General features: G+C 50.4%; 1 protein-coding gene across 7 annotated transcripts; it reads right to left on the bottom strand.

Annotated features, from left to right (window-relative positions):
* Positions 1-8,302: 8,302 nt before the first annotated feature.
* On the bottom strand, positions 8,303-52,770 carry LMO1 (LIM domain only 1). Of its 7 annotated transcripts, XM_009186669.4 has the most exons (6): positions 52,411-52,573; positions 50,998-51,109; positions 47,340-47,599; positions 14,352-14,565; positions 10,994-11,119; positions 8,303-8,715 (listed from the first exon to the last, which is right to left on the bottom strand). In XM_009186669.4, the coding sequence occupies exons 3-6, from the start codon at positions 47,362-47,364 to the stop codon at positions 8,610-8,612; spliced, it is 471 nt and encodes a 156-aa protein (XP_009184933.1). In that variant the 5' UTR covers positions 47,365-47,599; positions 50,998-51,109; positions 52,411-52,573; the 3' UTR covers positions 8,303-8,609. The 7 variants fall into 7 exon arrangements, with proteins under 7 accessions (XP_009184933.1, XP_009184934.1, XP_003910307.1 ...); XM_009186670.4 differs by lacking the exon at positions 50,998-51,109; XM_003910258.4 differs by lacking the exons at positions 47,340-47,599; positions 50,998-51,109 and having other exon boundaries at positions 52,411-52,770.
* Between the last annotated feature and the right edge of the window lie 12,131 nt (positions 52,771-64,901).

The following is a 64,901-nucleotide window of genomic DNA, read 5'->3' on the forward strand; positions in this document are numbered from 1 at the left end:
TAGCAATGGGGGTTATAGGGCTTTAATAAGCAGAAACATTTCTATAATGGGTTGTTGTCTTTGGCCCCACTCGGGCGGGTAAGTTCCTAGAGGGTAGAAACCTGTGACCGCTAATATAAAAACGTAGATTGCCCACTAAAAGCAAGGGGCCCTTGATATTGTGCCTCTAAGGTCTCTTCAGGCCCAAGGGCATTATTTTGCTGGACAAAGGGCTACTGGTCAGTGGTAGGGAAAGGTAGAAGTGTGCATTCTAACAGGGAATAAAGACAACCAGAAGTATAATGGGGATCTGGTCCTCACCCAGATGGGATCAGGAGCCCAGAATCTGCATCTACCTTGGGACTCTGGAACCTGTGCCCCTTCCTTTATATGAAGTCTTTATCCTGGCCTAAATGTTTATCTGCAAAAATCAGAAAGCAAAACTTGAAAGGTGTACAAGACTAGGAGAGTGTCTGAAGGGGAGTGAGGAATATGGTGTCCTATTCTTCAAAGCATTGCTGGTGTTGAGGGTCACCAGAGACAAACTCAGTGGTGGAAGGCAGTCTATTCCTTCTTAGCCCTGGGCTCACATTGGGAACACCTTGGGGTCCCCAACAAAATAGATCATGCAACTTTTTTGCTTTATATTCCCCCTTCGACAAAGCTTGGTTATGAGCTAAACATTGTGGTCCATCTACTGCACACCACCAATCTACAGCCCCCTACCAAAGGCGGGGTTGGGAAGAAAGCATGCAGAAACAGTCCATACCAAATGTCCCATGGAATGGGACTCACCACTTCCCAGAATGTGGGAGAGGGATGAACCTCAGAGATTACGTTGCACAGCCCCACACTGCATACAGAGAGAGCAGAGCTAGATGGAGTCCAGAGCCTAGGTTAGAGGCCCTACGCTAAAGAAAAAAGATGAGGGCATCCAACCCCATATGGGATTTAAAATAAAAATATCTAAACTGCAAAATAAAGTTATGTGTTTGAAATGAAACAAACCCTTATATAAGATATATGTGACACGCACACATTATATGCTGAAATTTTTAAAGTGCTCCTTTTTTGATAGCCTGAGTTTTTCATTTGGTTTTTCCACTTTGCTGATCCCAGGCAGGGGGCAGAGGGGAACAAGACAAATGTCACAATAAAGGATAATGTCAGCATCATTTTCTGGAGTCAGAGGCACCTGGGCGGAGGCCCCCCCTTTGAAGAGCTGAGCTGCTTCTGGAGTTAGTGAGTGCTGGCTTTCCAGGGAAAGGCCACGCCGTATTTGTCGGGGGTGCTTTCCACCGCCTCTTCCACTCTGTATCTGCTGATGAGCCCAAGGGGCTCCATCTTGGAAACTCCAGGACCACAAAGAGCTCCAGAGAGTCCTGAGACCCGGCCTGGTTCTCCTTCACATAGGACATGCTCACGTCTTGGACTTGGTGGGGAAGTTCTGCAGTTCTGCGGCCTGACAGCCCCAGAAGGGGGTGGCGCCCACCATTCAAACCTGGTCTTCTCTTTCCCCTTCTCAACATTTCTCCATCTAACCCCCACAACCTGCACCCATCCTGCCTCGGGCTGTTTCAGGCTCAGTCTTCCAGAATTTTCTGGGACGTCTGCCTGAAGGGAGAAAAGCCTCTGATGCTTCCCTTGCCTCCCTTCCCAGCCTGGGGAGGCTTCTTTGGGGAGCCACCGCTGGAGGTGGGCATGGGTGGGAGGACAAGAGCAGGACCCTCTCAGGTGGGCAATGTTTTGTAATTAGCCTTAATGAGGAGGGAAGGGTAGTCTATTGCATTGCAGGGAAATGGGATTTTTAAATCATTTTAAGGGCCGCCTCAGCTCTAAAATGGCCTGTAGGGGGGCCTCAGAGGGGCCAGTAATTAGCTCTCTTGTCTCTAATGAAAGCAGAGGGACAGGAGGAGGGGTCATCTAATAAGCATGGGGATTAGCTTCCAGAAAGGCCCTAAATAAGAAGGCAGGTGCAGGAAAGGGTGAAGGACGGGCTTGGGCCAGCAGAGCCCCCGGCTGAGGGGCAGCAGCCCACGGGAACTCAGAGAATGGGGTCCCATGGAACCAGTGCCCACCCCAACCCTACTTTGTGCAAAGTCACCCTCACTCCTTCACTGTGAGAGAGGAATGGATGGTGGCCTGTTGTGCCTGGACCAGGAGCAAGGGGCCCTACCGTCACCTTGACTGATTTCAGGAACCGATAGCCCTGAAAGCCCAGGTGAAGCAGGGAGGGGCGTCTCCAGGACCCGGACAAAACAACCCTTCCCTCAGGGGGTGCCTAATGCGCATGTCATTGGCAGCAGACAGGAGCCATCACACCTCGGCCTGTGATGCACAGCTAAGAGAAACCCACCTGCCTCGGCCCACCTCTGGACCCCAGGAGCCAGGAAGGTCCAACAGAGGCCCCAAAGCTGAGCCTCAGCTCCTCCCCCATCAGAACTAACCAGCAGGGCTGAAAGAGGCAAGGGCTGGAGAAAAGGAACAGGAGAGCTGGTCCTGCCAGTTCCCGGTGTCCTGCAGCCCTTAGGGCATTGCACTTTCCTGCTTTTACAGTGAATTGTTTTTCCCCCAGAACACTACTGTGCTGAGTCTGCAGAGAATCCTGCCTTCTTAATGCATATGCTATACAGGGCAGTCACTCCAAGTGTCCGGAACAACCCCTCTAGAATCCCCAGAAGCCATGGATCTAACCAATGTGTCCTAAGTTCGTGGAATTATGGGGCAGGGAGACTGGTGGTCGAAGCCAAGAACCCAAACCCAATTTCTTGACATTTTAAGGAGTAATGTTTCTTATTAACTGGAAAACAAGGAAGAGAAGCACTGAGCAGGTGTCAGGGCTGAGCGGTTTCCTTTCCTCCACCCATTGTGTGCCCGATGAGGATCCTTGTCTGGAACGCAAGTCACAGGATGTAGGAGACAGAGCCCTGGGCCAGGCTGAGGGCCAGGAACCCAGGCTCCCAACCCAGGCTGGTTCCAGTGTGCCCCTGGCCATCACTTCATCTCTGGGCCCCCGTTTCCCCAAAGTGAGCCCATCCGATAAGATGGTCTCTAAGGGTGGTGGGCAAGAAACTCTCATCCCTGCCCACTCTCTCTGAGTAGGCTTCCCTCCAGCTTCTCCCTGCTGCCCGGCACTGTCTTTAGCCTGTTATTGATCTTTTTATTTGTTTATTGTCTGTCTCCCTCACTAGACTTTAAACCACACAGAGAATGACCTTGTTCACTTGTGTTTCCATCCCATAGCCTCCCTCCAGCACCGTGCCTGGCGTATAGCAGGCACCTGACTCATATCTGTGACAGACTGACAGTAATGACGCAATGGGGCCTGTCCCACTGATAAACCTTCAGTTCAGGCATGGGACAGGCTGCCTGCACTGCCTCTGCTCAGCATCTGGAATTGTTCATCCCACCCAGTGGCCAGCACAGGCCAGGCCCAGTGACATGCTCATGCAGGATGTGCAGTGAGGAACATAAGTGTCCGAGGACCCTTCCCCTCTGTGCACCAAGCCCTCGCTAGGGCGTGAGTTGTAGAGAGAAAAGGGAATGCAGACTGGGAGAGGATCTGGCGGTTTAGTGAGGATAAAATCTACTTCTGGACTCCCAGATCCTCCCACTGCCCAGAGCGGCCTCTAGGTGGCAGTTTCACATGGACTCGAGTCAGACCAGGCCTCAATTCAAGTCCAGATGCTATTGAATATTATTTAACTAGAATGGTTCTTTGAGCCTTAGTTTCTTCAACTGTAAAATGGGGATGATTCAACTGTAAGATAGAGTTGCTGAGAGGCTTAAGCGGGTTGGGCATGTTTTTATGAAAGCCTGCCTTGTCTGGGCTGGATTTCCCCCATTGGTGCCAGCACGCAGTGCCCCTCTCCTGAGAGCTCTCAGATGCCCAGGAGTCACCTGTGACGCAGGACTCTGCTGCGGTGAGCCAGGCCTCAAACCAGCAGACCTAGTGCTGGTTGTATAAAGGAAGGTTCCCAGCAGCAGTTACATGTTCTGGTGTTTACCAGGAGCTGCTGCAGCTGTGAGCACCTCCCATGTGATGGCTCATCTACCACTGGGAGCAACCTGAGGTGCAGGCACTATCATCAGTCCCCTTTACAGATGAGGAAAGGCCTAATCTCTAAGATGAAAGCTAAGTAAGCTGCCCCGGGCTGTGCAGCTGCCAAGTGGAGAGCTAGGATCTGCACTCACATAATCTGGCTCCTGGGCCTATGCATGTAACCATCATGCCACGCTGCCCTTTCCTCCGCACTGCTGTCACCTCACACCTTCCCTGAAGTTAGAAACTTCTTCTGGGATGCTTTTCCCATTCCCTCCCCCTCTGTCTCCTCTCCTGCCCTCTGCCTCATTTCTTTCCATCTCCCCCTCTCTGTTTCCATCTCTCTTTCTCTCCCTCCACTGCACCACAACCTATTCGTTCTCATCTCTTCCTCTGTCCCTCTGTGTCTCAGTGCTCTGTCGCTGATCCCTGATCCCACCTAGTACCTGGCAGATGGGCCGGGGGCTCAGGGATCAGGGTGGCAGCCGGAGAAAGGGGGCCCAGGTAATCATGAGGAGCTCTCTGGCCCCTTGTCAGGAGAGCCCTTCAGTTCCCCCAGTGCAGCAGGCAGACCCATTAGAACAACAAATGTGACCCAAGAACTGCCTCAGTTCCCTAGCATCTTTGAGCTCTGGAAGACAAAACTGGACTTGCTGGAACTTCAGGAAACCCCAGAGCTATCCCTTACCCCACCCCAACAGGCTTCACTATGCTTCCAGAGCAGATCCAGGAGGTAAGAGTCTGCAAAGAAAGCCCCAGGCAGGAGCCCCTGAACCAGCTCCTCTCTGGAATGTGGTGTCCCGGAGAAGGCATGGGGACCACGGAGGCACAGACCCCAGCCCAGGTGCCACAGGCAGCCAATGGGCTCTGGAACCTCTGAGGGGCCCAGGCTTTCTTGGCAAAGGCAATAAGCTCTGCAAAACCCAGTGCCAGGGGATAGTCCGAGGACCTGGCTGTTTGTCCTGGGCTCAGAGCACATAAGCTCAGACAGCTGGGGTCTAGGCAGCACCCACTGGAAGTCTTGAGTCATGAAGGAGAAGGACGCTGCCCTAGAATAAAAATCCTGGCCATGAATGGTCTCTGATAGCTTTAAGGGAAAGAGCAATTGTCTCCTTGTAGAGATGAGATCTCCCAGGCAGGAATGTCATGTGGATTGTGCCTGTGGCCTCCGCATGTCTCATGATGTGGGGGAAGGTTTCTGGGAGCAGGCCCAGGAGGAGACAGGATTCATAGGAGATTTCATAATGGGCTCTGCAGCAGTGTTAAGATTGGAATCAAACTTCTTTCCAAACATGGGCTGCGCAGTCCAGCTTCAGGCCAAGGAGTGGGAGCATAAGCAGGTGCCATATTTCATGGGCTCAGGCCCCCTGTTAGGGTATCTCTTCCCCAGGCCACCAAGGAAGGCAGGGAGAGGGGATGAGATCCCAAGATCTGGCTGGAGGAAAGGGAGATTTGTGCACAGCTGTGGTTCAATGGTGGCCCACATTCCCCACCGCCCACATGCCCCAGGCTGAGATGAGAGCTGCTGCAGCCTCTAACAGTTCACACTCAGCTCTCCCTCCCTGCACCAATCATCTGTGGTGGGCGCAACCCCTAAGGAGAGCCAAGTCCACACAATTCATGCCCTACACTTAACCAAGTTTCTCCTTTGCAGTGATGGGGGAGGAATTCAGGCTTCTCCTGTGTCACCCTTGGGTGTTCCTGGGTGTTGCGAATTCTCTCCAGGTGCATAATCCCCAGACCTTGGTGGCCATTCCCGCTATCCCAGTTGCTCTGTTACAGAATGAGCTTGGTCTCCCTCTGCTTCATCCCTACCCTCTTATGAGTTTCACACTTGCTAAGATGAGGCCCATGTGGCCTCTTCTTCAGGATATCTGTGGACTGATACTGGACTTTCTGGGTGAGGGTCTCCTACTGAGGATCTCATGATGTCCACAATGCTGACTGTAGCTCATGTAACCACAGCACTTCACAGTGTAGATCTGGGGCCCGTGGCTGACCTGGGAATCAGATCATCCCCATTTCCCAGATGAGACGGTGAGAGAGCAATAACTGGGTCCATGATGCCAGACTTGGCAAATTCCATACCATGTTGAGCTGGGGAAGTCCGTTGACAAGGTCTGGGGTGGGCAGGATGGGGCTGGGGTCTTCTTAGAAGGCCAGCTCTGTTCTTGGGGACTTGCAAACCCTGCCTGCCTGAGTTTGACTCTATCTCATTGTGAGTGAATTAACTGTTGTGCAACCTAGAGTGGTGAGACAAGTTAATTACATAATTACTGCAAAATGACATGTTATTTCATGGCTGCAATATGGTAACTCTGTTGGAAACAATTGTAATTGCCCAGAAACTGCATTCAACTGGCTCCGTTATCTCTCGATAACCATGTAATTAACTTGTGTTATAACTTTATCTCCAGCAAACTCGAAGTAAGAGTTGGGGCCCTTGGGTTGGGCACAGCCATCCTAGACCTAAGGGTCCGGGGAGAATCTGGCACTGCGGACTCTGCTACAATGCAGGAAAATCATTTGCTTTTTCATGTTGAGCAAGAAAAGTCCTTATTATAAACTCCAGCCCTCTGTGTCTCTCCTCACTCAAACTCCTTCACAATCCCATGTGCTCACATACAGACAACTCCCAGTTTCACCGTCCCCTTGAACCCATGGCTCACACAAACACCCACTGCAGCCAGATCCACCGGCCTTCGGCTCTCTTCTCACACATACAGGGTGCAGCTCCTTCACAGAAACCGGATGCCCCCAAAGTTGAGAACTCCTGCCCCAGGATCCTCGACTCTAGCAATCCCTTTTCACAAACTGGGCCAGTGACCACAAAACCACAACTTGGAGAGGTAGCCTCCTGCAAGCCCGCAGGAGGGCCCCGCCATCTTTTCACTTTCAAGTGGAGGAGTAGGCCTGGGGAGGGTGAGGTGGGAATCCAGCCTAGCCTAGCCCAGCCTAGCCCAGCCCAGCCCAGCCCAGCCCATTCCCTGCCCAGGAGCAGGCAGGGCTTGAGGCAATAGTCTGGCTACATGTGCCCTGGGCTCTGGGCTATGGCTAGGGTGAAAATAGCCCCTGGGAAGGAGAAGGGAGCGGCCTGATAGTGAGGGAGCCTGTCTGTGCAGCTATTTCTGTCTAGGCTAGGGACTCAAGAAGCCTCTCTTTTTAATATTGCCCAGTGAGAAGGTACCTTTACGGTTCCAGACTCTGTGCTTGGCACTGTGGCTGCAGCCAAGACCAAGACAGCACCCCTGCTGCCTTGAGTGAATCTAGCTCAGCGGGGGAGGTGGAAAACGCCCTGATGCCTGCCTGTCTGCTGCAGCTGTGGCTGGAGGTGAGTGATGGGGCTTGCCCACCTCCACCTCTCCTGCCTGTCTCTGCCTACACACTTGTCTACTTGTGTGTCCATCCTTCCTGCCTGCAGCACATGTCTGTCTGACCATATGTGCATTGACTTGTCCATCCATGACTCTCTTAAGTCATCACAAGTGGCCTTGTGTCCCGCAGAGGGAACTGGCCTGTCCCAGGTCTCCGCACAGCATTCTGTCCTCACAATGATGTGCTTTGTTTTCCTGGCTTTCCCCGCAACATGGCTTCCACTTTCCACCCCCACAGCAAGCTCCCCAAGGGCAGGGACAGTGTCTGATCTATGATTCATTCTCACATCTGATTTGCTCCAGGACACCCCCGGTTGCAGCATGGGATTGAGACACGGAGTTTGTTGAGGTTTGCTGACTGAATAAATGGATGCCTCCAGACTGCATGGGCTGAGTCGAAAGGAAACAGGATTTTTCTTGCTCACTCAGAAGAGCAGAAAGCTGGGCCCTAGCTGCTCGCAGAGACAACGAGTACTGTCCGTCACCCTAAAAGGGAAGAGAGGTTTCAGCATGGTGCTCCCATGGCAGAGGACACAAGATTTGTGGTCCTACTGGGGAAAAGGTCAGAGCTGGGTCTCCATCTGTGCCCTCAGTCGGGGGTCTCAACAGAGGGGATGGAACACAGGGTAGGGAAGGCTTCATCTTGCCCCTTTTCTTGGGGACCTACTCAGGGCCAGAGTGTGTGCTCTCCCAGAGGGAAGATGCCTCAGGTCTCACCTCCGGCTGGAGCTAGGGTCTCTGAGTTGTCTCGTTCCTCCCAGCTTCTTCCCCTAAAGCCAGCCTGTTGCTCCCCTGCCCGGCAATAGCACGTGCCGGAGACCCCCACCCTGCTCTGTGCTCTGCCCTTGAGAGGCAGAGGGGAGGGGCCCCAGGTCTGTGTCAGTCATGTGAACAACGCAGAGTAACCTCCCGGAAACATTCATAAGTTTAATCCACGCCAGTAATAAAATCGCATTACATTTCTCATAAAATAAATGTTCCCATTTATATACAGAAGACAGACTGTACAGGCCCGGCCTGGCCCCAGGAGGGGTCATACACAGACGGGCGGTGGTGGAGGAGGAAGGGCCGTCCCTCCCATCGAGGATGGAGAAGTTCTAAGGTGGCAGGAGAGTGGCTGGCCAGCCTGCACTGGCAGAGTGGCTGGCTGGCCGGCCAGGCGGGTGGGCAGGCGGGCAGATGGACAGACGGGCCTGGAGGCCAGGCGCCGGGTGTTACTGAACTTGGGATTCAAAGGTGCCATTGAGCTGCCCCTCCTCATAGTCCATCTGACACAAGATCATGTTGTTCTTCAGGAAGAATTTGTCTCCCACACAAAATCTAGAAAATCCAAGCAAGAGAGAGAAGCCATGGGAAGGTCCCAGTGGGTAAGGGGGTGCTGCAGACAGAACCCGGCCTGGCCTAGGAGGTGGGCTATGTGGGAGGTGGTGGGGGAAGTTTGTTCCTCGAACCTTCCAGAGGGGACTGCCTAAAGTTCCCACAGCACACCTGGGCAATTCCCCCAGGCCAGCCCCAACCTTGGCCAGGCCCTGTAGCCTGGAGTGGTAGGACAGAGAGACAGTTGGGCCACAGGTTTCCACAGTCAGGTCTCCTGTGGAGGTGAGTGTAGGATTAGGGGGGTTAGTGGAGAGGTACAGGAGCAGCCTACCCCAGTCCCAGAGAGGGAGAAAGGGAAAGGACAAACAGAAAAAGACCAAAGAGGGAGACAGATGGAGAAAAGCAGAAATGGAGCCGGGCACAGTGGCTCATGCCTGTAATCCCAACACTTTGGGAGGCTGAGGTGGGTGGATCACAAGGTCAGGAGTTCAAGACCAGCCTGGCCAAGGTGGTAAAACCCCATCTCTACCAAAAATACAAAAAAACTGTAGCTGGTCATGGTGGTGGGCATCTCTAATCCCAGCTACTTGGGAGGCTGAGGCAAAGAATTGCTTGAACCTGGGAGGCAGAGGTTGCAGTGAGCCGAGATCACACCACTGCACTCCAACCTGGGCAACAGAGTAAGACTCAGTCTCAAAAAAAAAAAAAAAAAAAAAAAAAAAAAGGCAGAGATGGGTAAGGAGGGAGGGATAAAATGGTTGTTTTTTCCATCCCTCTATCCCTCTCCCCAATTTAAGAGGATGGCTCAGTACAGGGCATTCATTCTTCCTCTAAACAAAATCGGTAGGTTACCTAAAGCATCCTTCTAGGAGATGACCCTGTTCCAGTATCTCCTTTCCTACCCAAGGAAGATCCTTCGTTGGTCTCTTAGTCCTCCCCAGGTAATGGAAGATTCCAGTCCTTTCCCTAAAGATGTCCCCAGGGTGGGTGAAGCCTTTAGTGAGACCCCAAGGATCGCTGGCCTAGTTCCAGCAGATTCCAGTCGCACCACCAGGTGGCGCTGTAAGTTCACTGAGCCCTCCTAGCACCAGGTCTGGCCAGAGCCCCCAGCCAGACCAGCGTGCCCTGTAGGTCCCTCTGAACCTCACTTCAGGGAGCACTTGTATGCGTTCCTACCTGACCTGGGGGCTCCTGAGAAAAGCGCCTGCCTTCTGGTGCTAGGCCCCAGCCAGAACTAAAGGGCTCTGGCTCCTTAGGTCCCCAGGGACTCCCACAGGGCTAGGGCACAGAGTTGGGGCCAAGAGACCAGAAAAGAGGCTGGGCTGGAACCAGAATCACAAGGGTTGGGTGAGGAGAGAGTGGCCACTCCCTAAGGGGACTTTGCCCTCTAGATTTGGGAACCCCTTCTCACTGGAACGTACGTGCACACACATACACATACTACACACTGGGTACGGGGGTGGGAGGATACGTCATCCCATGCACGTGCACATTTCAAACACATATACAGACTGGGTGCGGTGGCTCACACCTGTAATCCCAGCAATCTGGGAGGCAGAGGTGGGCGGATAACCTGAGATCAGGAGTTCAAGACCAGCCTGGCCAACATGGTAAAACCCCATTTCTACTAAAAATACAAAAAAAGAAAAAAAAAAGAAAAAAAAATTAGCCAGGTGTCATGGCACACGCCTGTAGTCCCAGCTACTTGGGAGGTTGAGGCAGGAGAATCACTTGAACCCGGGAGGCAGAGGTTGCCGTAAGCCAAGATTGTGAGATCATGCCACTGCACCCCAGCATGGGCAACAGAGTGAGACTGTATCTCAAAAAATAAAATAAAACATGTATGCACATGCATACTCACCTCATCATGCACACACATTACACATACACATACACCCCCATTTAAAAACACATGTACAAATGCATATTAATTCCATCATGCACATGTGCCCACTTGCACATGACATTTACAAATACACATGCATGCACATGCACACTCGCTATGCATACACAGTAAACTCATGCACACCTTCATTATATTCACACAGAAATGTGCCACACAGATGTGCACACCCAGTATTAAAGTGCACACATTTGGCTACCAAGCTTACACACACACAAAACACATAAAGCACATGCACGCTCATAACCTGCACGCACCACCACATACATACATGCGACCTGCATTTGCTTGCACGCCTCCACCGTGCTCCTGGCCCATCCCAGCAGGCCTCAGACTGGCGTCTGGGGAGTGTGTTGGGTCTGCCAGTCCAGCACTGACCTCTGGTTGCAGAGCTGGCAGGCGAAGCAGTCGAGGTGATACACGTTATCCCGGGCCCGCATCACCATCTCGAAGGCTGGGATCAGCTTGCTGCAAGCAGCACAGTTCCCTGTAGTACCAAAGAGCCTGCCGAGGGAAGGGTGCAGAGGACTCAGCAGCATTCTGGGGAGCTGGGTGGGCAGGGGGAAAGGAGTTGCCTCCATCCAGGGTCCTTCCCATCCTCCAACTTGTGGGCTTGGCAGGTGGGCTCATGCAATAGGATGAGAGCACTGAGGGCAGCATTTAGATTCCGCCCTGACATCAGGCTGCCAAGAAATCGGCACATCCGCTTCCAGGGAGGGTGTGTAGGGGGTCAGGAGTTGGCTGTCACTGCCTATCCCAAGGCCCCCTCCCAGGCTACCACAAGGGTCCTCAAGCCCCGGAGCCACCAAGAGAATCCTAGGCTGGGCCCTGAGCAAGGGATCCAGAACCACACAAGCCTGAATTTCAGGGGCAGAATGTGAATCTTGGGTTGTGTGCCCTCAGGCAAGTCAGTGAGTCTCTCTCAGCCTCATTTAAGTCATCTATAAAACAAAGTCTGAAACATACCCTTCACGGGGTAGTTGTGAAACCTGTTGTAAATTCTCAGTCACGATTCACTAAGCAACCATCTAGGTAGGGTTCACTGTGTGTCAGCCACTATTCTAAGAACTTTACAAAGATTAACTCTTAATCCTCACAGCAAACCTAGGAGGTGGTACTATTGTTATTCCCCATTTTAAAGATTTAAAAAATGAGTCACAGAGAAACAACTTGGACAGTCACAGGGCGTTGGTCCAGAAGGCATGCTCTAAACTACTGTGTGATGTGCTTTTCCCACCTTTGACATTACAGTGTTTATTATTCTATTTTTTAAAAATACAGATGGGGTCTAACTATATTGGCCAGGCTGTTCTCGAACTCCTGGCCTCAAATGATCCTCCTGCCTCAGCCTCCCAAAGTGCTGGGACTACAGGCGTGAGCCACTGTGCCTTGCCAAAATTAAAGTGTTTTATTAAATCCTTTTTCCATGACAAACTCACTGTTTCACTTGCCTAAGTCCCTTTTTTTTTCCTTTCTCTGAACCTCAGTTTATCCTTCTGTGAAATAGGGATGGATGATGCTATTCAAAGATGCTGTAAAACAGAACTGATGCCCAAAGGAAGCACCAAGGACATCTGGCACAAATGCCTCTTTGAGGCAGGCATCCCTCCTCTCATCTGCTGGCTGTAAAGCTCTAGGGACAGGGAGTTTACTCCCTCCCCATGCAGGCCAGCCCTTGGCTGGATGTCCCAAAGGTCTGAGCCATCCCAGCTCCTCCTTGCTTCTTTCCTACACACAGACAGAGCAAGCCCCAAGTGAGGCAAGGAGGCTGAGAAGAGGGGGGCCCCTCTAATCCCCAATTTGTCCAGCTCAAGCTGAGGCGCCTGCAGATGAGCTTGGCTCCATTATTCATCAGCTTGAGCTGCCTGGTGGCTCAGATTAAGGCAGACAAAGGCTGGGCCACAGCATCTGCCTGCCAAGAGGGGCTTTTCTTGCCATCAGCCCAGGAACAGTTGCTGCAGAGGGCGCAGGCTCTCGACAGCCATTCTCCCGGCCTGAGCAGCTCAAGGAAGCCACGCTCCCATCCCAGCCCACTGGTCTAGCTGGTCCTACAGTCATTCCTTGCCTCTGCCAGAGGAAAAAAAAATTACCTTCCATCCCTAGTAGCTGGCGGGGCCCTGTATGCTTGTGGGTGCTTTTTCCTGATAAGCCCATTCTGCACTGTGGGCCTCTCTCTCCAAGTCAAGTGGACCCATCAGCTGGTCTGCCATGTTGTCCTAACCTGGTAGGCTCAGCCCCCAGGTGATGCCCTAAACCTCCAGACATGGAGGCCCCTTCTAGGTCCTCAAGGGGTGAATCCCCAGGAACATTCTTTTCTTTTTTGAGACAGGGTCTTGCTGTCACCTAAGCTGGAGTGCAGCGGCTCGATCACAGCTCACTGCAGCCTCAAACTCCTGGGCTCAAGCAATCCTTCCACTTCAGCCTCCTGAGTAGCTGGGACTACAGGCGTGCAGCCACTACACCTGGCTCTTCTTTTTTTGTTTTGTTTTTTTTGTTTTTTTTGTTTTTTGTAGAAACAGGGTTTTACCATGTTGTCCAGGGTTGGTCTCGAACTCCTGAACTGGAGCGATCTGCCTGCCTTGGCCTCCCAAAGTGCTGGAATTATAGGCATGAGCCACCATGCCTAGTCTGAACATTCTTCCTTAACCCCTGCTCCTGGCCTCAGCCTCTCCCCTCCAGCCCTGGCAAGGAGCATTGAGTCACAGATTCTGTTTTACTACATCACTTTTAAATGCAGGTGTTAAGAGAGAAGGTGCAGGCAGGTCAGTCAAAGAATCTTTGGGGAAGTGGGGGAGCTTCCACTGATAACCTCCCCCTTGCAACATGCCCAGACCTAGGCAGAGGGAGCCCCATGAAGCCTTTGCCCTGACCTGTTAATGAATGCGATGAGCCCTCCTTCCCCACAAGCCCGGCCACCATCCAGCAGCCTGCGACAGAGCCAAATGCAGGTGCTGGGTCTCAGCCAAGGCCCTGCTTTGTGGCCTCCTTCCAGCCTTGCTGATGTCGTAAATGGCCTCAGGGAGGGTTAACTGGGGGAGGCAGCCCCAGGGAATAGGATCCAGGTTGTAGGGAGGGTGAGTTAGAGCTCAGAGGAATGCAAGGCAGGGAAGCATTGTTCTTTCACCCTTGACGGGGAAATAAACTGAGGCTAGGAGAAGATTAGGAGCCACAGGCTCAGAGCTAGTTCCAACCCAGGTCTTGAAGCTCCAGCATCAGTGGCCCTGCTCCTAGGATATGGCTGCCTACCAGTTTCCCTGGGCAAATGGACGCCTGCTCCCAAGGACCACCTGGAAAGGAAAGTTGGGCACTGGGAGAGGGAAGAAGACTTCATTAGGGAGGAGGGGCCCGGGGAAGTCAAAGCTTCCACACCTGTTCTCAAAGCCCCTCTGAAGTATCCCCTCCCAGATTCCAGATCAGGTGGGTCAGAAGCACCTGGCCAAGGCAGGGGGTGGGGGGTGGTGGGGGGAGCAAAGCTGGGGCCCTCGGAAAGCTTAACTTAGGAGCCCCAGGTTACAAATGCCTGCCCTGAACCTGTGCTGAGCACTGAGTCCAAGGGCATAAAGACCTGGGCCTTCCCTCAGGTATCTGGGGCAAGCAGGGCAGGGGCAGGACAGTCAAGAATGGGGGGGCACACAGGGTACTCGGTCTAGGGCCGGGGCACAGTTACACTAGGGCTGAGGATAGGGGGCTTTCTGAGCAGGACAAGGGCTTGCGAGGCCAGGGGTCGGCAGCCCACCTCAGGTAGTCGCGTCGGCACAGGATGAGGTTGGCCTTGGTGTAGAGGGTGGAGCCCACCTCGCCCAGGCGACAGTCACAGCAGGCACACTTGAGGCAGTCTTCGTGCCAGTACTTGTCCAATGCCTTCAGCAGATAGCGGTCCTTGATCTTGCGGTTACAGCCCGCGCAACCCTTCTGCTTCCCTTTGGGCTGAACGGAGAGCATCGGCACGCCTGCAGACGGACAGACAGACAGGAACGCAGGATGGGCCCCGTAGCTCTGGGCCTCAAGGAATATCCCCCAAGAATGGGGAGCTCACTGCTTCTCTCTGCTGCCCCCTCTAGGTTTGGGGCTCCCAGGAGCCCTCGCTTTCTCCCCAGTAACCTCTTTCCCTGGCTCTGGGTCCTGCCCTTTGGGCTGCGTGGCACAGCCTGTTTCCCTGGTCCTGTGAAGGTCCCTCCAGAGGTTGCTCTGCTCCAAGGCATGCACAGACCCCAGGCCTAGCCTCCCTGAGCTGTTCTTCCCCACCCTGGCCTCTGTCCCCTGTGTGGTCTCGCCCGGAGAAGCCTGAAGCTCGCCATGTGAAGCCACCATCGCATTGGCTCTTTCAGCAATAAGCCTAAGAAATGTAGTCTCCTCAGGCCCATGAGATCCTCTAGAACCCCCAGATCTTTTTGCCAACTCATGTTTCTCCAGCTGAAATGCTACAGCCTCTTGGTCTATCCATGTAGAGCTGTGAAGGCATCAAGAAGGAAGTGAGACACTCTTGGGACACTCCCAGGAGGGAGCAGAGGCTCTGGGGCTCCTGGCAGGTAAGAGGGGGCAGCTGGCAGGGCCTGGCTGGGGCTCTCCTTGGGAATGCTTCATACCTCACCTGCCCTGGCCTGGGGGAGGGCAGGCTCTGAGCCTCTGGATCCTTCCTCATTCTGCCAGGATTAGGATCTCTCAGCCATCAGCACCTCCAGCACCCATACTGGCTTCCCAACATACACACAGGCACCGAGTACAAAGGGCCCAACATGATGTTCACCACAGAGCAGAGCCTCCCATCGCAGCAGGTGAGCATGTGTGCTCACGCACACCCCTCACACACAGGCACGATGTGCAGGTGTGGGCATGAAGTGACAGAGGCATGGATTCCTATTCCCTTCTCCTGGGACCACAGGGACAGTTGAGGAGGAGATGGGGACAGATGTCATCCAGTAGCCTGGACATCCATGTGGACCTGTGAGGCTGGGAGGGAAGTGGAGAGGACCTCAGAAGCCCTGCTCTCTGACTTTACAGGCCTGTGGGAGTTGCCTGAGAATCCTTGTGAAGACAGGGAGGGTGTGCATGCTCTGTTCCTGACCAAGGTGCAGGCTGGATAGGGGCCCATCCCTCCTCACCTCCCCGGCTTTCCAACACTCCCCTAGAGTCAGTCCTTCTACTGGCCCTGTCCTCTCCAAAGGGTTCCTGCTCTCTGCAGGGCTCTGGCCTTCCTCCCATCCCCTGGTGTCCCTCCCATTCCCAGCCCTCCTCACCGCCCCCAACCCAGAGTCTGAACGGTTAGGCTGCTTCCCTTCCTTTTGCTTCCCCCCTCCTTGGGCATCAGGGGAGGACCAGCCACAAGAGGCCTTGGTCTCAGAATCCACAGATGTAAGGTCAGAAGAGCCCTCAGAGTTCTTCCAGTTAAATGCTCTTATTCTACAGATGGGGAACCTAAGGCTCAGACAGTTACAGGGCATTGAGTCAGCCACCGTCAAGCTGACCCCAGGGCTCCTTCCCCTCTCCTGTGCTCACTGTCAGCCCAGCTGGCTCCTCAGACTTCTCCTGGATAGGTGAGGCTGGGGAGCAGACACTCACCCACAGGCTGCAGTGCGCAGGGCCAGTGGGCTCCCTCCTCCTCCTCCTCTGTCCAGTCCCCGCAGGGCCTGTCTGTTAGCTGGGGAGTTTGCTGCCTAATTTCCTTAATGCAGTTCTAAAGGTTAATTGGTCTGAGAGAGGGATGGGGCACAGGATGACTCTGTCCTCGGGCCTGCTTGTGTCTCTTCCAGCAGGGCCCAGCTGGCACAGAGCTCTGAAAGAGCCGAAGGAGGGCAGCTGGGGAGCAGGTACCCCTGAGAACTGAAGGGGTCTGCAAGGCTCCTTCCAAGTCCTGGCCTACAGGGAGGTGTGGGGACATGGGGGAGGAGTTAAAATAGCTGGATGGGGAAATGAGGGCCTCCCAGGGTAGGACCTGGACCAGGGTAGGGCTCCATGGGCAGGACCTTTGTCCCTAGGCCCTGTGCAGGGAGCGTGCAGCCAACAGAGCTATGCATTCAAAAACCGACTGGGAAGATCTTGGGCCAGGCCCCCACTACAGCCCCTACAAAGCTCACATTCCTTTTGCTCAGCCAGGCTCATGGCAGGCCTGGCTCCCTTCACAGCGGTCCTGAGCCCCTCCCAGGACTCTATATTTGGGCTATTACCAGAACATGGGTGAATGGCTGGAACCTCTGTACTCAGGGGAGACCCTAGCCCACTAAATTATAGCCCAGCATGAAGGGAGACAGTGAGAGAGCCCAGCACTTGAAGCAGCTGTCCCACTCTCTCTTCCATCTACCCTGGCTCTTGGACAGGCTGGTCTTCCAAGCTCGGACCCTAGCATGTTTGTCCTGGCTCCTGCAGGGCTGAGAACTCCAGCACTAGTCGACAGTCTCTCCACTGAAGGGATCTGACACCTACAGGGCCCTGTGGAAGCCATGAGGGGTGCAGCTACCAGCTGCCACAAGTCCCCCTCCCTGCTGCCTGTGCCCAGGCTGGCCTCTGCACAGGCAGGTTACCTTAAGACCTGGACACCCCTCTTCCGGGATGCTGAACTGATTCCTGGCTCTGGAAAACTCTTATAGAAGCCACACAGCTTCTGCCAAAGTGTACCGAGGAGGCCCCAGAGCATCTAGAGACCCTTGGGTCTAGAGACCTCCTGGCAAGAAAGGCTGGCATCCTGGGGGAAGCCTGAGCCAGGACAGCACCGTGGGATGGGCCTGGGACCAGACTCCAGGTCTGCAGTCCTCTGGCTATGGGGTCCAGAGCATATCCCCCGGTCTCTCTGGGCCTAACTTCCTTCATCTGCCTGTAAGAAAAAGTGAAGCAATCCCTTGCTTCTCACAGGAGAGTGGAAGAGCTCTGGGGGGTCAAACAAAACAGTGGAGACAGCCTTCCTTCCTCATGGGGCATCCATGCTGTGTCTGCTCTCACCAGGCTGATCCAGGAGGCTTGAAAACACTGCTGGAAAGGTGGAAGGGCTTTCAGGAGGGGCTCTGCAGTCTCCTGTTCCCCAGATGGAGGGATCAGCTCCCCACAGGGTCAGGGCCCTCCCTCCCGCTCTGCCTCCCCCATTCCCACCTAGCCCCCCACCCAATCCGCCAGCTTGCCCCTCTGCAGACACCTCTTCCCTCCCTCCTTCCCCAGCCTGGCTCTGGGACCTGAGCCTCAGGCCATGCACTTTCCATTAAGGAGATAGCATCCCTTTGCTGAAGTCCATTTGGGATCCATTTTAGTGTTATCTAAAAATCAAATCTACATGGTAATCCTTTTAATGTACTCCTGACTTTAGAAAAAAATGGCTTTGCGCTCCTTCAGGAAAGGTTTTAAAGCATTACCCAGTAATTACTACTCACCCATGAAAACACTGATACTTTACAACGGATGATGTTTGCGCCGACACGCACGCCTGGGCACACACTCAGATGCATGCGCCCAACAGAATAAACGAGTCCACTCAACCCAGGGTCACCCCTAAGTCTCAGGACATGGGGGGAACGACATTGGAGGGGAAACAGGCTGAACTCCAACCCCTACCTCTAGCAGGGGGTGGAGGCAGGGCTGCTGGTGGAAGGAGGCAGCCAGGCTCGGAGAGAAGCCTCCCAGTCTGACTCATCTGGCTGCCAGACACTCACCCCTCGCTCTTTAATCTGGGGGAAAGCCAGACAGGCCAGGTGACGGGGAGGGACTGCCAGAGGTCATCCTGCCCCTCCCACTCTCTTCCTCCAGCAGGGAGGTGAAATGCCCTCATCTTCACATGGACCCCAGAGTAGTCCACTAGGCCAGACCCAAGTCCCCAGCAACTCCTGCCCACCTGTCCCAGCCCAGTTGCCCCTCAGCTCCAGCACGTGGACTTTCTGAAACTGCCAAGCCCACAGGTTCCAGTACTACCAGTGCCTCTGGTTTGGACGGCACCCTGGGGGGACACCTACCCCAGTGAGCTCCTCCAAGGCCAGTCTTCCAGCCCAGAACATCGACCTCACCCAGTCCCAGGTCACTCCAGGCTCTTTCCTGTGGCTCTCCTGCTTGGAGCCACTGTAGCCACACCCTGGCAACTCCACTGGGCATCTGCAGCCCCTCCCACACGCCAGTGTGTCCTGCTTGGCACTGCTGGCTCTGCTCCCTGCAGGATCCTGGAACACAGCTCCTCTCCCTCCAGCAAATAGATCTTCTTTGCTTGTGTCCCAGGGCCTTCACTCTGTACTACTCCAGGCAGAAATGCCTTTGTCCTGCCCATGCCCACTCTCCCCAAAAGGTAAGAGTCAAGAGCGGGACTGAGGCTAAGAGTTCAGACCTTGAAATCAGAGAGCCTAGTTTCAAGTCTGGGAACTGCTCCAAGGAGCTGGGGGACCTGGATTAAATCCTCCCACCTTTCTGACTGGCACGTGTGTACTGGGGGCCACAATGGTCTCTTTCCGCTCAGAATGTGGTGAGGATAGAATGAGGTTATGCGCATGAGGCCATAGCACAGAGTCTGGTGCCCAGGGCACAGTGAACAGGAACTGATAGTATTAACACTCACCCCAGGATACCATCCCTGCTCAGCACTTGCTTTCTTTTTCTTTTAACATTTTCTCTCTTGACATCATTTTGACACTCGCAAGAATAGTAGAAAAATATTAGAAAATATTAGAAATATTAGAAAATAGTAGAAAAAATAACCTGTAAACCCTTCACCCAGATTCCCTGCATATAACATTTTACCACATTTGATTTATCCACCGTCTTTCTACCTACTCCTACCAACTTACCTATAATTTTTCCCTAAATCATTTGAGAGTTGGTTTCAAACAGGAAGCCTCTATATCCCCTAATACTTCTGGTTTGCAAATGCTTTACTGAAAACAAGGACATTCTCTTATATAACCACAGTGCAATAATTGAAACCAGAAAATTATCATTGGCATAATATTATTATCTAATCTATAGACCTCATTCAGGTTTTACCAATTTCTTCAAAAATATCTTTTATGGAAAAATCCTGGGCCCTGCATCGCATTCAGTTGTCAAGTTTAGTCTACTTACATCTGGAAGAATTCCTAAACCTTTCTTTTGTGTTTCAAGACAATGGCGTTTTTGAAGAGTACAGGCCAGTCATTTCATGGAATATCTCCCAATGTGGGTTTGTCTGACACTTTTGACTGTGTGACCTTAATTCACATTTTCTCGATTTTCTTTTTTGTAAAATGGGTGTGAAAAGAGTACTCATTTCAGAGTCATCATGAGGAAGAACGGAGTTAATTTATGTGATGTGCTAAGGCCTAAGGCCACAGTAAAATGTGAACTCTGATTAGTGTCGCCCTCCTCAATATATGGGACAGGATAGTGACAGACACTTATTTTGAGGAGCAACAAATTGATTTGATTGTTCTACTGTGGTTAAAGTCACCCTGGCACTGGCCATAGTCCAGCTCCACCCAAAGGCCAGTCTAGTGGTCAGTGCAAGTATGTGTAGAAGGAAGCCACCGTATCTGTCCAACAGGCTGTTCCAGTGACCAGCCGTGTGGGAAGCAGTTGCTGTGGCCATGCAGAGGGTGACAGTTCCAGGGCAGGACCCTCTGGCTGCTCTGGAAAGAGCCCTGGAGGCAGGTGTAGCCTTTTTTATTTTTTGAGACAGGGTCTTCCTCTATCTCTATGCTGGAGTGTAGTGATGTGGTCACAGCTCACTGTAGCCTCAACCTCCCGGCTCAAGAGATCCTCCTACCTCAGCCTCCTGTGTCGGTGGGACCACAGGCACATATCACCAAGCCAGGCTAAATTTTGGGGGGAGGAATTTATTTTATTTTATTTTATTTTTAGAGACAAGGTCTCAACTATGTTGCCCAGGCTGGTCTCGAACTCCTGGGCTCAAGCAATTCTCCCACCTCAACTTCCCAAAGTGCTGGGGTTACAGGTGTGAATCACTGTGCATGGCCCTTGGTATTTCTCATAATCTCTCAACAAGCCTCAATACTGGTTCCAAACTAGCACCCAGGCATTCTCTGGCCTGGGCTGGGGAGACTGAGCTGCAGGCCCTCTCCAGAGCTCACACAGCACAACACAGCTGCTACTGCAGCTTTGGGGCTTCCCTTTCTCACCATGGGTACCCGAGCCCTCCTCTGGGGCCAGCAGGGAGCCTGCACTGGGCAATCTGCAGGGAGATGACAGTGACTGAGCACCTCCCAGTGCTCTGCCTCCAAGAGCTGTACCCACAACCATTATGACCCCCATTTCACAATGGGAAAACTGGGGCACAAGAAAGCTTGCTAACTGATCACAGTTAGTAGGAGAAAGAGCTGGCCTGTGAACCCTGGCAGTCTATCACTAGGGCCCAAGTACTTGACTCCTGTGCTGTGCTGCAGGGCCGCATGCTGAGGGTGCTGTGCTGCAGGGCCGCATGCCGAGGGGGGCTGTGCTGCAGGGCCGCATGCCGAGGGGGGCTGTGCTGCAGGGCCGCATGCTGAGGGTGCTGTGCTGCAGGGCCACATGCTGAGGGGGTCTGAGACCCAAGCAGGAGACTTCACAGAGATTAGGAGACACATGAAAAGCATGCAGATGCTCACCACACAGCTGCAGGACACATGCACAGCAGCACACAAATACTTCCCCATGTCCACGTGATCACACACATATACTAGGTCCATGTGAGGAGGGACTGTATCTGTTTTATTCTCCCCACAACAGTTTTATTTCAGTTTCCAGCACAGTGCTGGCATACAGTAGGTGCTCAGTAAGTTGCATGAAAATACATACCCATGCGTCTAAGCACACACATGCATGTGTGTGTATTAGCACGCTTTTGGGTGCACTCATGTAAATATACACTTATGCACAGATGCACACATATGCACAAGCAGCTGCATGCACGTTTAGTCTCTTAAAAGACTACAGTGTCAAAAAGTGGAACAGCCCTTAGAATCAAGCTCTGATTTCAACAAAACCCACAAGTAAGAGACCTGAAGATGGAAGGAATTGGAAGAGCATGAACCCTTATTGTTACCCTCATGGACCCACGTGCAACATCAGACATTACCCAGAAGTTCAGTCCCACAATCCTCATGCCTACTTCAGCTTCTGGAGGTGGGGAGACTCACTCTCTGGGTCCTGGGGGTCTGAGTCCCTATCACCTGTAAGGTGCTTTGCCTGCCTGGGCCCACACCCAGGCCTGGGAACTGCAGAGTAGGATCCCAAACCAAGCCTACCAGCAGCCCCTCCTAGGCATCAATCCTCTTTAATAAGGAAATTTGAAAGTGTAATCTAATTCTGCAGAATCTCTTTAAATCTCGTTTTCTCAGAAGTAACTTCATTTCGCACGGACACATCCAGCCTTGTGAGAAGGCCTCCATTTCACACCAGTTTTATCTCCACAATTTCTCGTCTCACTGCACTCCTATTCCAGGGCCTTGCCATGCGGCAGGCGAGGCCTGAACTAATAGCATTTCCTACTCATTTGGAATCAAAAGCCAATGAGAACAACTGTTGAAACGCGCGGCTACAGCCACCCAGAGCACGCTCGTTACCGCCCCTCTGCACACCCACTTGCAGGCAGCGTGTTCACTATGAGGATGAGGGAGAGAGGCAGGGGCTCCTGTGGCCTGCAGCTCCCCACTAGGGCAGGGAGAGGAAGGCTGAGAGGCTGGGTTCAGCCCATGGGGTGGCGGTCAGCTCAGTGGAGGGACTGGCACCTTTGACTCTGGTGCTGCTTACCCCTCAAGGGAGTCTATGAGAAGAGGCGGGGTAGTGTAGGCCCTGAGACTGTGGGCCTTGCAGACACACACCCTCAGCTAGAATTCTGGCTTTGGCACTTCCCAGCTCTGCCTCAATTTACTCACCTGCTAAATGAGGACAGCCCACTTTAAAGGATTGAGGATTAAATTGGATAATGAACATGAAGTACTTATAACAATGTTTGGCATAGTAGCATAAAGCAATTAGCTGAGAAAATTTAGGTGTATCTCATGACCCAACAATTATATTCCTAGGTATATGCCCAACAGAAGTGAGAGCTTATGCCCATCAAAACAGATGCACAAAAATGTTCATTGATGTTTTCTTCTTAATAGTCGTACACTGAAAAAAACACAAATGTCCATCAACAGTAAAACAAAATAAATTATGGTATATTCGTACAATGGAATAGTTTGTAGCAATTAAAAAGAATGAATTACCAATACACACTACCTGGGTCAATCAGACAACATAATATTGAATGAAAGAAGCTAGACTCAAAAAGGTACATACTGTATAATTCCATTTATATGTAGTTCCCAAACAGGCAAGACTGATCTGATGTCAGAATAATGGTTACTTGGGGTGAGGTGGGGGACATATTATCAACTGAGAGAAGGACGAGGAGCCCGAGGTACTGAAAATGTCCCATGTCTTGATCTGAGTGTTCATATGGGTACATACCTGTATAAAAATTCACTGAGCTGAATATTTGAGCCTTGTGCATTTAACTGCATATATGTGATACCCAATTTAAAAAAGGAGCTGAGATGGAGATGCCCTCATCAGAGCTCTGTATGCCTTTCATAAACCCCACCATTTACTCAGCAGTCACTGTGCCAGGTGCTGGGCTAACCATCTTATAGTGTTGTCTCAGTGAATCTTCATATTAACTCTGATGCCCTAAATGATTACTCCCATTTCACAGATGAGAAGACAGTGGCCTGGGAAGTTTCAGGTCATGCAAGGTCATGCAGCTAGAAGACTGCAGGGCAGAGATTGGAATCCTGGCCTGTCAGACTCCAGAGTTCAAGTTCCCATCCAGCACACGCCCAGGGCCTCCCTGCACATCCTGGATTCTCTAGTGCAGCCTGGATGCCAGATGGTGCTGCGGTCGGGACTGGGGCCATGGTTAGATCAGGGCCTGGGCTAAAACCAAGAGGGATGACTGTCCATGCAGGGCACTGTCTCTGGGTGGACCACAGGACTTTCCCACTCATCTGTTGGTCCTTCAAATGCTATGACTGCTGTGGGATCTTGAAAGGGCTTCTGGGCAGAGCCAGCAAGGGGACATGGACCAGAAACAGCAAGGGGACATGGACCAGAAACTAAGTAGACAGAGGGCACAGGGCTGGGAAGGGAGCAGTGGGCCATGTAGAACTAGAGCCAAGATGTCTGCATTGCAGCTTTGAGAAGGACAAAGAAGCCTTGAGATGGCACATGTCCTCAGGAGGAGGTTGGGCTGGGGGCTCCAGATCCAGGGCTATAATGATAGCAGGAGCCTCAACCAACAGCCAGGGCCTTGTGTGTGAATGAGGGGATCGGTAGGGCGGGGAGCAGAGAGGTCCTGGAGACAGGCCCAGCTCAGGGTGAGACATTTGGAGCAGAAGAGGTCCTGGAGAGGGGACTGGTTCAGGGTGAAGTCCAGCAATGCTTGCCTGCTCTAAGTGCCAAGCTCCTCCTGCACGCTAGAGCCCATCACAGGAGGGAAGGCCTAAGGGAAGCACTGTCCATTCACACCCCTAGCACCTGCAGCCACCGTAGTCATGTTCAACCGGATGACAGTTCAAACCACATTACCCCTTACTGAGTGCCTGCTCTGTACCAGGAACATATGCTTGTCATGACCCTGAGTGCAGAGAAATCATCAACTTGCCCAAGGGTAAAGCCACCAGCGGCCAAGCAAGGCTGCAGATCCAGGCTGCTGGCCAGGAGGCATCCATGCCCTGCCTGCTGTGTCCCAGGGCCAGAGGCAGCATCACATCATCTTTTCCTCAAGCAATGGGGAAAGTGAACTTTCACTTGGACCCAATCTGGACCCTACCAAAAGAAGACGGCTCTGAAACACTCCTTGCAGGAATACAAAACACCCCTTGTCAGGGAAAGGTTGGGCCGCTGATCCCCAGAGCCCCCAAGAGGGGCCATTTCCTGTGCAGGAGTACAAAGTGGGAAGCTTCATATGCTACATTTTTGCAGTGCGTTTTGGCGAAGAATAATCTATCCTTAGGAATACGGCATCTAAAGCCTGAACCCACCATGACATAAAGGGACTGAGGAGTTTCCACACATCCCCTACAGATCTTCCTTGTTGAGGGAAGCTGAGTCTGGTTTGGGGCAATAGCAATAGTCTAAGGGACTGTCTTAGTCTGTTCAGGCTGCCATAACAGAATACCACAGACTGGGTGGCATATAAACAATTGAAATTCATTTCTCACAGTTCTGGAGGCTGGGAAGTCCAGAGCAAGGCACCAACAGATTCCATGTCTAGTGAGAGTCGCTTCTTGGATCATTAGATGGCCATCTTCTTGCTGCATCCTCACATGACAGAAGGGGCAAGGGAGTTCTCTGGGGTCCCTTTTAAGAAGGCACTAATCCCATTCTTGAGGGTTCTGCCCTCATGACCTAATCACCCCCAAAGGCCCCATCTCCTAACACTATCACATTGGGTGTTGGGACTTCAACATAAGAATTTTGGGGAGGCACAAATATTCACATCATAGAGAGCTTGCAGGAAGGCCTGGATGTGATTCTGGAGCAGGTGTGATGCAGTCTGCTCTCACAGCCTCACATAATTTTCTATGGTTCTTTAGTGGGGGAAATTTAGAAACATCAGAAGCTGCATGTGCTCACTGGAGTTTGTCACTTGGAATGAGGCTTACGTTAATTGCATCGTTATCTGTAATGTGTTCACCTTCTCCGGGATGGGTATTGGCATTTTCTTTCCATTCTTTGGTTGTCTCTAGAGTCTCAGACATAGCTCAAAAGCAACAGGTCCAAAGCAGGATTCCTGATTTCTTCCCCAAACCTCGCCCCTGTACCCTCACCCAGACTTCCTCCCTCCCACACCATCATCCACCCAGTGCTCTGGCCAGAAACTCAGTGTCATCCTCAGACTTCCATCCTCCTCACCCTTTTCCCTGCCAACTCTTGCTCCTCATCCCACCTGCATCCTCCATTTCCACAGCCATCACAGTCTCTCGACGCACTATGAGCATAGCATGATGTCTGGTACCCATAGCCCATTCTTCACACGGCAGCTGGAGGGATCTTCCAGATAAACCAGGGCAGGTCACTGCTCAACTTGGAACCCTTTCATAACATCCAATGGCCTGAGAATAACATCCAGACTCTTCATCCAGCCTGTAACATCCTCATGTGGTCTGGTGTCTGCCTTCCCCTCGCACACTGTGCTCCAGCCACACTCCAAACTCCTTCCTGCCTCAGGGCCTTTGCACATGCTATTACCGTCCCAGAACACCCTTCCCTGCCTCTGCCTCTGCATATACTTGGCTCCTTCTCATCTTTAAGCTTCAGCTTAAATGTTATCTCCTCAGAGAGGCCTTTCTTGACCTCCTTATTTCCTTATTTAAATGAGCTCCCCACACTTCAGTAATTTCCTTCTGAGTTTTTCATCACAATTTGTGAGTTTCAAAAAAAAAAAAAAACTCTGATTGGGTACTCTCCTAAGAACAAAAGCCCCATGAAGGCTGTTCTTGGGGCCCTACATGTCTTGTCCACTATTGTGTTCCCAGTGTTGAGCCCCACAGCAGTCATTGTTTAGCCATCAGTTCAATTCATGCATGAAGAGACTGGATTCTATCCAGATATTACTGGCAAGAGTCTGCTGGCCAGAGTGGGCCAATTCAGATAGGCAGGGCCGCCAGAGATGGAGCCTTAATCAGGCTTGTTGCTGCCCCTGTGCCACACCCCCTAGGTACCTGTAGCTATGTGGCCCTAACGAACAAAGCAGATTCAACCACAGCAGCTCCTGGGTCATGGCTGCCACAATCCAGGCTTTTGAGAAGCCATCCCAGGGCTCCAGCTGAGGCACGACAACTCTCATGCAAATATAAACCCTTTATCTTTTAGATAAAAGAGGAGCAAAAACACATCCTCCAGCCCCTGCCTCCACTGCGAGCCTCCCTTTACACATAAATACCCATCTCAACCCTCAGGAGTACCAGGTGTCTCTGTAATTCCACCCCTGGCACAGACCTAGCCTTCCCAACTCCCTACCTGAGGGTCTTCTTGGCTTACAAAAATGACTCCTCTTCCCTGTCAGCACAGTCTGAGTCTCCGGGGGCCAGTGGGAGAAAGCGGCCCCTGGAGTTTGCTACAGAAAAGCCCCAGGCCCAAGCCTTTCTCCATCTGTAGCCTCCACCAACCCCCATCCCATCCTGGGCTGCTGGAGCCAGCCCCTAGGTTCCTTAACAGAATGCCGCTTGAAACTGCACAGCTGTGGGGACCGGTGGAGAAGCATCTGGAATCTGTGTTCTCCTGACAGCAACTCAGCTGCTCCCTGGGCACCCTCAAAGCCCGCGTCACCCATCTAATGAAACAGGGCTCCCAGGAGGCCTGCAATCTCCATAGAGGAGGAGGACATGGACTCTCAGACGAGTCTCAATTTCACAGCATCAGGGACGTGAGCACCAGCGCGCTGAACCAGAAAACGAGAGTCTGGCAGGAGCTGCAGACACACCGTGAGCACCAGGGGATGGGAGATTAGGGCCCTTCAAAATCAATTTTGAATTCAAACTTTTAAATGCGTTCTCCAGGCACAAAGAGGGGACCCTCCCAGCAAGCTGAGCCTAGGCAGCTGCTGGGTCCTGCTTCCTTCTTGAAGCTGCCAGAGCCCATCTGCCAGCCACTGGGCTGGGTGAGGGGAGGAAGGGCTGGGGGTTAGGAGGGAGACTCCAGGCCCCACCCCCAGGAGCAGCAGGGATGGGAACCCCTTTGGCTGTGGCTGAGACAGCACTGCCTCTGGGATGCCTGCCTGAGGCATTGCCCCAGGGCTTCCTGTTGAAGCCCTGGGGGTTGCTTCAGCACTTCTTTGCAGACCTGGATAAGAGGGAGACGCTGAAAGCAAGGCCCACGTGGGCCAGATCTCCCTTCAGCCTCCCGCATGACTGAGGAGGCTCAGGGAGCAACCGTGGATGAAGCCATTTAGAATATGAGCTTTGGAATCAGACAGGTTGGGATCTGTATCCTAGACCAGCCATGGGCTCCCAGGCAGAAGATCCTTGTTCAGAAGTGAATGTCTCTTCTGGAAACCTGGTGGGAGAAAGCCTGCTGTGTGTCTTGCAGTGCAGCCCCTGCAAAGTGAGAGTGGTCTGAAGCCCCCAGGTGCAAAGGGAAAGTGTCATCCTGTGTGAGAGTCAGCAGGGTGGGCCAGCTGCTGGGCAAGCTGGTGTGGCCGCAGGCCGCATTGTCCACAGCACAGAGTCTGCAGCCAGGGAGCTGACAGCCATGCTGTCTGTCATCTGTCAGACCACGTCTGGAGTACAAGTACTGCCTGGGCCCTGCACCCAGGTGAGGTGGACAAGGAGGCACAGGGCAGTGGGCCTCACCAAGCCAGAACAGACTGCTCTAGCCAAACCCTTGAGAAGGCCCCAGGCCTGCAGTAGGAAGGCCTTTGGAGGCATGAGCCCACAGAGATGTTCCTGGCAGCTTCGGCTGCAGCCTCCCACTCCTGCCTGGGTCCCTGTTGAGCCCCATTTGTGCCTCCCAGCCTATCATTAGCTCACAGTGCGTGCATTCACCATCTCTGAGTGGGGAAGCTGGTCTATGACAAGACTCTTTGAGATCACTGATTCCCTCAGCCCCAGCCCCAGAGTTTTCCAAACCCCTGGCTAGCTCCCAACTTTAAGCCATACTCCTGACACATAAACATGAATGAGTGTGAACCACCCTGTGGGTAAGAGACAACAGAATGCAGCCACCAAGGCCTCGGGCCTGCAGGGGCTTTATAGGGAGCCCTTTCTGGAATAAGGAGCACCAGGAAAGGAGGCTGGGGTCACCAGATCACATATAGGAGAGGAGGCAGGGACTCCCCAGCCCCTCCCAGCCCCTAGCTTGGGAGTGGGCTGCTGGCTTTGCAAGGAAATTACAACATGGACCTGATAATGCTCCTCTTAGTTACAGCATAAACTGTGGCAATAAAGCGTACCTGGGGAATGTTTAGAGAAAGCACTAATGATTTCTTCCCTAGTGGTTAATAAATTCACTTCCAGATCAATTTGTTCGCGATAGAGCCCTGTGAGCAGAACCCGCAAGGCGGGCACAGCCGAGTGTGTCTTTTTCAGTATAAATGATTTATTACGATGATTAGCGGCACATAAACAATTTAAAATACAATGCTAATTAGTTTGGGGAAGAAAGGAGGGGAAAAGCCACACTGCCTCTCTCCCCATTATGTTCTACTTCCCTAAGTGTGTACTTTTTAATTAAATCCAAATGTCACAATAAATTTAAAGTGTTTTATTACCGCTCGGGCTAACTGAGGCAGTCACGCAAGCCCCCCTCTCAGGCATCTGCAGGCTGGCCTGGGGGTAAGGGCTGGGGGCACCAGCAGAGCTTGTCCACAAACTCCCAACATGGGAAATCTCTTGAGAACCCTGGGAACCCCTCGTGGTTTTCAGCAGCACCAGGTCAGAAAACACTGGGCCTTCCCAGGGGACTCTCCACCTTCTGCTCACCTTCCTGGCCAGCCCAAGTGAGGTCTCCTCCTTAAAGCTTGCTGTGACCAGCCCAGAAGCCAGCCACTTCTCCCCAACAGTCCCACAGTACCCTGCATCCTCTTCACCCCTCCTCGTGTGCCCTATAAACTTCTACCAGCTACTTTCTGTGTGCCTGGCATCATGCCCAGCACTTCATGTACAGCATCTTCCCAAGTCCTTGTTGCACTGCTATAAGTTATAATTATTGCTTCCATTTTGTGGATGGGGAAACTGAGGCTCAGAGAGGTGGAACAACTTAACTAAAGTCACACAGCTAAAAATGGACTTTTGTAGCATCCTTTTCTCTCCTATAGCATGCTCTGCTTCAGAGCCTACAACTGGCCATGTCTGGGCCCTGCTTTGCTTAGAGACACATCTGAGGCAAGGGTTCAGGCCAGGGACTTGGACTCTGGTAAGTCTGGGTTCAAGTTCAGGCTCTGCCATCGACCCACATTGTGAACTCAGTCAAGTCATTTAGCCTCTCTGAGTTTCGGCTTCCTCATCAGCAAAACTAGAGCAATAACATTCAACTTGCAGGGCTGAAGAATGAAAGTACCTGAAGCAAGCAGAAGTCCTTTGCTATCTATGACATGCTATGCAAGTAGTAATTTTTTTATTATTATTATTTTTGAGACAGAGTCTTGCTCTGTCACCCAGGCTGGAGTGCGGTGGCGGAATCTCAGCTCACTGCAAGCTCTGCCTCCCGGGTTCATGCCATTCTCCTGCCTCAGCGTTCCGAAGAGCTGGGACTACAGGCATGTGCCACCATGCCTGGCTAATTTTTTGTATTTTCAGTAGAGATGGGGTTTCACCGTGTTAGCCAGGATGGTCTCGATCTCCTGACCCTGTGATCCACCTGCCTCGGCCTCCCAAAGTGCTGGGATTACAGGCATGAGCCACTGCGCCCGGCCCGCAAGTAGTAATTATTTACAGAAGCCCTTGAGGTGAGCAGAGATCAGTACTAACGCCACTTCATAGATCAGAAAACTGAAGCCAGTAGGCAAAAGACGTATCCAAAGTGCCAATGAACCTCAGTACCAAGCTAAGGGTACCTCCCTTCCAGAAGCCCAGACAATTAAGGATGGCTTCTCTCCTAAATACTCATGTACTATTCATTTGAATTTAAAAACAAATATCCCCAAATGCAGAGTTTTCATATGACCCAGTGTGTTAGTGTGTTCTTGTGTTGCTATAAACATAGCTGAGGCTGGGTAATTTGTAAAGAAAAGAGGTTTAATTGGCTCACAGTTCTGTAGGTTGTACAAGCATGGCTCCGGCATCTGCTCCTGGTGAGGCCTCAGGAAGCTTCCAATCATGACAGAAGAGGAAGGGGAGAACGCAAGTCACATGGCAAGACTGGGAGCAAGGGAGATGGGGGAGGTGCCACACTCTTTTAAACAACAAGATTTTGAGTGAACTGAGCAAGAACTCACTGATCACCAAGTGGATAGTGCTAAGCCATTCATGAGGAAGCCATCCCCGTGATCCAATCACCTCCCACCAGTCCCCACCTGCAACACTGAGAATCTCACTTCAACATGAGATTTGAGGGGACAAACATTGAAATTGTATCACCCAGCAATTCCCCTCTTAAGTATATCCCCAAGAAAAATGAAAATATAGGTCTTAACAAAAACTTGTACATGAACATTCCTAGCAGCATTACTCAGAACAGCCAAAAAACAGAAACAACCCAAATGTCCATCAATTGACAAACGAATAAATAAAACATGGTATATACATACAATGGAATACGATTTGGCCACAAAAAGAAATGAAGTACTAACATATGCTACAACGTGAAGGAACCTTGCAAACATTATGCCAAGAAAGAAGGCAGATACAATAACCACATATTGCATGATTCCATTTATATGAAATGTCCAGAATAGGCAATGCTATACAAACAGAAAGTAGTTTAGTGGTTGCCAGGGAGGGAGGAATTGGGAGTGACTGCTAATGGGGTGAAGGTTCTTTTTGAGGTGATAAAAATGTTCTTGAATTAGATAGTGGTGATGATTGCAAAAGTCTGTGAATATACTAAAAACCACTAAAGTATATATTTTAAAAAGGTTAATTTTGTGGTATGCAAATGATAAATCAATAAAGCTATTATAAAATGAGACAAACGAAAACAATATAAATATTCCTTTGAGAACAGGAGAAACCAGTTCATAAAATATTCAGTTCTGGGGTCAGCAAAGGGGGGCAATAACCTGTGGCAGCTAGAAACTGCCAGGTGGGGGGACCTGGGAGGCCCCACGGCCAGCCTCACAGGGGGCAGGCCCTGGTCACTCCATGCCCCTGCTGGGATGAAAGTGATGAAAGGGCTCCATAGCACCCCCTTACCTCCTTCCCCAGACCCCCACATCCAGAAATCTGACTCTATCCACTTTTCCAGCCCTGCTCCCCAAGAAACTGAAACCTTACTGGATCCATCACTCTCCTTGGCCCATCTGCTTCCACAACTGCATTATCATTTTGTCTTCTCAGGTCTCTGTTGAAATTTCTGCATCCTTCAAGGACTATGCCCTACCTGCAAACTGAGCATGCCCATGGCAGAGGGGTCCCTCCTTCAGGACCTTGAGCTTGTCCGACTTTGGACACCACAAGTACATAACAGTATGTGCATAATGGTACATGCATAATGAATAGCATCATAGTGAGGACTTCCAGGCCCCCAGGCAGGGTTGGGTAAGGGATGCTGCCCTCTCCCAGGGCCTGTGAGCCCCACCTGGCACAGGGATGTGCCAGCTTAGATCCAGGCCACGAGGCTAGGAAGGAAAGCAACGAGGCTGCCTTTGGAAGGGGAGAGCACCATGCCCAGACTAGGGACAGTACCCTTTGTAGCTAATCTGAGAGGATGACCCAAAAAGATGAAGCATCCTGGTCAGCAGGGGGAGCTGGGGCTGCACGGGGGCATGGGCATTTGCCTGCCCCCAAGTTGGGAATGAACAGGGATAGACTGAGAGTAGTCACAGCGGCTCAGGCCTCATCTCTGCAGAGGCAGACCAGCCTCCAATTCTCCCGCAGTGGAGAGAGCCCTATGGAGGAGACAGGACAGCTCTGGTCACTTGAAAGGACTATCTGGGCCTTGAAGCAAGTGGACACAAGCTCATTTTCTAGTCATGAGGTTAGTTCCCTGAGTCTACACGGATTCAGCATGAAATGCTGTCTTGGGAAGCTGCTCCTCAGGGAAACTACCCTTGAACTTCTCTAAATTTCTCTCCCAAAGTTCCATGAGGCCCAGGGATGAGAAGCCCTCTCAAGGTAAGAGGTGGCAGGAGCGCATGTTGCAAGTGCCCTTCCCTTTATGCAGCCACTATGTTCTCACCAACACTTCCTCGGGTGGGCCAAAACACATGAAAACATTTTCTCTCATTTGAGTTCTGTGCAGGGGACAGGGAGGATGTTCTGGGTCTTAACTTATGTGACCAGGGCTCAGAAAAGTGAAGTGGTTTGCCCAATAACACCCAGTAGCAGTGGGTGGTAGAGCAAGACTTGCCGGAGAGCCCACAGTCAGAGGACCGCAGAGCAGGACTGAAATCCACAGTTCATGCTTGTTACCTACCAAGTCAAAAGACAGCTACCCCTGCAGCAAGTGGTCAGGTCCTCATGCTGCTGCTGTCGCTTTCAAAGAATTCTAAAGATTTCACATCTGCATGTATCTGAGCTGGTGCTCTTGGGGGTTCTCTCTCTTTGGGAGAGTGAGTCCAAAGCCTTTACCATGGAAGGGAGGGCAGGATTCCCAGTAGTATGGACCACAGGGAGAAGAGTGTGTGCCCTTGAGACAGCATGGAGTGGGCTGCTGGGTCTCCAGACCCTGGGCAACCAGGCAGGAATGGTACCATGCACCACTATAGACACCTGAGTCTACAGACAGACCACTATACAGACCTCTCCCCTGAGGGACAGCTCATTGCAGAGGCAAGACCTTAGGCATAGTTCCCAGACCACACGGAGGTGCTCTGAGGCCTCAAACAAGTTCTGCTCTTCTCTAGACTGATCCTAGTTGAATATAATTGGGGGTGGACTAGAGTAGAAACAGGTAAGGGTAGGGAGACCCTGAGCCATGCCTCTTTCCCAGAATCAGCAGCTTTTATGAAAGCCAGTCGGGAGAAAGAACATTGGCCCAGAGTGGGAGGGCCAAGAAACACTTTACAGACAGATCATAGGAGGCCAGAGGAGTCAGGGACTGACCGTCGGGTGGCTGGATAGGTCTGGACTTGCTACCTCCCAGTCCTGGTGTCTTCCCACCTGCTTCAGGCCCACAGTCTTTGACTCCTTCTCTTAGAGCCTAGAAAGCCAGAATCATGGTCCAGTCATGACAGCAGCAGAGGAGGAAGTGAAGGGTTGGGGAAGCCTTCAAGCCAAAGCTGGGCTGGGCAAGCAAGGGCCTCAGGGACAAAGCTGGGCAAGGACAGGCTTGCAGCCAGGGCCTCTGGTCTACCTTCCCTGGAGCTCAACTCCAGCTCTGGCCACAAGTTCAAGCCCCGCTACAGGGAGCTGAGCAGCTCCAGCCAGGATCTTGACCACCAGAAGACCTCAGATGAGCTCTCATTCCTAAGGCCACAGCTTCAGCACAGTTCCTCTCCTAAACCTCAACTGCCTCCTCTGACCAACCCAGACCCCCACCTGCCTCACCCTGCACACACCCAGTCTGCAAGCACTGGAGGAAACTGAAGGGAGGCAGGCAGGAGCGTGGGGCCATCTGAAGCTGGAGGGATGGGGAGAGGTCCGTCTGTACAGCTGAAAAAGAACCCCTCCCTCTCCATTATTGCTGCTTTCTCTGCCTCTAGTTTTATCCCCTCCCATTTGCTCTCCACAGAGTAATCCAAATGGTCTTAATGAAATGTAAATTTGAGCAAGAATCTTGCTTCTACCTCAAGCCATTCAAAGGTGTCCTGTTGTATACATGGACATAAAGATGGGAACAACAGACACTGATGGGTGACAGGATCTGTCATACCCTGAACCTCACCACCATGCAATATACCCATGTAACATGTAAGAAACCTGCACATGCGCCCCCTGAGGATGTAGGGAAACTGGAACTGCTACCCACGGCCTGCAAGGCTCTGCACAATGTGGCACTGCCAGCCCTGACCACCCTGCAGCCTCACTGATGATGCCCCAAGCTCCAGTCACAATGGCCTCTGCAGTCTTGAACCTGGGGTTCCTTGTCCTCTTTCTGGGACAAAGGAATCCTTTTGATTCTCTCTGATCCTCTCCTGACCTCCTTCACCTGTAAACTCATTCATTCATTATCCGCTCAACAAATATTTACTAAGCATCTACTAGTAGGGGTTAGCCCTTAACATCTACATTTTGATAACAATTATACCAACACTGAGAATTTTTCATCAATAAAGTAACTCTTAATGAGCTTCATTAAGTCAATTAATTCCTTGATCACTTTTCTATTCATTCGTGTTAAACCATTTCTTCACCCTTCCCCATTTTTTTTGAATTTTGTGGAGATTATTTTCATTGGGATCAATTATTTTTAAATTGTTAAAGGTGACTATTGGCTTATGATCAGCTTTTGGCTCACATCAGATCTCACAAATTCGAGTTTTTGCCGCTGTTGGGATTCTTTTCTGGCAATTATTTCTACCAGAAAATGCTTCCCGAGCCAGCGTCACCAGCTCTAAACTTCTCAGGAAGATTTGATTCTTCTGTCAATTTTTAGTCGGTAACATACTTTACCAGGTGCAGTCTTAGTTGTTGCCAGTTTTACTTTGTGTTAATTATTTCAACCAATTTTAATTTTTTCGTGGATCTTTTTTTGGAGAATAATATCTCAATAATACTAATGAGATCTTATGCTCATGTCAAAGGCATATTTTAGCAGTGATCTGCTAAGCACTCTGAGGATCAAAGAATAGCATGAAAACATCCTCAGGGCACAAAGGCAGGTCAAAGCATTGAACTCTGCATTTGGGTGGAGTGCCAGCTTGGAACCAGGTGCCTGAGGGAGCCCTGCCCACTGCCCACTGCTCCCCAGAGCCCTGGCCCCTGCCAAGAAGATGCCTCATGGATGGGAAACAGCTTCTGGCTGGGGGAGAGCGGCTGCCTGGAAGAGATGGCCTCTGACTGACAGAGCTGGGGTGCAGCCTCAAGGCCCCATGCCAATCGGATGCAGCGTCTGCTGGGCACAGATATTTCTACTCAGAAAGTATCTCAGAGATACTCAGCTGAGAAAGGAGGCAGACGCTTCTTAGTGCCTTAGTTTCCCCAGCCATAAAAGGATGTAATTGACTGGGGTACTCTCAGTCCAAGGCTATGACTTCCATTCACTGGCCTCGAGTCTCTGAACCTACTCCAGGGGTCCCCTCTGCCTCCTAATTGAGACTCTACCTGCAAACAGCAGGGGGCAGGGCTTTCCACCTGGATTGAGTGTGACAAGACCAAGTGTGGAGGGCTGAGGGCTACAGATGCTCTCACCTGGGAAACTGTGTGTCCCGACCCTAGGAGACCAATGAAAGAGAAAGAGACCTCACTGGGAGTTCCTTTCTGCTGGCCTGGCCCTGCCACACCCATTCCCCAATAGTCATGTCTCCATATACGACGCCACAGGGTATGAAGCCGGCAGGCACTCTGGGAATGCAAATGGGGAAACCAAGACCCAGAAAGGGGAAGGGACCAGCCCAAGGACACACTGTGAGGTGGTGGCAGAGCAGGGATGTGGATGCAGCAGTTCTGGCTCCCAGCCCCGTGCCCACCAACCTGCTTACGGGAGTGCTTCAGCCCGCAGGAGAGCCTCCTCCACCCTGCTCCCACGTGAGGAACTGCCGACACTACCTCTGCCCAGGCTGCCTCAAAACGCCGCCTCCATTGCCCCTGTAACAGCCAGGAAAGAGGTGAGGCCCTCAATCCAACAGCAGCGGGGAGGCTGGCTCAGGAAGGAACCACCCTCACCTCCTCTGCGGGTATCATCCCGGCAGACTGAGAAGGGAGACCCTGGGGTGATAGACCCCACTGGGGCGGCTTTGTAGGGCCGTCCCAGCCTTGGAAAACTGACCACCTGTGAGAACAAAATCCAGCAGCCCCCCGCACTGGTCCAGGTGTGTGTGTGTGTGTGTGTGTGTGTGTGTGGTGTGTGAGTGTGTGTGAGAGACAATGCATGTGTCTGTGTGGGTGGGTGTGCATGTGTGTGTGAATGTGTGTATGTGAACATATGTGTGTGTATAGGTGTGTGTGGTGTGTATGGGGGTGTGTAGTGGGCATGTAGTGTGCGTGCATGTATGTGGGAGTGAGTGTGTGTGACAGTGTGTGTGTGTGTCCGCACATATTCAGCACCATCCCTCCCACAGCTAGAGCTAGGGAGGGCCCGCGAGTGTCTTTACCGCCACCTCCCCAGGCTCATGGCAGGCGGGGCCTGGTTCTCGCCTGAACTCTTCCACATGCCAGTTTGCTGGGGTATCCCAGGCATGCATCTTTTCCTCTCTGGACACAACCTAGTCCTCTGCAAAATGGAGCTAGTATTTGTCCTCTTAGCCTCCCAAGGGTGTTGTGAAGATGAAATGATAGACTCTGAGACATCTGTGCCCTTCCCTGGCATGAGGTGACCCAGGAGGCCTCCTGGGAATGGAGCTGGTGAGGCATTCTCTCTGGAGGCAGTTGCTATTCCAGAAGCTGGCCTCTCATGGCAGGCCACCTTCTAAGATGGTCCCCAGTGATCCTGCCCCCTGGCACTCATACCCTTATGTCATCTGCCCCACTTCCTTGAGTGTGGGCTGGACCTAGTGGCGTGCTCCCGAGAAAGGAAACACAGCAAAGGTGATGAAACGTCACATCTGTGATTCGTAGACAGACTTTCTTCTTGTGAGCAGACACTGTCTTTCAATGGCTTTCAGGAAGCTGGCAGCCACGTTGGAGAGGCCCATACGGCATGGCCACCGCAGCCAGCAAGGCATGGAGGCTCTCAGTCTAGCAGCCCGTGAGGAACTGCATTCTGCCAGCAACTAAATTACTGAGCTTGAAACAACCCCACATGAATCTTGAGATGAACCCACAGCCCCAGGTGACACCTTGATCACAGTCTGAGAGAAACCCCAGAGCAGAGGACCCCGTAAAGATTCCTGTCCCACAGCAATGAGAGAATAAGTGGGTATTGTTTCTAGCTGCTAATTTTGGAAGTAATGTGTTACACAGCTGTAGATAATTAATACACTGTCACACTGGCATACATGCTCTGTAGAGAAGGGCCCTCTCCTCAGGCCATTGAGAGGGGGCCCTGCAGACAGCTCTCTGCCTGACAACCCATGTTGTTGTGAACTTCCTCCTAGAGCACAGGCCTTGAGGTGGAGTGTTTTGAGGAGAGGAGCCCAGAGGACAGAGCCCTGTCTCCAGCTGCCCTACCCAGGCCCCCTGCCCTCAGCTGGGCAGAGGAGGAAAGTGGGAGAAGCTGCTTCACATCCTCAAGGAGCCACAGCCGTGAGCCCTTTCCAAAGAGTAATCCTCCCAGGGCTGGGAACTCCAGGCCTGTCTGGAGCAGGGCAAGTTTTCCAAAGCACATCCACTTCCCCTGTCTCCCCTGCTCTCACCAGTACCCCAGGGAGGACAGGGAAATGACACCAATCATCTGCAAGACTGTCAGAAGCTTTGCCTGATCAAGTCTCAACAGACTTAAAAGGTAACCGTGTTCATACCCATTTTACTACTTGAAATTATTAGTAGAATTTACTCATCAGAATGACTTAGCAGCAGAGACAGGATTTGAACCTGTGTGACTCAAAGCCCATGCTAATTCCACTTGTTTTACAAAAGGAAAACTGAGAATCAGAGAGTTTGAACATTCTGATGGCACCCACAGGTAGCCCCACTCAGTCCTTCCTGGATACTGTCGTCAGGGATTAGGGTTTTTAAAGATTGAGGGGAGAGGACACACAGGATAGAGCAGGACTGTAGGAGCCCAGGCCAGCGCTGCTCCCACTTGTCTGGCAAGAGTGGGTCTCCCTCCTGCTCTCTATCAAGTCATCATGCCAACCAGCAAAGTTGATTTATTAAAACTCCTTTCTGGGGTACCACACGAATTTTTCCCCACTGAGACTCAGAGAAGAAGGGCAGCCACTCCCGCCACACAATATTAAAATGTCAGGAGTTTAAGGCCTGCGTTGGTTGAGTCATAAGTTATCAGCACCCAGTGAGGGCCGACAGAATGCCTCCCTTAAATTATTAAGCAGAAAGCGTCAGACTGTAATATTTTGCTAAACCAAAGTACAGACACAGACAAAGATGTCATTTCAATATTTGAAACCAGCAAGTTTAATTTAAAATAAGAGCAAACCAATAAGCTCAGAACATAGCAGCGTATGAGAGGAAAATTATACTGTGAGAGGAAAAAAAAGTGGAAGGACTTAAGAAATTTATAAAAGTAATCTCCAAGTGGAAATTAGAAATCAAGGCCTAGAAACAGAATAACACAAAAGAAATATTACTGTCCACTTTCTAAATCAATATAACACTGCTCCACGCCGGAATTACCATGGTAACTCAAGTAAAAAGAATCAAGCAATTCTTATTATTTCAAAATAAAATCACAGCCTGAAGCCTGGGTTTTATTACAACCACTGATAGATCGCTGGCTTGTATTTATCTGAAATATTGCTTTTCAATCAGCTGGTTTATGAATGTACACAGGCCTCTCACCAGCCCACTTACCACCCCATTTTGAGGCTAGGGGCCAACCAATGAATTGATTCTCACCTCGCTGCATCTGCATATATGCCCAGGTCTAAGTCAGCTCTGGGAACACAGAGCATCACATCCTTTCAAGCTGTCTAGTGGCTTTGCAGGACAGAGAGGAAAACCTGAAAGAGGCAATGGGGACTGACCTCATTATGGTCCCTCCCCTGCCAGGGTGGCTCTGGGAGGAATGGAGCTGGGCTCCCATGGCAGCCCCCCTCAAACTGCCCACAGCAAGCTTCCTTCCACCCCAAGTCATCTCGAAGGTTCCTCACCTTTCCTTGAACTCTGAGAGTCTTTCTCTGCATCCTCATGTCTGACAGCTGGAAAAGGGAGCAGACAGAGCACAGAGAGTGAGTGCACTGACTCTGCAGTCAACCTGCTTGGGTTCACAGCCCAGCTCTAGCACTCTTGAGCTGTAGTGGAACCAATTACTCAATCTCTTTGTACAATAATTTTCTCATCTGTAAAATGAGGGTAATAGTAGCTTCTTCCTAAGGTTCTTAGGGGTATTAAATGAGATTATATATGGAAGATGCTTGGTGGACTGATTACAAAAATGACCCCAATTCGCTACCCTTCCCCATAGCCACACCATTTGTTATATGACTTTCACCTCCTACCTTCAAGAGCGGAATCTGCTTCTCCACCCTTTGAACTTGGGCTGGCCTTGTGATTTATTTTGGCCAATAGAATGCAGCAGAAGTGACAACATCCCAGTGCCAAACCTTGGCCTCAGAAGCCTTGTGTAGGCCGGGTGCGGTGGTGCGTGGTGGCACACGTTTGTAATCCCAGCACTTTGGGAGGCTGAGGCAGGTGGATCGATTGATCCCAGGAGTTCAAGACCAGACTGGGCAACATAGTGAAATCTCATCTCTACAAAAAAATACGAAAATTAGCTAGGCATGGTGATATAGTCTCAGCTACTTGGGAGGCTGAAGAAGGAGGATCACTTCAGCCCAAAAGGTCAAGGCTGCAGGAAGCTGTGATTGTGCCACTGCGCTCCAGTCTGAACAATAGAGCGAGACTCTCTCAAAAAAGAGAAGCCTTGTGTGCTTCCACACCTTCTGGACCGGTCTCTGCCATAAGAACAAGTCGGACAAGCCTACTGGCTAATGAGGGCCTCGCAGTCTTTTCACGCCCAGCATCCAACTGATCAGCCATCCTCCATCCTCCAGGTGTGAGTGAGCCCAGCTGAAACCAGAAAAACTGCTCAGCCAAGCCCTGCTTAAATCACTGACCCACAGATTTTCAAGTTAAATAAATGCTTATTGTGTTGAGGCTGTACATTTTAGGGTAACTGATTATGCAGCAATAACTACTTGATACATATAGACGGCACAATGCTGCACTTTTAAGTAAGGGTTCAGTATAATGATAGCTATTGTGTTTTATGACTCCTAAAGGCTGAGAGGCCAAAGCCAAAAGATCATACTGTAACTGTGCAGAGAGCAATGTCAATTCACACAAGCATGAAACTTTTTGGTTTACCAAGTATGTGCTTGGACATAAAGTGCCAGTTAGGTGTTTCACCCTTTGTAGGGATGAGAAAATTGAGGCCCAGTGCATTGCCTGAAGTCACACAGCAGTCAGCTGGGACAAAACCCAGGTTTTCTGAATCATGCTAGCAGACTACACCTGAAGACAGGAGGCCACTCAAGAAAGCCCAGTTGACCTCCAGGGGAAGGGACAGGAGGGAGGAGCTAGTGATCTGAGCCCATGGGCCTTCATACTGGGCAGCTGCCCCTGCAATCTGGAACAACCTACTCACTCCTCTCACACCACCTGCTTTTACTTTTCCCCTAATTGTATCAGCTACTGTGGACTCCTGCCTTAGAACACGAAATGAACACATACCCACCAGTGGTGAACAAATTGTTGCTAGGTTTGGTGGATGTGTCTCTGAGCATGGTCTGGAATGGTCTGGGAGAAACCTCAGCCAACTAAAGGAGAAAGGGCATGCCAGGCAAGGAGGACATAGGAGCAAGGGAATAGAGGCAAATGCTGAGTCTTCATGGAACCCAAAACCAGAGAGGATATACTAAACCTGCATAGTTTAGTGTGATGGTCAAAGCAGCAGTAGGCCTCAGGCAGGATGCCAGGGTAGCAGAGGTTTGGTCAGACTGGTTGTAATGAGCACCAGGAGAAAGATAGTAGGTGAGATGAGAATGGCGGTAGCAGAGGACAAAAAGGTAGGTCCAGAGTCCCAGATGAATGCAATCCGGTGATGTGCTGATGCATGCTTAACAACCAAGTCTTTGGGAAAACGCCCTGATTTGTAGTGTTTGCTTATGTCCATGGTACAAATTGTGGCTAATTTCAAGCTACCAATGCAGTGTCTCTGAACTCAGAGTTGGGAAGAGATGCACAGAATATCTTACAAGCCAGGACAAGTTGACTCCACTGGTGTAGTCCAATCCCAAATATGGGCCTGCCAGGAAAACTCACTCTAGCAGCACCACAAAGCGCTAAGCCTGGGAATGGGAGGACATCTTGCATGTCTCAATGTCCTCCAACTCCAGACAGGACAGGGAAGCAAGATGGGATACATGCCATAGGAACCTCTGGGGCTTCTCCACTTCAAAAGGACCAGGACAGATGTGAGTGTCCATCAGCACCTTTCACCTACATCTGAGGATAGAACTGCATCTTCTGGGCTGTCAGTAGGCTGGCAAGGGGTAAAACTGGGACACCCAAGCACGTGGTCCGTAGTCCCAGTCCAGTTGATGTTTGCTGTAATCAGAGTTTTCTACTACCCAGCCTCATCACGCCTCGGGGCTAGGGCAGAAGGCATGGCAAAAAGATGCTGATGCTCTAGGCTCCAATTCCTCATGGAACCCTAGGCAGCCCTTTTGCCCTATTTGAACCTCGACTTCCACCTATAAATGGAGGAATTTGCAAAGAATGGCTTTAGAGACCTCTTCCCAAGGTGCCACCTGCCGTGGGGATCTGGACATGGGCAAGTAGTGAGGTCAGCCTTCCTCCCAGGCAGCAATGATTAAGGGCCATGATAAATAAACTGGCAGAGTGAGGGTACAGACCCAGTGCTTACCAGTGAACAAAGCACTGGACTGGACACAGAGTTATTTCAGATCATATTGTAACTGAATACGGAGCAATGTTGCTCCACACAGCCATGAGGCTTTCTGGCTCATCAAATGTATACATGGACAGTATCTCACTTAATCCTGAGTATAATCCTGCCAATTAGGTATGGCTGTTCTCACTGTAGAGATGAGAAGGTAGAGAGGCAAAGGTTTAGAGGCAAGCAACCTCTACACTGGGTGGGCGTGTAACACAAAATCACAGTGGACATACTGGACCTGCATAGCTTAGTGCAATGACAGAGGTGGCAGCAAGTCAAACAGTACCTGGCACACTGGGACACCCATGTCCTTTCCTCTACCTTCTGCCCTAACATCTTCTAGTCTTCTCAGCGTCCCTGAACAGGGCTTTCTGGGAGGCCCTCTAGACCCTGGAGATGGATCCAGCAACAGCCTTGGCCTCCCTGCTACATGGGGGCACAGCTCTGGAGGGATCTCCTAACTCCCTGGACCTGCATCTGCTCTAGACCCCAACATGGCTCAAGTCACTGGCCCCTAGCCTTCCCTAGCTGCACCATCACAGCTCTGCCTTCTGCTCAGACAGCACAACCTGTCTAGCCACAGCCACCTCCCAACTGTGGCAGCCTCGCCCTGGGCCATGGCTGAACCTCGTGTTTCCTTTGCCCATGACCACAGGGAGTCAACTGCCAGTGCTCACTGGCAATCATCCATCTGTTCCAAGGGTGAGAGACCAAAATAGACCTCCTCTTGGTGCTGCCCACAAATAGGGCCTGCTGTGAAGTTCCTTAAATGGAAGCTCATGGGACAGCCACCTGGTCTGACTCTGGGACACAGGGTGACACAGGGTGGAGTAAGGAATCAATTCTCGGGAGGGAGAGGCGGGTCCCAGCTCTAGGGAAACGTCCATTTTCATGTGCTAAAGGCATCTTTGTGGGACATGTTCAGAAACAGACAGCAAGAGAAAAAGGCAGTTCCCACAACCACAGAGGCCAAGTGAGTGGCCATGCCAGCACTGAGCCCCGGCATCCAAAGGGTGAAGCTTTTAGGCGAGCAGCAGCCAGTGATCTCAGCTTCCCCCAGTCCTAATGCTCCTGAAAGGCTCTCTCCTGCTCCCTGTAATTGGGCATCAGTAGTTAATGCAGTATTGACTGCATTACACGCTCCCGTGCCTCCCCTCACTAATGCCAATTGCATCACCTTGTACAGTCACCGGCTTGCTTAGCCAATAGCCGTTAAAAGCAATCCAAATCATGAATCATATGGGAAACTTTTAGCAAGACACCACCATCCAAGGAGACAATTTACAGTTGAGTTAATCTGGGTACATTAGCGAGACATGGATTCTGGACGACAGACCAATTTATGTTGTTTCCCTGTCCCCCTCTTAGTGCTGCTCTGTGTGAGCAAATGAATGGAAGAGCAGGGAACAGAGAGACGCACCTGCTTCTTCACCCAAGGCTCGGGTGTGTGTGTGTGTGTGTGTGAGGGGGTTACCCATCTTTACAGGCACTCTGCCTGGCTAAGTCTGGGCAGGAAGGGGAAGCAGCTGTATGTACAGCTCAGGATGTGATGCCTCATTCCCAGCAGAAAGGAGGGCTGCCGCTGGGGCTGGTTATGGTAGATGCAGATGGTAACCCTCCCACTCCCCAGCTTCTAGGCACTGGGCAAGTGCATGATTTGGTCCCCACCCTGCCAGACTCACAAGGCCTTTACCAGGCCTCAGCAGGCAGCAGTGTCCACTTGGCTCTGCCTTCCTGCTGATGGGCTGGGGTCTCTGGCATGGAACAGCATCAGGGCCTGCCTGCCTCTCCAGGGCTGGGACAGTGGTGAGCACACTCTGCCAGGAGAGGCCCCAGGACTCTCTGTGGCCTAGAACATGAGGGTCTATCCTAGGAAATCCTACTAGTGGCCCAGCAAGGGCTGGTTCGTACCCAAGCATAGCCATGTGCCGATTCTGGTGGATCAACTGAGTCAGCTGTGGAGGCTGTGCTCCTAGCGGTCATTCACAATTGAAGACTCCGCTGTCTGGTCCTCCTCAGTCCAGCTTCACTCTCTTCGGCATTTTTACTTATTAAAAATGCTCTAGGAATCATGTCTGGTGTTTAGTTCCACAACCCGCCTGCTGCTTCCTATGGTCATCCCCACCTTCCTGCTGGGCCTTTGCAAAGACCGTTTATACCCAGCCCTGCCCTTCTCCTGTGTGCACCTGAGAGTATCCCAGCATCCCCAGCTGGATGCCCCAGCATCCTCTCCTGCCCAGTCCCACACAGACCAAAGCTCTCACTGTTCTTGGGCCCTCTCAGACTCTCTGCTGTCTGCTCCTACTCAAAGGCCTCTTCTCAAACAGCCCAAGGGCTCATTTGACTTGGGTAGGGTTCAGAGCTGTAGCTCTCTTTGCTCCCCTGGGACTTTAACCCTCCCCCAAAAGCCCACTGCCTGGTGCCAGCCCAAGCCGCAGGTGCCAGGGGAAGAAGGGCTGTTTCTCCGGGAAAGTTGGAGCTCAGCTGCCTTTCACTGACAGGCAGACCCAGCAGCATTTAGAAAGCCCGGACCCTGAGTTCCAGTAAAGTGGAGATAGCTAGGCCAAGAGCAAGCATCCAAATGAAAGCAATTAATCTTAAAACTCGAAGTTTAACCGTTTGCAAAACAGATCTTTCCGTCTCTGTGGTGACCCTTCACTGCTTGACCTAATGGATTACTTTATTAATAATGCACTGTGCTTAAAAGCAAAAAAAAAATTTTTTTTCTGACGATTCAATACTTCAGAAAGTCTCTTAAACCCGTTGCTACGGCAAAACGATTGATATTTTATTATCTTTCAGAAGTGCAACATGAAAGCCCTGCAGCCCAGCAGAGCGGGAGCTTTGGTCCTCGGCAGCTGGCAGACCCGACTTCAACCAGAGGAGCCCCAGCCTCTCCCGACAAGATGCTGTCAGGTGGAGAAAAGGCATTGGGGGTGGTTAATAGCAGCCCTGAGTCCCTGCTGCAGCCAGACAAAAGGTGCTGTATGCAGGGAACGCACCCTTTGGGGGACCTGGGGGGTGGGGGAATGCTGCCACCCAGTTCAGGTAGCCACCTGCTGAGAGGGCAGAAGTGTTCAGGAAGGAGTTAGGTGGTTGGTTTGGAGGAGCAGATGAGTGGATCCAGAACCTTTCTCCCTCCTCCAGTTGAAGGTGCCATCTTCAAGGTTTCCTGGAACTAGGGGAGGCCAGACTCCTCTTAACAGGGAGTGGAGTGCAGATGCATGAGCAGAAAGGTTGCTTTTGAAAGACAGCTATAGGCTGGGCAGGACAAGAGTAGGTGGCTGCTTAGGACCCCAGTGGCTGTGCTTGTGCTGTAAGAGACCCCAGAGCCCAGCAGCTCCATGGTAGTGGGCACCATATTGTTTAGACTGGACAGGCTGGGGATGGAGGGGCATCTGGAGCTCTGTTTCACAGCTCTAACAGAAACCAGAAGAAACATCTGCCCAGGGTGCTTGAGGTACACCGCAATTTGGAGGCAGAGAGCTGGCTAAAATGACCTCCAGAAATCCATTCCCACTCAAGGCTCATCTGAAACTCTTTGTATTATCTCAGAGCCAGAGGCATCATGAGGTGCTTGGGCAGAGCAAGATCCTGGGTGCAGGTAGGGGGTGTCATCTTGTTGGCATGAGACCAATCTCCCTGGCCTGAGGCCTCCCATGTACAGAGCCTGAGTCTTCTGGATTCCTGGCTTGGGCCTGGGGAGCCAAGCATGCCAAATAACCTCTGCTAAAGGTGAACCCTACATGCTCCCCATAGTGACAGTATCCCCAGGTACCAAGGAAGTGCCCTCTGCCCTGGCTTCTCCAAGCCTTTCATTTTTACCAAGAGGGAAAGTGAAGCATGACTGTTCCAAAGTAACATGAGGAGTTTGTGATGAAAGGCACTAAATCAAGGTCTCCTCCCTCCCTGTCTGGCCTGACCCCAGACCCCTTCTTCTCCTTTTCATTCTATATGAAGTTCTCCGATGGCCTACATGGGGCTCCAAGGAAGGGGTCCTTGTGAATAGAGAAGACATACTGAAGATGATGTCCCACCCCAGCTAGCCCAGAAGCACTGAGGTTTCCCCCATCCTCTCTCTTCCTACACCCATGGTGAGAGCCACAGAGCCTCCTAGATGCCACCCCCAGGCCAGATACTTCAAGTTCCACCTCCCTGCTGGATGTCTCAGAAGACAGTAGGCAGCCTGGGGCCATCAGCACCTGGCAGCAGCAATGCGAGCATCCTGTGTGACCCTGAGCAAGTCACTTAGCTTTGCGTTTTCACCAACTGGTCACATCAATAACAACGCTGCCCCGGGGGCAGAGGGCACGGGTCCAGCGGGCACGGGCCCAGCAGGCACGGGCCCAGCAGAGACTCCTGAGTGGAAGGTCAGAGGATGGCCACTACAGTCACTTTAAGAGGATTCCCGCTGACTCAAAGCAAACCTACCCTTTTGGTACCTCACCAATGGCAGAACGCCGGCGGCAGCGAGGACACCAACAATCACAAATGCCCCTACACCACCAACACACAGGCCTCACCTACAGGGCCGGAGGTCCTGGGACAGCCAGGGTACCGCCTGTCTCCTGACCCTGGGGACTCATCTTAGGGCACCCACTTGGCTTTCCCCTCAAGGGGGCTGGGATCCCCAACCTTCTAGGACACTTAACTGCAGGACACTCCCTGCCAGGAAGGCTTTGGGGTCTATGGGACCACCTGCCAGTGGCTTCCAGCAGCTATGGGCTCCTCTGTTCCGACCTTTCCCGTGCCCTGCAGTTTTCTAGGGCGCATTGAGGCTCGACCACTGAAGGTCCGTGCCATTCTCGCAGCCGCCCCCGCATGAGTGCTACTGGCCGGCGGCGGGACACTTTCTTCCTCTGGGCCAAACTCCCGCCTCCGCGCTCAAAGAGACAGGGAGATAGCGGGCCAGCACAAGAGGTGGCTCTCTTTCTCATCGAGTCACGCTCATGGAGATGTGCCCCGAGGGTCCCAACCGCCTTCCCCTCGCCTGCTGGGCACCCCGGCTCTCGCGCCGTCCTCCCGCGCTCCCGCTTGCCCCGAGCTCTGGAGTCCGATTCTCCCCGAAGCCGCTGATTTGCTCAGCGCTTAGTGCCTCTCGGGTTACGCGGCGGCGGGGGCGAGGGTGATGGCTGCGGTGTGAGCAGCAGCCGCAGAGACGAAATGCTCAAAGCGAACCTCCGCGGCGCGGAGATCGCAGGGGAGCCGGAGCCTCCACGAGGCCCCGCGGCGCAGCACACGGCCGGAGCACAGCTCCTTGGCTCGCGGCCGGGGTCCGCGGGGCGTGCGGCCCGGGGCGCATGCAGCCCGGGGCTCGCCCACGTTCTCCCCCGGCAAGTTCCGCCCGGCTGTCCCCCGGTGCTTCCCCCTGCCCCAGCCCTGGTCCCAAGCTTGCCGCCCGCCCCGCAATCCCCGCACAGCCCAGCAGGTGTGCGCCCGTGTTCCCGCGTGTGTGTGCCTGCGCGCCGCAGCGGGGGGCAAGGGGGCGAGGGGGTGAGGGGCGTCGAGACCCCGGCCCGCCACCTACCGTCCTCCTTGTCCAGCACCATCATCTCGGGCGCTCCGTGTCCAGCCGCAGCTAGGCTCGGCCGGGAGAAGGGCGCCGACTCGGGGCGCGCTTCGGCGGGGCGGCCGGTCCTCGGGCAGCTAGCGGGCTCTAATTACCCGCTTGTCCGGCTCTTAACCTAGATTGCACTCAGCTAGAATTACATTCAGGAGTGAAGCACTTCGCAGATACAAAAGCAGTCTCACCTACTTTTGTGCCTCAGAATTGCAAGGAACTACGAACTGCAATTTAGAGAGAGAGAGGGAGAGGGAGAGAGAAGGGGGAAAAGAGGATCAGAGCCGTTTCTTTGATTCTCACCTTCTAAATGGCTCAATTTGCCCAGTATAATCTGTCTTAATGTAATTGCATTTGATAGCTCATAACCCTGGCTCTGGCAACGACACAGCTTTCAGCCTCATAAAGTGTTTTCCCCTCGGATTTAATCTGAATCTCAATCTAAAATTATATTCAAAGAGATGGGGGAATCTCGCGGCCGTCTCCCGCTGCCTTTCTCCCTCAATGTATGAGGTTTGCACTCCTGCTACTGAATAAATGCACACATTTCCCGAGGCCCCCTCCCTCCCGGGTTAATGGGGGAGTGGAGACGCACGGCTGCCCGGCTCCGCAGCGCCACCTGGAGGCCTCTAGGTCCCAGCTCGGTGAGCGTCTCTCCTCGGATCCCAGGGTCGTGGTCTTCAATGTTTGTCAGGAGGATGCACCCCATGTATTACTCCCAGGCCCTCAGCCTTGATTTTTGTCTCCTCTTCGAGCAATATTTCTCTGATCACATCCTTTCCCTTCCTATCAGCTCTGCCCGGAGTTTCTGGTTGCTTCCCGGATTGTCTGGCAAAGTTAACCCTCTTCAGGGCACAAACAATCCTACCCTGAGTCTTACAGCACTACTCCTGACCCCAGCAGCATCCCCAAAAAGCATCCTAACTCCATGGGGTAGGAAAGCTTATCTCAATTTCTCTCGAAGTAAGCCCAGGCCTGGCCTTGAAAGCCTTTCTCATTCTACAAATATTTACTGAGCGTATATTATGTGCCAAGCACAGTTCTAAGGTACTGGGGATACAGCACTGAACAAAACAAAGATTCCTGCTACTATTATGAAATTGACAATTCTTGCTCTGTAACTCATAAGGCAGGAAAAGAGACAGTGTCTATCTCTTGTCCTGGACCCTGCTTCTCCCCAGAATCCTGGGGCTGATGTTCTGGCTGCCTACCCTAGGAAAGCAACCTACTCACCTACTTTTTTCTTTTCTTTCTTTCTTCTTCTTCTTTTTTTTTTTTTTAAGATGGAGTCTTGTTCTGTCGACCAGGCTGGAGTGCAGTGGTGTGATCTTGGCTGACTGCAACCTCCGCCTCCCAGGTTCCAGTGATTCTTCTGCCTCAGTCTACCAAGTAGCTGGGATTACAGGCACACACCACCACGCCCAGCTAATTTTTGTATTTTTTTAGTAGAGATGGGGTTTCACCATGTTGGCCAGGCTGGTCTCGAACTCCTGACCTCATGATCCACCCACCTCGGCCTCCCACAGTGCTGGGATTACAGGTGTGAGCTGCTGTGCCTGGCCGGAAGGCTACCTACTTTTAAATCCCAAGTCTTTTTTCTTTGCCTAGACAGTACAGAGTTCCCGCGTGGGATAGAAATAATGATTTTTCTCCAGTTCAAGGAGGGGTCCAGACAGATGTGTTGGAGGCTTGGTCCTGGCAATCACTTCTGAGGACTAGACCCAGGGAAAGGGAAAGGGGCTGAAGGGCCGCCAGTTGGGATTTTATCTCATCTCTGCCAATTACCAACAGTGGACCTTAGCAAGTCTCTTTCTTTATCTGGGCCTCAGTTTTCCTGGTTGTGAAGTGGGAGACCTACTCTTCCTGCATCTATGGTTGTTGTGGGGATCAGGTGAGCTAATGCATGTTAATATGCTTTGTAAACTGTGGCACTCCAGACAATGCAGGGGTTTGGGGGAGATTATCCGGTTTGAAGGAGACCTGGAGGCTAGGTCTTACCCCTTAAACCTGGGAGGCCCCAGTGCTTGACAGGGGTTGGGGGCAGGGGGCTGCAGCCATCTTCCTCTCTGCTAGGCATGGAAGTCAGGCTTTGAGAAAACAGAAAAGCACTGCTTCTAATGAGATGCCTCATCTGCAGCTCAGAGGGTTTCACTTTCCCCCTCATCTTGAATACTTAATCCTAATAGTCCTTGAGTATATTTGATGTTAAATATATCATTTTGCTCAGACTCAGCATGCCTCAGGACTGCGAGCTTGATCTCTCCCCTGCCACTGCCACCAGACCCATGCCCTCAGGGTCTGAGGGAGGCTTTGGCACTGCTGCCACTGGCATATTTGGTGCCAGCCCCTCACACCCGCCAGAGCTGGGGGCTAGACAGTGTAGCACGCACAGGGCCTTACAGGCTGGCAAGCAGCAGCTTCTTGCCGTAGAAACCTCTGTGCTACTAGAGGCATTCACTCCATCGGGGCTGCATGCAGCCTTACTACTGACCTCCAGGGGCGGCTTCTCCTCACTTTCAGGGACTGGCCCTGACCCATAAACCAGAACTGGGTTAGCTGTGGCCACCCTTCTACTCTCTTGTCCATGAGTTTGTCTGAATACCAGCTCACCTCAGCCTCCAAGGTACCTAATTGGCAGCCACATGGCTGGCATCTCTTTGGGGAGTCAGGGCCCTGTGCCCCGAACCCAGGGACCAGAGCTGGCCTGGGGTGCTCAGCAATGGGCTGCAGAAGCAGGTAGGGCATGCCAGCAGGGGACTGGTGCTGTGTGTGCCCATAGGTGGCTCTTTCTGCACCCCCAGTTGTGAGCATGGTACTCCTAAACTGATCTGGAGAGGAACCTTCACAGCAAGTCTTGGAGGGTTTGGGTGGCTTGACCTTCCAGCCAGGAAGGGGGTTGCTGGGTTGACAGAGGCAGATAGGAACATCACTCATCCCATCTGATGTCCTCTTTCCGCTCACGGGCAAGCAAGTAACTCCCACCCCCATACTCGCCCCACCCCCATGCTCACCCCACCCAAGCTGCTTCTAGGTCCAGGGACACGCCCACACCACCAGAGTGGAATCCTCAGATCCCCTGGGGCTGCAGGAGGTAGTTTTCACCCAACACATTCCACAGGTGATGAGCATGTACTCTCACTTCAACAAGCCAAGAGTGCTCCAAAATGCCCTTGAAATGCCTCTGGGGATGGCAGGGAGACGACAGCTATCAATCCCCAAGGTTAGTTTGAGGAGAAAGCAGGTGCTACTGGCTATCTTACAAATATCTGGGCAGGTCCCAGCAATTTGCCCCTCCACCTGGCAGGAAAGTCCTGAGGAAGAGTTCCTGCATTAGGAGTGGGACGCAGGGCTTGAGGGCCCAGGCAGACTAGATATTCCAGAACTCTTTGGTGGAGACTGTCAGATGTGCCTCAGCCAGAGGGCCTCCTCCCAACACAATGCAGCTGCCTCCAAGATGGAGTTACAGGCTAGCCACACAGGTGATGCTCAGAGAGGTATTGGGGTGATGAGGACCCCTTCTCTGTGGCCACCACAGTTGACAGGACAGAGTAAACCTACAGACTTCATAGTGCAATCAGGATGCCTGCTGGCCACGTTCAGATGCCTCGCCCTTCCCCCTACTTACACAAAAGCAGCCAATGCTCAGGAATTTGCAACCCGCTGGAGTGAAGAGGTGCACAGTCGGCAAACTTTTCCTCTTTTGGTTTCTGGAGAGCCTGGACAGATCTCCTTGTAAGCTGCAGTTATAAATTGTTAGGCCTTATGGAGGCCCAAGCCAAATCTGCACCATAGCAAAGAAATCTCCCCTACCCCTGCACCGCAGCCCTGAAAAGGTTGTGGGTGTGCACTGACCAACTGTCCAAGTTTGCCTCGTGACTCAAGGGTTTCCTAGGATGCAGAATGTTCAGTACTAAAATTGAGATCGCCCTGAGCAAACAAGGACAATTGATCACTATAGTGAGTGGTGGTAGGGTGGGTCAAGGGACTAGCCGGGCTAGAGAGGAAGGCCAGGCAGCAAGACCCTTTCCCTGCAGCCCAGAAGTTGCCTCTCAATCCCAAACCTCCCAGCTTCCTGCCCCAGCACTTCATCCTTCAGGCACTAAGGGATTGTCCCAGCCTCGGTGGCGGATGGTCTCTGGGTCAGCCAGAGCTGTGAGTTCTTCCAAGAGACTGGCAGTGGAAAGTGTAGGAGTTGGACCCAGGGATGGATGGAAATTTTGTGAGGTCCAAAGCTTACTGCAGTTTGGGCGTGGGGCTCTTTAAGAAAAGGACTACAAGCCTACTAATACCAAATTACCACCAAGGACCTGGCAGCTGAAGGAACCTGAAGGACCCTAAACTTCGCTAACTTCAAGGTAAAACCGCCTTTAGTTGGACCTGATATTTTGGACTAGATGGCCCACCCACCTACCCCAGCCAGCGTGGCACTTCCTAACATGCCAGGCTGGGTGAACTGATGGCAGCTCCCTCCCCAGCCCTGCCAGGGGCAGAGGCAATGTCACCCATGCCGAAGCTATGGAGTGCCAGACCGCAGGGACACCGCTGGTTTGACAGCACCCTCACCCCTGCACCTGCAGGATCTGTGGGCACCCCCACCCTCCCGCGGGGATCCGTTCCGCAGTAGGGAGCGGAAGGGGAACGTGCAGACACCCAGAGAGGCTGGGAGACTGGTTGGCAGTGGGCACTGCCTGGAAGCCCGCGGTGCGGGTTGCAGAGGCGCTCCGGATGCCCGCAAGGCGGCAAGAGTCCGTGAGAAAGTTCCCGGCCGGAGCGCGCAGGGCTAGCGGCCTCGTTGGGACCGGGAGACTTCCTAATCCCGCCGACGAAGCTCGGGCGCTGAGCCTGGCACCGCCGAGCCTGTCACCGCCGACCCCGGCACCGGCGCACACATCCAGCCGCCGCGCTTCCGGGAAGGCACCCATTAGCCGGAGGCGGCCCCGGGTGCTGAGGGCGCTGCCACCGCTAGCGGGGTGGACTCCGCAGGGCCAGCGCCGCAGTCTCCGCCCCGCGCCCCTAGCCCCGCGCGCCGGGCACCTACCGTCCTCCTGGTCCAACACCATGGTCCCGGAGGCTCCAGCCGACTAGCGCCGAGGACACTGAGGGGCTAGCGGCTCCGACTCCCGCCGCCGGCCGCCTGCGCTGCTCCCGCCGGCCCAGCGCTGGTGCCAAGTCCCGAGAGCCGCGGCTGCCGACGGGGGCAGACCGACCGGAGTCCGGAGCGCAGCCCCGCGGGCAGGGAGCGCAGGAGGAAGGACTGGGGGCCTGGCGAGGGGGCGAGACGGCCAGGCCGGGATCGCGGGAGCCTAGCGAGCAGCCGCTGCCCGGGCCGGGCCGCAGCCGGAGCCTGAGCCGCGCGCGCGTCCTTCCTCGGTGCGGGCCGCGCTCGCCTCAGCCAAGTGAAGGCTGCATTTCCCAGGGCCCCTCAGATTCCCCTGTTAATTAAATCAATTCATTATGCTCAGATCTGATTAGCGGCCCTCCCCCCCCCCCTTGAATCAATTATTCAATACACAAACATAATTGCTTGGGCCAGAGGTGCCCGCCATTAGCTTATTTAACTCCAAGGACACTAATTACCCGCAGGGCACGGGAACTTTTCTCATTAATTCTGACAAAACACAAAAGCACAGCCAGAGTGTGTGCGTGTGAGGAGCTGTATGTGTGTGTGTGTGTGTTCGCATGCCAGAGTGAGGGCTGTGTGGGGTGGTGAGCCACTATGTGAGCTCAAGACGAGGGTGGGGGTAGGACGATTGCGGGTGTGTGTGTGCGGGTGGGAGTGTGGGCTCCGTGCCTGTGATTCTGAACGAGTGCGCCAGGCTGGGCGTGACTCTGGGTCTGGGGACTGTGGGCCCGGACTGGGACCCGGCACAGGAATGTGTAGGAGATCGCGAGAGTGCTTGTGTGTGTGACTTTGTGAATGTGACTCCGCGGCTACCGTGGCAGGCGCCCCATCCCCTTTCTTTTTTCATTATTGCCCAGCCATTCCCCGCGGCATGCTCAGCCCCACAGGGGAAAGTGCAGATCACAGAGTAGAAATCCGAGAGGATCAGGAGGCGGTGGTGACTCTGGACCCAGGCTGGGCCACAGTGTTCTCCACCCTGTCACCTGTTTAGGCTGGGCTTTGCTCTCCCTCAGTTATAAACCCCAGTTTCCCACCACCACCCCCCACTTTGCCCTCTCACTATCCCTCTCAATACCGCCCCCACTCTCAACTTTTATCCCCAAACCCTCCCCACCCCACCCTTGCACCCAGGAACCCCCAACTCCACCCACCCTAGACCTAATTCTTCACCTCCTGTCTCAAGGCTGTGCCCAGGGTGTGCCTATGGTTGATGAACTTCTCCACATTTTACCTCCCAGGAAATCTATTGAGAGAGCCAGTGAGAGAGCCCACAGAGGCAGGGACACAGAGGGTAATTGATTCCCCCAAATTAGGTTTCTGCTTTCTAAAGACCGGCATTGTTCCTATTCTCAATGTGCACAGAGGTATTGAAGATTTCCTTTTTGTTTCCTCGGGCAATGAATGAGCTTAATCCATTTGGCTTTATAAATCAGGAAACTAATATTCGCTCCTTCCATAGCAGCTTTTTAAAAATTTAATTGGTAAGGGAGGCGCAGTTAGTCACCCTTATACTGTCCCCAAGCCCCCACTTATCAAAGCACATTCTGATTGAGGGGTAGAGAGAAGGGAGGGAGCTCATCCTGATTCCTCCAGCTCTCTTCCATCCTCTCAAACAGACCGACATAGTGTCTGGGAAAGTTTGTGAAATGACTGCACGAATTATATTTAATTTGGTGAAGAAGGGAGGAGCGCTCAGAGAGACTCTTCAGAATGATCTCCCAAATCAGCTGCTCTCAATTCCCCAGGAGTGACTGCCTAGATGGGTGCTGGCTGTTCCACGTACCAAGGCATCTGGTAGGGCCTGAAATTCTGTACCCCTTCACCCTCCAAGCCATGTAGCTGGCACGGACTGCACCCACCCAAAGAAGGCACCTTTTGCTACTTTGCACAAAGGCACCATACAGACTAGCAGGGCCCTGCAATTGGGTGTCTCTGCTTGGCCAGAGTTCACACTCAGAGAAGCCAGCCTGAGGTGTAAGCACCCAGACTCCCTGTTCCCACCATCACTTGCAGCAAGGGCCTATGTGAGCTCTTAAAAGACCAGCCCCCTGGTTTTCATAGAGAGAAAGAGAAAATTCAGAGAGTGTAAACATCATGAGGTGATCACGGATAATGAAGCAGATACCCCGCCCTATCTCTGCATTTATATGGGGCCCCAGCTCTTGGTGAAAGACACTGAATTCAGTCCACAGCTGGGATTGAGACAGGGACAGATCTATCATGAGGACTGAGATCCTCAATGGGGGCCATGCTGGCAGAGAGACAATGAGAGGAGATCCTCATGGGTGGACTAGACTGAGAAGCAAGGCCAGGAGTTTAAGGGAATAATAGTTCCAAGTATGGTGCAAGTGGGGCCTAACTCACCCCTGATCAGCACTCTGAGAAGAAGAGGGCAGTGGTGCAAATGAGAAACTGGGTCACTAGGAGCCCTGCAGCTTGGCTATGGGAGGCCCTCTGAAACAGCTGGTCATTAGAAGCTGAGATGTCACCTTGCTGGGCCAAGAGGAAAAGAGCAGCTGGGATCAGCAACTTGGTGGCATTAACAGCAGCTCGGGCAAGATGGCAAGAGTATCAGGCAGCAGCTCTAATTATACAGACGGCATCTCTTCTCATAATCCATCATCCCCCATCTCCCAACCCTGGGATTGCTAGAGAGAAAATGAGTATCCAGAACTCAAAATCTAGTGGTGTCCAGAAGGCACTTGGGTCACACGGGTAAGCATTCCTAGGTCTCACAACTATTTGGAAAGGAAGGTCCTGGAGAGGAGAATTGGAACATCAGAATTTGGGGCTAATTATCGTAAAATCGTGGGATCTGGTATTCGACATTTTTTTGCCTTTATGTTCCAACCTGTCTTAGCTGCATGACTGGCATGAAGGGAAAGGCTGTGTGAGCAAGAATGGATCAGAACAATAATAGGGGCGCTGTCCCTGGTGCAACCGCCAGCTTTTCCCAATGGCAGTGGAGGTCAGTATATCAGTATGTTACGCTAAACATGAAGAGAGTGAATTTCCCTATCAAAAAACAGATTGTCTGAGTAAGTTATAAATAAAATACAGCCAAATGCTGTTTACAAGAAATACTCCCAAAACAAGGTGACAAAGAGACTGAAAATAAAGCAATGGGCAAAGATAGACCAAGAAAATGCAAGCAGAGAGGGAGTAGAAACAGCAATGTTAATGTCAAACGAAGCCAACTTCAAAGCTAAAAGCATAAACTGCTTGAAAATTAAGAAGCATCCTATTAAATTAGTACTGGATCAAAATAAGAGCAAAATAGAAATTACCAATCTAGTAATGAAAATAGAGAACACAGCATATCAGACAGAACTTATGGAACACGACTGTGCTCAGAGGAAGAAATATAGCCTCATATGCTTGAAATATTTCTAAAAATGACTGGAAGCAAATGAACTAGATATTTAATCTAAGAAATTAGAAAAGAACAAACTGAACCAAAAAAGTAGAAAATTAATGAAGTCAGAAAATAATGAAATAGAAAATAAACAAGTAATAGAAAAGGTAATTAAAAGGGAAAATTAGAACCAACACTTGATTATTTGAAAAGACTAACAAAATGGAAAAAAAAATTCCATGAAAACCTAGTTAAGAAAATAAAGCACAAATATATGATATTAGATATAAGAAAAGAGATATATCACAGGTACAGAGAAGGTTAAAGAATTATAACAATAATATGAGTAAGCCTATGAAAATAAATGTGAAAACCTGGAAGAAATGGATGACTTCAAGCAAAGTAGAAAATTATCAAAACTGAGCATAGAAGGTGTTGAAATCTCAAATAGGCCAATAAACAGAATACATTTAAAAAGATATTAAAACTATGCTATTAAAATATCACAAGGCACCATATGCTCCAACAATTCTACTTCTGGAAATACACCCAAAAGAATTGAAAACAGATTCTCAAAGAGATATTTGTACATCCATGTCCATAGCAGCATTATTCACAATAATCAAAAGGTGGAAGCAACCCAAGTGTTCCCCAATGGGTGAACAGATAAACAAAATGTGATAGATACACACAGAAGAATATTGTTCATCCTTTCAAAGGAAGGAATTTCTGACACATGCTACAACATGGATGAACCTTGAGAACGTTATACCAAGTGAAATAAGCCAGTCCACAAAAAGACAAATATTGTTTGGCTTCATTTATATGAGGTACCTAGAGTAGTCAAATTCATAGAGACAAAAAGTAGAATGGTGGTTGGCAGGGGTTCAGCAGAGGGGAGAATGGGGAATTTAATGGGGATAGCATTTTCAGATTTGCAAGATAAAGAGTTCTGGAGATTGGTTACCCAAAAATGTGAATGTGCTTAACATTGCTAAACTGTACACTTAAAAATGGTAAGGATGGTGAATTTTATGTTATGTGTATTTTATCACAATTAAAATAAAACCCCACAAGGCACAGATTACATTAAAATGAGTTTTATATAACCTGAAAAACAGATGATTTTAATGTTATTTAAACTATTCCAGACAAGAGAAAAACTTGGAAATCTTCCTAGTTTGTTTTATGAGCCAGCATTTTCTTATTCCCAGACCTTATAAAGATTGAATTTTAAAAGAAAAAAAATTCATAGAACAGCTTGAATAAGAGTGCAAAATCTGAAATAAGATATTAGCTATCTTGACATGAAAAAAGTATCAAAAGAATAATACACCATGACAAAGGAGGATTTATTTTAACACCACAAACATGATTCAGCATCAGGAACTCTATCAGTATGAGTCACTACATCAACAAATAAAGGAACAAAATATGATTATAGTAATATATGTCCAAAATCATTTGATAAAATTTAGCATATATTACTAATAAAATATGAAGCAAAATAGAAATAGAAGAAAACTAGTTCAATTTGTTAAGACTGTTTACCAAAACCCAATAGAAGATAAATAAACGTGACATTCTGAAGCTATTTCCGTAAACTGGGACTAAGACAGAATGTCCATTATTATCATTATTATTCAACATTTTTTGAGACTTTAACTCAATAAGACAAGAAAATGAACTGCTCAAAATAAACAGCTGTTTTTTGAAAGGACAAAAATATGTTTATTTACAAATTATGCAATTATTAACCAAAAATCCAATAAAATTTAGTTTGAAAGTTACTAAAATTATTAGATAATTGAGAAGGTAGCTAAATACAAGATAAATAGATAGAAAGCTGCAGTTTTTTTCTAAATGCAATGATGTGTTAGAAATGGCAATGAAATAGAGCATTTGCAATAGTGACAAAGCAAATATTTAGGAATAATTTAAAAACAACAATCATCACAAAGATAAGGTTCTTCTTTAAAGGAACTCATGAAAGCATATTGAAGGACATATAACAAGATCTGGATATATAAAAAGACAACCATATTTCTAAAAGAGAAGACATTATCATAAAAGCAAATCCTTTCAAAATTAATATATCAATTTAGTGCAATTTCTATTAGAATCCCAAATTTAAAAATTTTAGAACTGAAAAAAATTTAACTTGAAGTGCAATTAAAAAATAAATATATGTGGCTAGTTAAGAAAACATATGAAAAGAAAGACTAATTGGAGACAACTTGCATTACTAGATAATAAAACATACTATGAAACTACCATAATCAAATAGTATGGTGTAAGTCAGGAAGGGAGAAATAGATCACAGGAACAAAGAGACAATAAACAGGTTCAAGTACAGAAAGGAATTTAATATATGATAAATGTTGCATTTTAATTCATCAGAGAAAAATTAGTAAGTGGTACTGCCATCTGAATAGACACTTCTCCACAGGAGATGTACAAGCAAACCAATAGAATCTGAAAAGATGCTCAACATAGGGAAAATGCACATCAAAACCACAGGGAGATACCAATTCACACCCACTAGGCAGCTGGAATTAAAAACTTTAGATAATGAATGTTGGCAAGAATGTGAAGAAATTGGAGCCTTCACACTGATGGCGGAAATGTAAAATGGTGCAGCCACTTTGGAAAACAGCCTGGCAGCTCCTCAAAAAGTTAAACACAGAGTCACCTATAACCAGAAATTCCTCTCCTAGGTATACACCCAAGATAATTGAAAACATAGGTCCACACAAAAATTTGTATACTGATGTTTATATCAGCATTATTCATCATGGCCAAATGGTGGGAAAAAACCCAAATGTTCATGAACTGACAAATAGATATTATTCAGCTATAAAAAGGAATAAAGTACTGATACGTGCCACAGGATAGATGAACCTTGAAAACATAATGCTAAGTGAAAGCAGCCAGTCACAAAATACTGTGTATTGTATGATTTCATTTATATTTAATGTCAGAATGGGCAAGTCTGTAGAGAGAGAAAGTAGATAAGTCGTTGCTAGGGACTGGGGATAGTGCTAGGGACTGGGGATAGTAGGGGTGTGATAGCTAAGGCGTGCAGAGTTTCTTTTTGAGGTTATAAAAATGTTCTAAAATTGTGGAGATTTGCAAATCTGTGAATATATTAAAATGCATTGAATTGTACACTTTAAATGGTGAATTGTATGGTATGTGAATTACATCTCAATAAAGTTATTTCAATAAATTGTGCTGTCATAACTGGTTATTCATCTAGAAGAAACAAATAGGATCCTTACCTCCCCTAAATATAAAAATTGTGTTCCAAATGGTTTAATATTTTAAAATAAGAATAAAACATTGAAAATATTGGATGGTATTTTATTACAAAAATTTAATAGATTTGGATAATAACATGAATAAATTTATTGGGACTAACAAAGGAAAAGATAAATATACTAAATTTGATTTTCAGAACTTCTATGGCAAAAGATAGCACAAACAAAAGAAAAATACAAATGATTTATTAGGAAAATATTTGCAAAATATGCTGTATATACAAAGAATTTCTATGTTGTAAATAAAAGACAAAAGCCTAAAAGAAAGATGGAAAAAGAGAACGAACAGGCCATTCAGAGAGGAAATCTAAATGGTCAATAAAATGATTACCCTCATTAGTCATTGGGAAAATGCAAATTAAAGCAAAATAAGTTTTCATTATTTAAATTCATAAGATTGGCAAGCAATTTTTAAAAAGTAAAATGTCCAGGTCTGCTAAAATTTTGAGAAAATGTGTACTCTCCTTTGCTACTGAGCAAGCAATCTGGCACGATCTATTACTTTTGGGGCAGGTAACCCGGCACTATTTATTAAACATGTACATGCCTTTTGACCTATAAATCCTCCTTCTGGGACTCCAAACTATAAGGGGAAATCACCTATATATAAGGATAATCCTAATTTCGTCATTGTTTGTGGTGGCAGAAAACTGGAACCCATATGAATATCAGTGCCAATCAATGATTGAATTAATTGTCCTACAACTCTGCTGTAGAATATTATGCAACTGTTAAAAACGAGTTAGAGCAACTGACTTGCAAAGGACATCTGTGATGTTCTGTTTAGTGGGAAAAGTAGATTGCAGAGTATCAAGTAATATTATCCCATTCAAAAGAAAACCTCTTTCTGTTAAGATGCACGTGAAGGAAAGATGTGAAAGGCTGCACTTGTTCAGGTTGTCAACACTGGTAACCTTAGTGAGTGAGAATGGAAGGTAAGAGTGAAGGAGAAAGTATACACTGAGCCAGGCATGGTGGCTCACACTTGTAATCCCGGTGACTCGAGAGGCTTAGGAGGGAGGATCAATTAAGCCCAGGAATTAGAGGCTGTAGTAAGCCATGATCCCATGATCATACCACTGCACCCCAGCCTGGGCAACAGAGTGAGACCCTGACTCAAAAAAAAGGATACACTTACCTTTTCATTATTCATAATGCATAAGTAATTTATAATTTTTTAAATTTAGAAATTAAATGGGAGTTCTTTTTGACACACCCTCCAATCAGTCACTGTTATTGCCCTAGTCCAAGTCACTATGATCTCTTGCATACTGCTGCAAGAGCTCCTTACTGGCCCCCACCCAAAGTCCACCCTGAACCTCAATGATATAGCCTCTATTACTCCATGAGCAGCCAGGAGATTTTTAAAAGTGCAAATGAGATCTCGTCAACCAACCCTCAAAGCTGTCATGGCTTCCTGTTGCTCTCCACAGCAAGCCCCCGTCCTCTCTCTGCATGTCCACTTGGCTCTGCACGAGCAGGCTCTCCTGAAGCATCTCCCATCACTGACACCCACCCTTGCTCCTATGACGCAGCATATTGCCCTTGTTGTTGTCTGAACTACCACCTGTCTCCAGGCCTGCAGATGCACCATTCTTTTCTGCCTGAAATGTTCTTGCCCCCTTTTATTTGGACCACCTCGTGTTCATCTCTTGTGTCCAGGATTAAATGTCAGGGTGGCCTCTTCCTTCAAGACTAGGTTAGGCCTCCCTGCTATACTCTGACATGGGGCCCTCTGTGCTTTTCCTCCATAGCTCTTATCACAATGATCTAGTTAATTACATAGTTATTTGTATACTTATTTGTGTGACAGTAATAAAAGAAAACCTATTAAGCTATAAGTGTTTGCATCTTCTTCTCCAGCTTCCTACCTTGAGAGAAAAATGGGTCAGAGAAGAAGGTCTCAGGGGTCCAATCCAACTCAGATATTCTGAACTTACTGTTACACTCCATGCACCCGCCACCCTAGCCCCAGCTGGGAGAATTTGCCTGGCTCAAATATTTCCCTCCACTCTTTCATTTATGTAGCCAACTAGCTTGCTCTGAGACTTGATTATGGCAACAACCTCTGCAGTGCTGATGAGCTTTCAGGCTTCCCCAGCCAGCTGTTGTAGGGACCTCTTCCCACCTCCAAATGGCTTCATTTCTGCACCTCCCACCTTTCAGAGACTCTTGCCAAGGGGGTTCCTGGATGCCCATAGCTCCCTCTGAGGTTACGAATACCCCAGCAACCAAACCCCACCCAGCTTGACTTGCAATGTCAGACTCTCAATCTGAACCCCGATTTTATGTGACTAGGGGTCATCTCCTCCCTCTCCCACCCTCCTAATCACCTGTCCACTGATGACTGGAGACCTGGAGCGATCGAGGGCTGGGTCTAAGGGTCCAGCTGTGCCACGTGCTCTGGAGGCTGGTGCTGGTCCGTGAGCTTCATGGACGCCAACTGACTGGGCTGTGGGGCTGAGCACTGTGACTCACTCCCAGAGAACAGACTGTTTCCCAACAAGCTCACCAGAGTGAACACACCCACATGCAGGTGGTCCCCTTGGAGCTACAACCGCATGTCCCAACAGCACATGCATCTCAGAAACCGTCCTTCTCCATGCTGCAGGCAGGGGCCCAGGTATGTGGGACTGATGGGAGGGCACTCCTAGTCCCCCTCCTGGTCCCTCTCCCTCAATCTCTAGTGGGGTCTTCCTGCCTCACCCCGACCCATGATGGAAGAAGCCAAAGGGGTTCCTTCTCACCCAGCATCCAACCTGTCTGAGAGGCCCTGCCAACTCCCAAACGATAGTTTGGGGGAGAAAACAAAAACAAAAACAAAACAAAAAACCCCTGAAAGCACATATTCCTCTGTAGCTGCTGCTACCTAGGACTTGCCTGGGCTTCTCCAAGCCCCTGTGCTCAAATAACCCCTGTAGTGAGTCAGAAATACTTGAGTCCTATCAGGATTGGAGGTCACAGCTACCACCTGGGGCTTGTACTAGATTGAGCCCTCTAAAGCTTGGGAGAACACACCTGGGGACAGGATGCTGATTCAAACCCTCAGAGCCTGCAGGTAGAACTGGAGCCACAGACTTGCTGGTGACGCTAGGCCTACATTGTGGCTCTGAGTCCACTTCTTGTAGATTTCACACCGTGTAACTTCCTCTTCCTGCGTGTGGCAGACTACTGGTGGTGTATTCAACATGTCTTTTCCTTCCTCCTGGGCACATGGCACTGGAGACTGTATTTCCAGCTTCCATTGCAATGGGTATAGACAAGTTACTAGTTTTTATTTGTAAGCAAAAGAGAGAGATGAGCTATTTTCACCTCTCTTGCTTACAAGGGGAGAGATCCAGTTTAGACCAATGGGTTTCCCCAGTAGGAGTTTTGACATTGGAACCCAGAGAGCTGGGTTGGTTTCTCTTTGGTGGTTGAAGCTATAAGATGTAAAAGTCAAGACTCATATAGTCTGCCATGTAGATAAATTTGTTCTGGGGAGAGACAAAGACTATACCAGCATGAAGAAACAAGTTGCTTATCCACAACTTCCTATCTTCCCCCCTTTCCATAAGATGGAATATAGATATTAGAACACCCAGATTTGATTAATCAATAGCCTAAAGTATGCAAAGAAATAAGATAGAAGGAAGCTGGGTCTCTAAGTGGCCTTGTGGAGTAACCCTACCAACCTAGACTTTTTATCTCGTGTTACGACAGATAAATAATAAAGTTCCATCTCCTTTAGGCCATTGTAACTTAGGACCTCTTTGTTATAGTAGCTTAGCCCTTTTTCCTAATGAATACACTGATCCTCTGATTCCCCATCAATAAATAGTTTGAATGTGTTCTCCAAGTTCCAAGTATCCAATTCTAGACTCTGCTTTGCCAGGCCCCATGTTTCCAAAGAGCTTCCCAGGATGGAAACCTGGAGCCAAGGTTGACCCTTGATGTGCTCCCTGCTTTCTCTTTGTTTCAAGAAGTTCCCTGATGCTCACGGAAAGTCATGATCCTGGGAGAGATGGAAGAAACGACATGAAGAAACAGCCGAAGTTCTTTCTTTTTGGCTGGACCAGGGAGCTAAGGGAGGTGGATTAGGATAGGTTACGGCCTATGTCTAAGGCTGCTTCATGTTCAAGGCCTCCAGGTGAGCCCAGATGGGTATTTATCCTGACCCTACATTTCAGCTCAGCTGCTCCAACTGTAGGGACTCTGGCAAGGCTCACTCTTCACTCTTTCTTTCTGCTATTGTAGACCAGACTGTCTGAAACTAAAGATGTGGTCCAGGCCTATGAACACAAAAAAGGTCTGGGGGCTGCTTTTCCCAAGCTCCACCTCATAGGACCACAGATGGGTTCCTGGCTCAACAGGTTAGGACCTCCTACTTTATGCCTTGCCTGAGGGTCCTAGCAGCTTGGCTCTACCACTCTTAGAATAATGTGATAACACTCAAACCTGTGCCCCATGGGATGGCCTCTGAGTCCAGTCTAGCCCAGCCTGACCATAAGCATTTGCCTAGAGGTGATCCTAACAGGAGATTGGGAGCTGGAAGCTACTAGCCTAGAACCAATCGATCTAGGATAAGCCTAGACCTGCTAAGGCCAGCAGAACCATCTCAAGGAGTGGAGGTGAGGATAAAACTTCTGCTTGCTAGTCTGGACTGAAAGCCTCTCATTCTCCTTCATGTTCCTCTTGTTAACAACCAACACTGTCTCATGCATCCTAAGGCCAGGTCTCGTGCTGAGTGCCAAGGATCATGGTCACTGTCTTAGTTCATTTTGTGCTGCTATAACAGAATACCTGAAACTGGGTAATTAATAAAGAACAGAGGTTTATTTCTACACTTCTGGGGGCTGAGAAGTTCAAGGTTGAGGGCCTGCATTTGGAGAAGGCCTTGTTGCTATGTCCTCCCATGGCAGAAGGTAGAAGGACAAGAGAACACAGTGAAGGAGAGAGAGAAAAAAAAGAGACTGAACTCATCTTTTATAAGAACACCACTCCCTCCATAACAAACTTACTCCCAAGATAACAGCATTAATCCATTTGTAAAGGCAGAGCCCTCGTGACTAATCACCTCTTAAAGGTCTCACCTCTCAGTATGGTTTCATTGGGGATTACATTTCTAATACATGAACTTTTGGGGACACATTCAAACCATAGCAGTGACTCTAATAGACAAATATGGAATTGTCCGTTGAGAATCCCTCCTCCTCCACCTTCTAAGTACTTCCCCCTACCCAATTACTCTATTCTGATGTTCCTGTGAAAGATATCCAGCTCTTACACAATCTTACCCCCATGGCCTGTTGGACCCTGAAGTGGGCAACTGATCTAACTTAGCCCACTGGGTTTTCCCACTAGGAGTTTTGAACTTGGGACAAAGAGAGTTGGGTTGGTTTCTCTCTGGTGGCTGAAGTTATAAGATGTAAAAGTCAAGGCTTGTATTCTCTGCCATGTAGATAAATTTGTTCTAAGCCAGCAAGAAAAGACAAGCAGAGATGGGTGACAGACATAGTCCAATAGTGTTTTGTCACGTAATTCTATTTTTGTCTGAAAACCAGCCCCTTTCTTCCCCTTCTCTTGACTCGGATGTTCTGAGTAAGTTGGGTTTCCATCACTTGCAACCAAAAGAAACCCAACTAACATTTACTTGGTTGTGAAAGGCATAAAGGGCTCCAGCCTTAGGCAGACACACTGTGGAAACTGCAGGCATTCCACCAAGGGAAAGCATTTGGCTAGGGACCACTGAG

This window comes from Papio anubis, chromosome 12 (assembly GCF_008728515.1).
Source record: "Papio anubis isolate 15944 chromosome 12, Panubis1.0, whole genome shotgun sequence".
NCBI classification, from domain to species: Eukaryota; Metazoa; Chordata; class Mammalia; order Primates; family Cercopithecidae; genus Papio; species Papio anubis.

Excerpts from the sequence above, each read along its gene's own strand:
- LMO1 (XM_009186668.3), bottom strand. The coding sequence starts at position 18,682 with ATGCCCAGTGGAGTTGCCAGGGTGTGGCTACAGTGGCTCCAAGCAGGA. Across the intron at positions 14,566-18,546 it reads CCTTGGAGGAGCTCACTGGG|GCGTGCCGATGCTCTCCGTT; the intron begins GTAGGTGTCCCC and ends GTCCGTCTGCAG. Across the intron at positions 11,120-14,351 it reads TGCCGACGCGACTACCTGAG|GCTCTTTGGTACTACAGGGA; the intron begins GTGGGCTGCCGA and ends TTCCCTCGGCAG.